This window comes from Rutidosis leptorrhynchoides, chromosome 4, assembly GCF_046630445.1.
Source record: "Rutidosis leptorrhynchoides isolate AG116_Rl617_1_P2 chromosome 4, CSIRO_AGI_Rlap_v1, whole genome shotgun sequence".
In the NCBI taxonomy this organism is placed as follows: domain Eukaryota; kingdom Viridiplantae; phylum Streptophyta; class Magnoliopsida; order Asterales; family Asteraceae; genus Rutidosis; species Rutidosis leptorrhynchoides.
The window spans coordinates 73,929,272-74,001,360 of NC_092336.1; the positions used below are offsets into that span (position 1 = coordinate 73,929,272).

Genomic DNA, 72,089 nt, shown 5'->3' on the forward strand with positions numbered 1-72,089 from the left:
TTCTTCAATTTTCTTCATCTAATTGATCTCTCTCAAGTTCTATCTTCAAGTTCTAAGTGTTCTTCATAAATTCCAAAAGTTCTAGTTTCATAAAATCAAGAATACTTTCAAGTTTGCTAGCTCACTTCCAATCTTGTAAGGTGATCATCCAACCTCAAGAAATCTTTGTTTCTTACAGTAGGTTATCATTCTAATACAAGGTAATAATCATATTTAAACTTTGGTTCAATTTCTATAACTATAACAATCTTATTTCAAGTGATGATCTTACTTGAACTTGTTTTCGTGTCATGATTCTGCTTCAAGAACTTCGAGCCATCCAAGGATCCATTGAAGCTAGATCCATTTTTCTCTTTTCCAGTAGGTTTATCCAAGGAACTTAAGGTAGTAATGATGTTCATAACATCATTTGATTCATACATATAAAACTATCTTATTCGAAGGTTTAAACTTGTAATCACTAGAACATAGTTTAGTTAATTCTAAACTTGTTCGCAAACAAAAGTTAATCCCTCTAACTTGACTTTTAAAATCAACTAAACACATGTTCTATATCTATATGATATGCTAACTTAATGATTTAAAACCTGAAAACACGAAAAACACCGTAAAACCGGATTTACGCCGTCGTAGTAACACCGCGGGCTGTTTTGGGTTAGTTAATTAAAAACTATGATAAACTTTGATTTAAAAGTTGTTATTCTTAGAAAATGATTTTTATTATGAATATGAAACTATATCCAAAAATTATGGTTAAACTCAAAGTGGAAGTATGTTTTCTAAAATGGTCATCTAGACGTCGTTCTTTCGACTGAAATGACTACCTTTACAAAAACGACTTGTAACTTATTTTTCCGACTATAAACCTATACTTTTTCTGTTTAGATTCATAATATAGAGTTCAATATGAAACCATAGCAATTTGATTCACTCAAAACGGATTTAAAATGAAGAAGTTATGGGTAAAACAAGATTGGATAATTTTTCTCATTTTAGCTACGTGAAAATTGGTAACAAAATCTATTCCAACCATAACTTAATCAACTTGTATTGTATATTATGTAATCTTGAGATACCATAGACACGTATACAATATTTCGACCTATCATGTCGACACATCTATATATATTTCGGAACAACCATAGACACTCTATATGTGAATGTTGGAGTTAGCTATACAGGGTTGAGGTTGATTCCAAAATATATATAGTTTTAGTTGTGATCAATACTGAGATACGTATACACTGGGTCGTGGATTGATTCAAGATAATATTTATCGATTTATTTCTGTACATCTAACTGTGGACAACTAGTTGTAGGTTACTAACGAGGACAGCTGACTTAAGAAACTTAAAACATCAAAAATATATTAAAAGTGTTGTAAATATATTTTGAACATACTTTGATATATATGTATATATTGTTATAGGTTCGTGAATCAACAAGTGGCCAAGTCTTACTTGCCGACGAAGTAAAAATCTGTGAAAGTGAGTTATAGTCCCACTTTTTAAATCTAATATTTTTGGGATGAGAATACATGCAGGTTTTATAAATGATTTACAAAATAGACACAAGTACGTGAAACTACATTCTATGGTTGAATTATCGAAATCGAATATGCCCCTTTTTATTAAGTCTGGTAATCTAAGAATTAGGGAACAGACACCCTAATTGACGCGAATCCTAAAGATAGATCTATCGGGCCCAACAAGCCCCATCCAAAGTACCGGATGTTTTAGTACTTCGAAATTTATATCATATCCGAAGGGTGTCCCGGAATGATGGGGATATTCTTATATATGCATCTTGTTAATGTCGGTTACCAGGTGTTCACCATATGAATGATTTTTATCTCTATGTATGGGATGTGTATTGAAATATGAAATCTTGTGGTCTATTATTATGATTTGATATATATAGGTTAAACCTATAACTCACCAACATTTTTGTTGACGTTTTAAGCATGTTTATTCTCAGGTGATTATTAAGAGCTTCCGCTGTTGCATACTAAAATAAGGACAAGATTTGGAGTCCATGCTTGTATGATATTGTGTAAAAACTGCATTCAAGAAACTTATTTTGTTGTAACATATTTGTATTGTAAACCATTATGTAATGGTCGTGTGTAAACAGGATATTTTAGATTATCATTATTTGATAATCTACGTAAAGCTTTTTAAACCTTTATTGATGAAATAAAGGTTATGGTTTGTTTTAAAATGAATGCAGTCTTTGAAAAACGTCTCATATAGAGGTCAAAACCTCGCAACGAAATCAATTAATATGGAACGTTTTTAATCAATAAGAACGGGACATTTCAGTTTTCCATGTCCCTTAAGGACTTTGGAAGATTCATGCATGTTCCCGATGAAGGCGTGGAATGTTTCTCCTATAGTCCATATCTCCTATGTCTTCCCGAATATGTCACAAAAGGTGACATCATCAACACCTTTTGTCAAAGGCCAATCAATCACATTGAAATTCAAAGTGATGGTCTTAAGTAAAATCATCTTACGCCTAAGTTTGACCTTTGGCTTAAAGTCATAAGTCACAATATCTACTGCAAGGGGGAAACACTATCCAAAAACGTTCATGCCTGTGAAGCCTCACTACTCTGGTGTCTCCAACACCGAATTTAAGTCAACATGGCACTATTCATGGCAAAGAGGATGAATGGATTGGTGTACAATGAATCTCTCTGTCTTCCCTATGGAGTACACTTAACGAAGCTCTTCACACAACTGTGTGTTCGTGACGTACATCCTGTTGGTCTAACCTCTCTCCCAATCAACTACGATTCGGTTCGACCTTTTAATAAAGAAACAGAAGGAGATAACACACCTGCCTGGAGTGTTAAGGGATCTGATGATAGTGTGGAAGATGACCAGTTCATTGCACTATTATCCTCAACTCAAATGTCCATCCTTCATCGTCAGAATCGTCGAACTCACAAGATCCTGCGACGCTTTCTGAACAATCTTGTTTGTGGAAAATGCTCATCTCACCCAAGCACATCTCATCCCATGTAGAACAAACTTAGGATTGATTCACTGTACCCTCCATGCATATTTTCATATATGCATCACTATGTTTCGTGCTTGCTTTGAATAAAATGTGTGCTTGTTATGTTTTAATATATGTTTTTCCAAACGTACACAATTTAAGGGGGAGTTTTTTTTTTCTAAGGGTGAGCTTAGTTCTAGGGGGAGCTAACCTTTTTGCTTCGGCAAAAGGGGGAGAAAAATGGATACAAGTGATTGTTAACACTTGCGTATTTATAGCAAAATGTCCCTCATCACTTGTATGTTTGTGTAACATCCCACCTTTTTCCGTTTTCTTTTCCGTTATACTAATTTAAACTCCGTTATATGTTTATAACATCTCCCGTTAATACGCATTTTAAAATATTCCGTTTAGGTATTTTCCGCACCCGACTACAAACTCGAGGGACTAAAATTGACACGGGGCAAACTAGTTGACTAGGTCACCTAGTCTACCCCAATTACCACCATTCAACCATCTCTCACTCTCTCTCTCTTTCTCTCTAGCAAGAACACACCCAATTTCCAAATTCATTCAATCATCATCTAAATTCGATCTAGGAGGCTTACAACAAAATAAACTACATATTTGGAATCCTCTCTTCATCCTCTTCAATTTGATACCAACTTCATCTCATTTGGGTAACTTTCTAAAATCACTAATTTTATGTGTTCTTGAGATTTTTGAGTTATAAAGTTATTAATTAGTGTCTATGGCTCATTGTGATGTCGTGTAAGTAATTTGTATGCTCGATTTGTTGTTTTTGGTGTAACTAGTTCATTATGAAAATTACTTGCTAAATCCTTGATTTTGGATGATCAAAGGTTATTAGATTGTTAATGTGCATGTTTTAAAAGTGTTACTAGTATCATTAGCTTCATTTGGATGTAAAGATTGATCTAAGAAACCTCTTAAACTTGATTATGAAATTTGGTGATTTTTGGTTAGGGTTTCATGAACTAGGAATGGATTTTTGTTGCATTAAATGACATGAAATGTTAATTGTAAGTGTTAGGTTGTGTTGTATGCTTAATTACCTTCGAAACGGCATATTGTTCATGTAATTTGGCTATCGAATCATTAAATGGCGTTTATGACTTGTATGCATTGAATGAGGAGCATTGATTGCGGTTTTTTGGTTGTTGTAAATGAAAGTTTGATTGATAAAAAGTGCATAGTTGCGTTCCTTGTCAAAATACCTTTCCGGTGATATAAAATGCATGCCTTGAATGTTTGCGGTTTGTAAATTGTGTTGGGTTGAGTTTTGATTCGTGCACTTAGGAGTTTCAGCAACCAGGGCCTGGAAACACCTCAGGACGCCGTCCAGATACCCAGGATGACGTCCCACTTTTCTAACCTAGACGCCGTCTAGGAATTGGGGACGCCGTCCCACTCTTTTAATCGAGACGCCGTCTAGCCATTTGGGACGCCGTCCCATTTGGCTAAAACTGGTGTTTGCTTTGGTCATTTGACATGAAAATGTTTGCTATGCTACGGACCTCCGATTAACATGAAACTTGGCCAACATGCTCATATATGATTATATAACTTAGAAAAATTGTCGGATATCCAACCCGACCCCGTTGACTTTTCTGTTGACTTTGACCCGACCAAGTTGACTTTTAATCAAACTTAACCAAATAATTGTGCAATCGTTCTAACATGTTTTTATACTTGTACCTTGCATGAAACATGACAATTTGATTCACATGCTATTAGGATCGAGTCTTAACGAGCCATAGGACTAATTGAACATCTTTGACCTATCGTGTTTACCGTTATTGATACAAACCTATTGTTTAGGTCAAGACTAGCATTGTTCTTTGTGTAACGACCCGACCAAAACCGTTATTGACGGCGCCGTTAACTTAGGTCCCGTTGCGTGGTCGTGGTCCCTATATGAGACTCGTTTGACCAAAATTATGTCGCATTCATTTGAAAGGTACAAAGTTTAGTTTAACAAACGGATCGTCAATAAGTTTAAGTTTACAAAGTTATAAAGTATGAATGAAATAACTTGCGACATAATTAGTTTGAAACCACAGTTGCTATAAATAGCGTAAGTAAGTAGACAAAAGTTTGAATCCAAAAAGTGCTATCCCTAGCGTATGTATGTATGTATGTATGCTTGACCCCAAGCAAGAAATCAGAGTGTATGCATGTATGCTCGACTCCAAGCAAGTATGAGTGTACGCGGAAGCATGTATCAAATAGCCAAGTATGAACCTGAGAAAACATGTAGAAAACTGTCAACGAAAAACGTTGGTGAGATCATAAATGTATTTGTAAAAGTATATTTTGAACCACAATAGTTTGTATAGATGATTATCCAAATCGTATTTATTCCGAAGAATGTAGTTTGTATTGCGAGCACCCAATTACCAAAGCTTAACTGAATCTTCCCTCTGAATTTTGAATATAGTGTTAGAACATACACTATGCACGTTGAAATTATATTTCATCCACTAACGGTAGCGAACCGTCTGAATGAGGGTTCGTTAAACCCGTATGGCCACACAACATAATCACTCGCTTACACTTACACCCTGCAAGTGGAACTAATGATAATTGGATTGAGGACTTTTGTTCTAACTCGCCTGTATCTTTGTATTCGTATTTGTGTTCAAAGTATAAAAGTATGAAAAGTATATATACATGTGAAATGTATATAAGTATGTAATGTATATGTTTCTCAGCCCACGATTTAAAAGAATAAAAGTTGTTGAAAAGGGTGGGACTATGATCTCACCTCGAGTGCACGAGTATAAAAGTACTTCACAAAGTAACGTATGCATGAAAGTTGCTTAGCCTTGACCTAAACAAATAAGTTGTATCAATTAACCAGTTACGACACACGGTCGGGTGAAATGTGTTCAATTAGTCCTATGGCTCGTTACGACTCGATTAAGTATAGCATGTGAATCACGTTGTCAAGTTTCATACAAGAAACAAGTATAAAAGCATGTTAGAATGATTGTATAAAAGTTTGGTTAAGTTTGACTAAAAGTCAAACTTGGTCAAAGTCAACGAAAAAGTCAACGCGTTCGGGTCGGGTCCCGAACTATTTTTCTATGCTAAATATTCATATACAAGTATATTAAAACAAGTTTCATGTGAATCGGAGGTCGGTAGCTAGTCAAACATTTCACGTGAAATGGGTCCAAGAGGTCAGAATCTGGCCAGGTGATTCTGCGCGCCGCGCCACTACCTGGGCAGAGAATTCTGGTCAGTTTTTCACACTCAAGCACGAATCCAACTTCAAATACCCATAAATCCTAAACCGTAAACATCCAAAACAAGTATCTTATATCGTTGGAAAGGTATTTTGACAAGGAATACAACTAACCACTTTTCATCAAGCAAAAACATCATTTACAATAACCGAAAACTCGTCAATTGATCAAGAAAGGTTTATTTTCAAAGTTTCAAGTTCGTAAAACGTATTTTATGATTCGGGAATCCAATTTACACATACGATATGCCGTTTCGAAGGTAATCAAGCATACAATCCAACTAAACACTTACTAATAACATTTCATGGCATTCGAAACATCAAAAGCTCGTTTTAAGTCTATCAAACCCTAACCCAAATTCACCAAAAATCAATATTCATGTTTTTGAAGTTTCCTTATTCAACCTACGCATCAAAACGAAGCTAGTGATACTAGTAACACAATTAAAACATGAACTTTAACAATTTAACAACATTAACTCATCCAAAATCAAAGATTAAGCATACACTTTTCATTTTCAAGCTAGTTACACCAAAACATCAAGATCGAGCATACAAATCATATATTCATGTTATACACGAGCCATAGACACTAACTAACACAATTTCAAGTTAAAAACACGAATTTAGAGAAATTTAGTGTTTTAGAAATGTTACCCAAACTTGATGAAATTGGTATCAAAATGTAGAGGATGAAGAGAGGATCACGAATATGTAATTTGTTTTGAAGTTTGCTTCCCGATCCGAATTTAGATGATGAATGTTTGAATTGGGTGTTTGTGTGTGTGTTCTTGCTAGAGAGAAAGAGAGAGAGATGGAGGTGATTGAATGGTGAGGACGGTGGGGAGGTGGTGACTAGTTGCCCCAATTTGGCCAAGTGACGAGATTGGTCCCTCAAGTTTCAAAGCGGGTGCGGTAATTAACCAAACGAATATTTTAAAACGCTCGAGTAAACGGGTGATGTCAAAATTAAATAGCGGGAATATAATAAACGTTAGTCAACGGAAATTGGGAATTTAAATAGCGAAAGATATTATATTAAAAAAAAAAAAAAAAAAAAAGACGGTGTTAAAAATAAATTTAACGGAAAAACGCGGGATGTTACATTATCCACACCTCAAAAGAAATTTCGTCCCGAAATTTAGTTGGAAGTAGTAGTTGTTGAATCTTACTCGAGATCTTGCGTTGTAAATTCTACGAATAAGTGAAGGTACGTCCTTGAGCATTTCAACGAACTTGAAGGTCGGGGTCGTATGTTGTTTGAAGGCTTTTTTTGTTTTTTTGTTTCACGATTCATGGTTTCAACCGGTTCTCCTAGGAAGTGAAGTTTATCGTCGATAGTAAGCTCATCAAAGAAGATAACAAGTTCTTGTTTCGCAAAACACGTCTTTAAGTTGATTCATCGAATGTAGGATAAACGGAGACTCAAAATGAGTCGGAAAAATCTAAACGGCTAGCAACGGGTCCAAAACGCCCCAAGATTTCAAAAAGGATCGAAATATAGCGGATTTAGCTTCCTCCGTTTCCCGAAACGGATTGCACCTTTCCAAGGTGCGACTCTTAACGTGACGCGGTTTCCCACGTGGAATTTGAAATGTTTACGTCTAACATCGGCATAGTTCTTTTGGCGACTACGATCCGCCTTGAGCCTTTCTTGGAATTGAAAAATTTTCCGGTTGTTTCATGAATGATTTCGGGTCCGGTGGTTCGCTTGTCACCTACTTCGGTTCAACAAATTAAGAAAACGACGATTACGGCTATACGGGTCCTCGAAAAGTGTGACGTTAATACTTGAATGATAACCATCGTTGTAAGAGAATTTGGTTAAAGGCAAAAACTTTTCTCAAGTAAATTTGAAGTTGATAACACAAATTCGTATTACGGTTTCCAAGGTTTGAATCGTATGTTTGCTCGGTCCGTCGGGTTTTGGATGGTACGCGGTACTCATGTCTAAACGTGGTCCCGAGACTTTTTGTGAGGCACTCCAAAATCTAGAAGTGAAACGAGGATCTCGATCCGAAACGAGGTACATCTCTTTAAGGTATATTTGAACAAGTTTGTTAGGACGTGAAAACGTTTGTTGGAACAAGTTTCTGTTTCTCAAGAATTTCGCGCCGCGGAAGATTTATCGGTTTCCAAAAACGTTCGTCGGGGCAAGTTCTTATCGGGTTTTGAAAACGATTGTTAGGACTATCCACCCTCGCGGCGAATACTTGTATGACGTGAAGAGTCGCTCTCCATTGAGAATTTAGAATAAGGACCTCCTGAACCGGAAGTACGAGGGTGATGCAAGAGAAGTTTCCGCCCCGATGTGAGCATAACGAGTAAATTGTAGTTAGTCAATAAGACTGCGCGAGGACGAGCTAGTATACCCGTGCGACATACGGTTGAAGTCGAATGGAATCGGTAATTCATTCGGAAGCATAAATATGGTTCGACAATATTCGAAGGTGTGTCCCCGGTATGGTTGTTGTCAGTACTTTCGGAGTTTTTCAGATGTCCAAACATGAATAGATGAAGTCATGTACATGGCACATGGTGGTGTTTAGGTTGATCGAGTCTAACCACCATCACGTGTCACTAGAACTTTGGTATGTCTTACCGTAATATAACCACATTGATCGAGTGTCGTTATATTACGCTAACTCATACCTCCATTCTCACATCACTCTATAGATTCAAGTTCGTGTAATCGTGAAGTTTAAAATAAACAAAGTGTAACGACGTCTCTAACGTGACTCGTATTGAATCGAAAGAATTAGTGCAACTATAAAGAAGCGTTCCCCGAGGGAAGTGTATAAATGATTGTTCACGTCAATGTGGTTCGAGTCAGACAATAAGGTATTCAGGTATGAAAAGAGTAACGAGTCATGATAACGAGTAGCACGCAACCGTAGTGATAAATGTTGATGACGATACTCACCTAGAGTAGTGATGGTAGTAACACCAAAAAGTAGATAGTAAGAAACACCAGTGGGAAACCGATAGTAAGTTGAAACGGTGGCGAATCATAATCTGGGAGACAGGGTTCCCGGACAAGTGTGACCAATGAAGTCGTTGTCATCCTTACGCGCATGAATCTTGAATTTACGTGTATTACCAAAAAGTGGCGGAATACGAGTTCGTATAATGAAGGTTGGGTACCATTAAAAAGTTTGCCTAAGAATGATTCAAGTATAATGCACAAGTAGTCAAGTAAGTGCTATCTATAGCAAATGTATGTCAGAATGCAAATGCTAACTATCCGGTTGTAGTCTAGACTCACTAATGCGTCCTAACGACTCTGTTAGACACACTAATGCACGTCCTAGTTCCCTACAACCAACGCTCTGATACCACTTGTAACGACCCGACCAAAACCGTTATTGACGGCGCCGTTAACTTAGGTCCCGTTGCGTGGTCGTGGTCCCTATATGAGACTCGTTTGACCAAAATTATGTCGCATTCATTTGAAAGGTACAAAGTTTAGTTTAACAAACGGATCGTCAATAAGTTTAAGTTTACAAAGTTATAAAGTATGAATGAAATAACTTGCGACATAATTAGTTTGAAACCACAGTTGCTATAAATAGCGTAAGTAAGTAGACAAAAGTTTGAATCCAAAAAGTGCTATCCCTAGCGTATGTATGTATGTATGTATGCTTGACCCCAAGCAAGAAATCAGAGTGTATGCATGTATGCTCGACTCCAAGCAAGTATGAGTGTACGCGGAAGCATGTATCAAATAGCCAAGTATGAACCTGAGAAAACATGTAGAAAACTGTCAACGAAAAACGTTGGTGAGATCATAAATGTATTTGTAAAAGTATATTTTGAACCACAATAGTTTGTATAGATGATTATCCAAATCGTATTTATTCCGAAGAATGTAGTTTGTATTGCGAGCACCCAATTACCAAAGCTTAACTGAATCTTCCCTCTGAATTTTGAATATAGTGTTAGAACATACACTATGCACGTTGAAATTATATTTCATCCACTAACGGTAGCGAACCGTCTGAATGAGGGTTCGTTAAACCCGTATGGCCACACAACATAATCACTCGCTTACACTTACACCCTGCAAGTGGAACTAATGATAATTGGATTGAGGACTTTTGTTCTAACTCGCCTGTATCTTTGTATTCGTATTTGTGTTCAAAGTATAAAAGTATGAAAAGTATATATACATGTGAAATGTATATAAGTATGTAATGTATATGTTTCTCAGCCCACGATTTAAAAGAATAAAAGTTGTTGAAAAGGGTGGGACTATGATCTCACCTCGAGTGCACGAGTATAAAAGTACTTCACAAAGTAACGTATGCATGAAAGTTGCTTAGCCTTGACCTAAACAAATAAGTTGTATCAATTAACCGGTTACGACACACGGTCGGGTGAAATGTGTTCAATTAGTCCTATGGCTCGTTACGACTCGATTAAGTATAGCATGTGAATCACGTTGTCAAGTTTCATACAAGAAACAAGTATAAAAGCATGTTAGAATGATTGTATAAAAGTTTGGTTAAGTTTGACTAAAAGTCAAACTTGGTCAAAGTCAACGAAAAAGTCAACGCGTTCGGGTCGGGTCCCGAACTATTTTTCTATGCTAAATATTCATATACAAGTATATTAAAACAAGTTTCATGTGAATCGGAGGTCGGTAGCTAGTCAAACATTTCACGTGAAATGGGTCCAAGAGGTCAGAATCTGGCCAGGTGATTCTGCGCGCCGCGCGGGGATGTGGCGCGCCGCGCCACTACCTGGGCAGAGAATTCTGGTCAGTTTTTCACACTCAAGCACGAATCCAACTTCAAATACCCATAAATCCTAAACCGTAAACATCCAAAACAAGTATCTTATATCGTTGGAAAGGTATTTTGACAAGGAATACAACTAACCACTTTTCATCAAGCAAAAACATCATTTACAATAACCGAAAACTCGTCAATTGATCAAGAAAGGTTTATTTTCAAAGTTTCAAGTTCGTAAAACGTATTTTATGATTCGGGAATCCAATTTACACATACGATATGCCGTTTCGAAGGTAATCAAGCATACAATCCAACTAAACACTTACTAATAACATTTCATGGCATTCGAAACATCAAAAGCTCGTTTTAAGTCTATCAAACCCTAACCCAAATTCACCAAAAATCAATATTCATGTTTTTGAAGTTTCCTTATTCAACCTACGCATCAAAACGAAGCTAGTGATACTAGTAACACAATTAAAACATGAACTTTAACAATTTAACAACATTAACTCATCCAAAATCAAAGATTAAGCATACACTTTTCATTTTCAAGCTAGTTACACCAAAACATCAAGATCGAGCATACAAATCATATATTCATGTTATACACGAGCCATAGACACTAACTAACACAATTTCAAGTTAAAAACACGAATTTAGAGAAATTTAGTGTTTTAGAAATGTTACCCAAACTTGATAAAATTGGTATCAAAATGTAGAGGATGAAGAGAGGATCACGAATATGTAATTTGTTTTGAAGTTTGCTTCCCGATCCGAATTTAGATGATGAATGTTTGAATTGGGTGTTTGTGTGTGTGTTCTTGCTAGAGAGAAAGAGAGAGAGATGGAGGTGATTGAATGGTGAGGACGGTGGGGAGGTGGTGACTAGTTGCCCCAATTTGGCCAAGTGACGAGATTGGTCCCTCAAGTTTCAAAGCGGGTGCGGTAATTAACCAAACGAATATTTTAAAACGCTCGAGTAAACGGGTGATGTCAAAATTAAATAGCGGGAATATAATAAACGTTAGTCAACGGAAATTGGGAATTTAAATAGCGAAAGATATTATATTAAAAAAAAAAAAAAAAAAAGACGGTGTTAAAAATAAATTTAACGGAAAAACGCGGGATGTTACACTTTGCACACGTTTACTTGTTGAAGTACTTTACTACTCGTGCACTCAAGGTGAGATCATAGTCCCACTTTTACTCTTTTTTTTTTGAACTTACATTTGGGATGAGAAAACATAAACATTTCTTTACTAAGTGAACACAAGTACAGGAAAACAAACATTCTACATACGAGTTTAGAACAAAATCCTCAATTCGATTATCATTAGTTACACTTGCCGGGTGTAAGCGAGAACTTATGTTGTATGGATCCATATGGGTTTGACAAACCCTCATTCAAACGGTTCGCTACCGTTTACGAATGAAATATATTTTCGAGAAACAGTGTATGTTCTAGCACTAAGTGATGGGGTTCAATGGAAGGAAATGTTAAGCATTGATAATTGGGTGCTCGTGAAACAAACTTTTGGAATGTATTACTATTATTTCTTTGATGCAAATCTTGTGGTTCACTTGTACTTACTTACTTAAACCTATGATTTCACCAACGTTTTCGTTGACAGATTTCTATGTTTTTCTCAGGTCCTTGAACGATACATGATACATGCTTCCGCTCATTATTTTGATACTTGCATTGGATATCGAGTATATATGCATACATGGAGCGTCTTTTGGATACTTTTAAATTGTGTCGCATAAGTTTCATTTGTACTTAAAACTTTGTATCGTAACTTGTGGTGGAACTATTCTTGTAAACTTGAACAACCTTTACATTTGAAATGAATGCGACATATCTTTTGGTCAAACGTTGTTTTAAAGACTTATGACCACGTAACGGGACCTAAGTAGACGGCGCCGTCAATGATGATTTGGTCGGGTCGCTACAGTTTGTCATCATCAAAAAGGGGGAGAATGTTGATTGAATGTGGGTTAATACACTAAACGATAAACTTAAGTATGATTAACCAAAGTGTAATTAACCAAAGAATATGTTTTGATGATGACACATACATATGCATAAGTGATGACTGACATCTTAACATAAAACACGCAAGGTCACTAATCCATACTTTATTTTGCAAACGACTAAGTCAAACATAGGATTAAGAATGAAATTAAAAGTTCAAGTAAACACACGGTCGAGGTACGGTCGACCGCATAGTCAACCGTAAAACCCCAAACTAAATTGCAACGCAGTTTTGTGAAAACAAGTTGCACGGTCGCCACCACGGTCAACCGCAGTGCGACCGCAGTTTCTTCTGTCACCATTTTTGGCCAAATAAAGTTTGACTAGTTCCCGACATCTATAATTCATGAAACCTTTCTTAACATGCTTAGAATAGATGCCTTCTCCATACTCAATTGAGATTTGGTCATAAAAACACTAATTGTGATTAATTACGCCTAATGACATCTTAATGACAAATTAACCAAGATTAGGCATAACACATAAGTGTTAATCAACAACTTGTGATCTTAATTCTTATCTAGATATCCTTAGTATGATCATCAAGTACCAACACACTTAAGCCAATATCACTAGAACAATAATTGCTATTAGAAATGACTTAGTGATTAATTAAGGCTAAATGAAGAACCATGCTCTCAAGGTTAAACTAGAAATGACTTGTAATCCTAAAACACACTGTGATGACCTGGAAAATTTCGACTAATTTAAACCAATTCTCTATATGATTTAATATTATGTACACCGGTATATATACACACACACACACACACACATACACACACACACACACACACATATATATATATATATATATATATATATATATATATATATATATATATATATATATATATATATATATATATTATAAGATGTACAAGTAAAACATTATTTGCTACAGTAAACACTATTTGATGTCGACGAACTAGAAAACAAAGCAGAAATGAGCTGTCCAGCCTAGCCATGCGATTGCATGGTAAAAGCACTGAAAACCCATGCAATCGCATGGGGACCAAATTCAAGAAATGTGCCAATAAAAGGCCAGTTTGTTCGACGAAATATATACACTTTATTTTCTCTGTAATCAGTAATTATTTTTATAATTATAATTATAATTATAATTTAAGTTTAATAATAACAAGGTATATTCGAGGGTGTTTTAATTCGGGCTTCAAACCGCTTTAAGCTAAGGAAATATTGGGTATTGTTCGGGGTATTGTTATTGAATCCAAGGCCAACCATACAGTCGTCTACCATCATTACGTCTACGCAATTTGCCTACAATATTGAGTCTCAATATTGAATTGTGAGTTTATAGTCTCCCTTTTTAAATACTTTAAATATTTTTGGGCTGAGAATACATGCAATTTATTTTAAACGCAATAAGACACAAGTACATACTAAATTCTACACTGAGTTAAACCGAAAATCCCTTAGCTTTGGTAACTAGTAGCTTCAAGTACATAGGATATGGACTGGTGGGCGTGAATAATTGTATATGGATCCATAGGGCTTGACATCCCCGTCCGAGCTAGAGCGCTAGCCTTTTAATGGACGTATGTTATTTGAGTTTATGATACGTTGGTTTGCATGTATTAAAACGAATAGGGTAATTATCATTATAGCGTTAAGTTTAGTTACCAGGGTGCTCTATTACGTAGAATCTATTGATAAACTTTTGATGAAATCTTGTGGTCTATCTTTATATATATTTATGACTCGAGCAATTAAACCTATAACTCACCAACATTCGTGTTGACCTTTTTATCATGTTTTATTCTCAGGTCCTTAAACTGCTTTTGCTGTGATGTGCTTGTTGCCTGCATGGAGTCTCTCATGCTTTGTATAAAGTTCATTGCATTCTAAATAAAACTGCGTTGTGTAATAAATAATTGGACTGTGATGTCAACCTGTAAATTAAAGACTTATGTATTTTGGGGTTTTGCTTATACCTAAGCACTCGCCCACATGATTATGACTTTTTATGTTTAGAAAGTCACGTATTTTAACGAATGCAATATTTTATCAAAACGTATCATATAGAGGTCAAAACCTCACTGTGGAATCAATGATTAACGTGTCACGTCAATAGCGATTTTGACGGGTCGTTACAGTTGGTATCCGAGCTTGAGGTTATAGGGAACCAGAATTTGCATTAATGTGTTTAACTGGTAATTGTTAGTATGCATTAGTGAGTCTGGACTATGACCATATCTGTTTTTACCGATTTTTGCTTATCATTTTGTCAAAAACATTATATGTGATATATTTATATACTAACGTAATTGTTATTTCAATTATGTGATAGATGACTTCTTCTAATCCTATCATTTTGTACGACTCGAAATCGAACACTGAATCTATTATATCCACAACTGAAAAGGGCATTCCAATACCTATTAAAGAAGAAATTGTGTTAGCCGGGGAATCTCAACTCCCGGTAAACCCAGAGGAGGTTCCAGCTCCACCCAACTCTAGTTTTCCGGAGCCACATTATCGTTGGCATGGACCCATGATCCCTAGAATAAACGAAGATTGTCCATTTCTAAATGAACATGGACATTGGGCCAGATACATCGCCGACGGGCGGGTTGTGCAGATTACGCCTGGCAGATTTCGGTTCATGACCACCGGTACATATTCTCGTACACATGATTTAGACAGTTCGTCATCATATTCTCCTACACATGACTCAGATAGTTCGTCATCAGACGAGATCAGTGAGGAAGAGAATTTCGCTAATGAAATAAAAGAAGTCACTAAGGAGAAATTCCAACTTGCTATAGAAAATAAAAACAACCACAAAAATAAAAAGTCCTTAATTATTAAAAAGGAACAGGACCATTTGATCCATAACCACCCTTATTGTATTAAACCCACTGAGGCAACGGGTACCTCAAAACCCCAACCAAAAATTAAATACACTGCTAGAATGTCTGTCGGACCATGCACACACAAACAATTGGCAGAGAGAACCAAATGGGAAGAAGTTTCTGATTGTTCTGAATAAACGACCTCGCAACCATAAATCTTCCATGCGCTATTCTATTGCTTATGTGTGCTACTCTATCTTGTTATGTAGAATAAGCATATGTAAAATATCGGTATTGTATGGTATTGTATTATTTTAGTTTATTAATAATAAATGTATGGAATGATTATTTGTATTATTAATACTTCTTATTATTATTATTACATAATACTGTAGTAACTCGCTATAATTTTTCATAGTGGAATATTATTAGGATTTTAGTAGTTAATTCCTTGTACTAGCTATTATGTATGAACTTAACGGGTAGGTAATACCCTAGAAATAATTATAAAATGCTAATAAGAAGAAAAGGCTTTTATAATAATTGGTTCATATTATTAATATGCTACGATTAACTATTGACAACTCATTTTACCTATAATATTCTATATGATTAAATTATCTCTGTTGTATTTATTGAAGAAACATGTCTCAAATGTCGGATGCTGAGTTTGAGGAACTAGTCGAGAAACGTGTGAATGAAAGAATTGCTCCAGCTGAGGCAGCCAAAGCAGCAGCCGAAGCAGCAGCCAAAGCAGCAGCTGTAAACACAAACTCACGAAACGGATGCTCATACAAAAATTTTCAAGGATGCAAACCACAGACGTTTAGTGGAACCGAGGGACCAGTCGGTCTAACCCGATGGTTTGAAAAGATGGAGTTCGTTTTCAAAATCAGTAATTGTGCGGACGGAGACAAGTCAAAGTATGCTTCGTGCACGTTGCAAGACGGTGCACTTACTTGGTGGAACAATTATACTAAAGCAGAAGGAGTAGATACGGCATATGATATCTCTTGGGAAGAACTGAAAAAGATGCTAATCGAAGAGTACTGTCCTCGAAACGAGATCAGAAATATGGAATCTGAGTTACGTAATCTGAAGGTTTTCGGCGCGAATCTCAATAACTATGAAAAGCGTTTCATGGAACTAGCCTTGTTGTGTCCAGAATTTGTGCCAAACGAGAAATGAAAGATAGAAATGTATATTGACGGTTTATCGATCAATATCAAAGGAAATATTACATCGTCCAAACCGAATACGATGCAGGAAGCCATGACAATGGCACACCAACTCATGGACCAGATCACAGAGAGTTCGATTAAGGCACCAATTACCGAAGTCAAGACAACTGAAGGAAAGAGGAAATGGGAAGACTATAAGGGCAAAAGTACTCACCTGAAGAAACAAGAAACTTTTAAAGGTAAACAAGATGGGGCAACTGCAAGTCCAAACTATAAGGGACCCCATCCGTTCTGCAAAAGATGTTACACACATCATGCAGGTTATTGCCAAGTGGTCTATGATAAGTGCAACAAGAAAGGACATGTGGCGAAAGATTGTTATGCCACCGTTTCTGAAGTAAAGACAAAACCGACCGATGTCAAGAAATGTTTTGGATGCGGGAAGTCTGGTCACTTTATAAATCAATGCCCTGATAAGGAGAAGAACAAAGAACCCGCACGTGGGAGGGCATTTAATGTTAGTGCCAGTGAAGCACGTGAGGATCCTAATCTTGTTACGGGTACGTTTACCGTTAATAATCAACTAGCTTCTATTATGTTTGATACGGGTGCTGATATAAGTTATATGTGTAAAGACTTTAGTTCTAAACTAAAATGTGCATCATTGCCTCTAGACGATAAATATACTATTGAATTAGCTAATGGTAAACTGATAAAAGCCAATAAAATTTGCCATGGTTGCGAAATAAATCTCACTGGTGAAACCTTCAAAATCGATTTGATACCCGTAGAATTAGGAAGTTTTGACGTAATCGTTGGCATGGACTGGATGTCCAAAACAAGAGCAGAAGTTGTTTGCGCTGAGAAAGCAATCCGCATCCCTCGTAAGGATGAAACGTCATTAATGATTTATGGGGAGAAGAGCAACTCGAAGCTGAACTTTATCAGCTGTATGAAGGCCCAAAAACTTATAAGAAAAGGTTGTTATGCTATTCTGGCACACGTAAAGAAGATCGATACTGAAGAAAGAAGCATTGATGACATGCCGATTGTAAGAGAATATCCCGGAGTATTTCCAGAATAATTACCGGGGCTACCTCTACACAGATGTGTAGAATTCCAGATTGATCTCGTACCAGGAGCTGCACCTGTAGCCCGATCCCCATATAGACTTGCACCTTCAGAAATGCAAGAATTACAAAATCAGTTGCAAGAATTATCGGACCGTAGATTTATTCATCCCAGTTTTTCACATTGGGATGCCCCTATTCTGTTCGTCAAGAAGAAGGATGGATCTATGAGAATGTGCATAGATTACCGAGAATTAAACAAATTAACGATCAAGAATCGGTACCCATTACCGAGGATTGATAATTTGTTTGATCAATTGCAGGGATCAAGTGTTTATTCTAAGATTGATCTACGCTTCAGATATCATCAGCTGAGAGTGAAGGAAGAAGAAGTTTCTAAAACCGCGTTCAGAACCCGTTACGGTCACTATGAATTTTTAGTCATGCCTTTTGGATTGACTAATGCTCCAGCAGTATTCATGGATCTAATGAATCACATATGTAGACCGTATTTAGACAAATTTTTCATTGTTTTTATCAACGACTTATTGATTTACTCGAAGAACAAGGAAGAACATGAGCAACACTTAAGACTGGTACTAGAGATACTCAAGAAAGAAGAATTGTACGCAAAATTTTCGAAGTGTGATTTCTAGTTACAAGAAGTACAATTTTTGGGCCATGTTGTCAGTAAACATGGAATTAAAGTTGACCTTGCCAAGATCGAAGCCATTAGTAAATGGGAAACACCGAAGACTTCAACACAAATCCACCAATTCTTAGGTCTTGCTGGTTACTACCGAAGATTCATTCAATATTTCTCTAGAATCGCCAAACCCTTAACTGCATTGACTCAAAAGGGAAAGAAGTATGATTGGTCCACGGAACAGGAATCCTCATTCCAGTTATTAAAGAAGAAGTTAACGTCTGCACCCATTTTGTCATTACCGGAAGGAAATGATGATTTCGTGATCTATTATGACGCTTCGCGCCAAGGTTTAGGACGTGTATTAATGCAATGCACAAAAGTTATCGCATATACCTCACGACAACTAAAAATTCATGAAAAGAACTATACGACGCACGATTTAGAACTTGGAGCAGTAGTTTTTGCACTCAAAATATGGAGACACTATCTATATGGCACCAAGTGTACAGTGTACACTGACCATAAGAGTCTTCAGCATATTTTTGATCAAAAACAACTCAATATGAGGCAACGTCACTGGGTAGAGTTGTTAAACGATTACGATTGTGAAATCCGTTACCACCCCGGAAAGGCTGATGTTGTAGCTGATGCCCTAAGTCAGAAAGAAAGAGTAAAACCTCTTAGGGTCCGAGCTTTGAATATTACAATTCGTACTGATCTCACAAAGCAAATACAAGCAGCACAGTTAGAGGCTTTAAAAGAAGAAAATGAAAAAGGCGAAATGAGCAGAGGGTTAGAAAAACAGCTTGAAGTAAAAGCCGATGGAACCCTGTATTTTGCTGGTAGGATATGGGTACCAAGACATGGTAACCTAAGGCAACTAGTACTAGATGAAGCACACAAAATGAGGTACTCAATTCACCCAGGAAATGGGAAAATGTACCACGATCTCAAGAAGTTCTATTGGTGGCCTAATATGAAGACAGAAATTACTACTTATGTAAGCAAATGTTTGACGTGTGCAAAGGTCAAAGCTGAGCACCAAAAGCCATCAGGATTACTGCAACAACCGGAAATTCCGCAGTGGAAATGGGAAAGAATAACCATGGATTTCAATACGAAATTGCCAAGGACTGCAAGTAGTCATGATACTATTTGGGTGATAGTTGATCGTCTAACTAAATCAGCTCACTTTTGACCAATAAAGGAGACAAACAGTATGGAGAAATTAGCACGTCTATATTTGAAGAAAGTAGTTTCCAGGCATGGTGTACCCATCTCCATCATATCTGATCGCGACACCCGATTCACATCACGTTTTTAGCAGTCATTACAAAAAGCATTGGGAACTCGATTAGATATGAGCACCGCTTATCACTCACAGACAGATGGTCAAAGTGAAAGAACTATACAAACATTAGAAGACATGTTACGAGCATGTGTGATTGACTTTGGAACCGGTTGGGATCGACACTTACCGTTGGCAGAATTTTCATACAATAACAGCTATCATACGAGCATCAACGCAGCGCCATTTGAAGCACTTTACGGTAAAAAGTGCATATCTCCTATCTGTTGGAGTGAAGTAGGAGAAATACAACTTACTGGACCAGAAATTATTCATGAAACCACCGAAAAGATCATTCAAATACAACAGCGATTGAAAACGGCCATGAGTCGCCAAAAGAGTTATGCCGATGTAAGAAGAAAACCGCTAGAATTTCAAGTGGGCGACAAAGTCATGTTGAAAGTTTCACCCTGGAAAGGTGTTGTACGATTTGGTAAACGAGGAAAGCTAAGTCCTAGGTACGTAGGACCCTTTGAAATCACCGAAAGAATTGGAGCAGTTGCTTATCGATTAAAGCTACCGCAAGAACTTAGTAGTGTTCATGACACATTTCACGTGTCAAATTTGAAGAAATGTTTAGCTGAAGAGGATGTCGTAATTCCTCTTGACGAAATACGAATCAATGATAAACTCCATTTTATCGAAGAACCTGTTGAAATCATGGACCGTGAAGTCAAACAATTAAAACAAAGCAAAATACCGATAGTTAGAGTTCGTTGGAACGCTAGACGAGGACCCGAGTTTACTTGGGAACGTGAGGATCAAATGAAGCAAAAGTATCCACATTTGTTCACTGATATCGCTCATAAAACAGGTACTACTCAAAATTTCGGGACGAAATTTTCTTTAACGGGGAGGTACTGTGATGACCCGGAAATTTTTGACTAATTTAAACCAATTCTCTATATGATTTAATATTATGTAAACCGGTATATATATTATATATATATATATATATATATATATATATATATATATATATATATATATATATATATATATATATTATAAGATGTACAAGTAAAACACTATTTGCTACAGTAAACACTATTTGATGTCGACGAACTAGAAAACAAAGCAGAAATGAGCTGTCCAGCCTAGCCATGCGATCGCATGGTAAAAGCACTGAAAACCCATGCGATCGCATGGGGACCAAATTCAAAAAATGTGCCTATAAAAGGCCAGTTTGTTCGACGAAATATATACACTTTATTTTCTCTGTAATCAGTAATTATATTTATAATTATAATTTTAATTATAATTTAAGTTTAATAATAATAAGGTATATTCGAGGGTGTTTTAATTCGGGTTTCAAACCGCTTTAAGCTAAGGAAATATTGGGTATTGTTCGGGGTATTGTTCTTGAATCCAAGGCCAACCATACAGTCGTCTACCATCATTACGTCTACGCAATTTGCCTACAATATTGAGTCTCAATATTGAACTGTGAGTTTATAGTCTCCCTTTTTAAATACTTTAAATATTTTTGGGCTGAGAATACATGCAATTTATTTTAAACGCAATAAGACACAAGTACATACTAAATTCTACACTGAGTTAAACCGAAAATCCCTTAGCTTTGGTAACTAGTAGCTGCCAGTACATAGGATATGGACTAGTGGGCGCGAATAATTGTATATGGATCCATAGGGCTTGACATCCCCATCCGAGCTAGAGCGCTAGCCTTTTAACGGACGTATGTTATTTGAGTTTATGACACGTTGGTTTGCGTGTATTAAAACGAATAGGGTAATTATCATTATAGCGTTAAGTTTAGTTACCAGGGTGCTCTGTTACGTAGAATCTATTGATAAACTTTTGATGAAATCTTGTGGTCTATCTTTATATATATTTATGACTCGAGCAATTAAACCTATAACTCACCAACATTCATGTTGACCTTTTTATCATGTTTTATTCTCAGGTCCTTAGACTGCTTCCGCTGTGATGTGCTTGTTGCCTGCATGGAGTCTCTCATGCTTTGTATAAAGTTTATTGCATTCTAAATAAAACTGCGTTGTGTAATAAATAATTGGACTGTGATGTCAACCTATAAATTAAAGACTTATGTATTTTGGGGTTTTGCTTATACCTAAGCACTCGCCCACATGATTATGACTTTTTATGTTTAGAAAGTCACGTATTTTAATGAATGCAATATTTTATCAAAACGTATATATAGGTCAAAACCTCACTGTGGAATCAATGATTAACGTGCCGCGTTAATAGCGATTTTGACGGGTCGTTACACACACTTAGATACATTTAGGATGGTCACCAAGTCCCAACTAGAGATTGCTCTTCCCTTGTGCATGTGTTGGACATTAATGTGTGCTTACACATTAATCATGTAATGTGTTATATTGCACATTAAACTTATTAAATGCTTGAATTATAAGTTGTGCAAGTATCTATATGATTGATCCTAGAATAACTATCTCTTGCTATGTGAGTATTACTTGCTACTTGCTAATAATGCTTAATACTCATAAACTGTCAACTTGATTAATATGTTTGCCATGTGCTCATTAGTTAGGATTCAAGTAACTAACCTACTCCAATAGATTTAAGTGTAAAATGGTCCACAATGAAACTATAGTCAATTTTCTATTTGGTCTAGTCTAAGTAACTAAGTGTAATTGCTTGTTCAGGAATAACTTAACTTTAATGTCTCTACATACTTCATGATTATCTTATAGAGACATTATTCAATTAATCCCTAACTAAACTCAAATGAAACATGACTTGTGATTAATTGGAACTAGGAAGTTAATGATATAGTGACTAGCCTTTAGAATTGAACCAAGAGCATTAATGTGACTAACTAAGTCTTGACCAAACTGAAATTTCCCTAAATATCAATCAAGACACTTCTCCAAGAACGTTGGGCTTGCCACTTTTGGAATGATTAGTCACTTTCATGCAATAAGACCAAATCTCACACACTTAATGCATATAGTACTTGTATAGGATGTTTAATTTCTTTTGCAGGTACTAGAAGGAGTAAAGGTGCCAAAATGTGATGTTCAAATCTGAGTCAAACGGCTATACAACGGATACCAATTTTGGACTGGAGCACGCACGGTCGCACCATGGTCGACCGTGCAGGCAACCGTGTGTCAACGGCTATTTTTTGAATCCCACTATAAAAGGCAAACATTTAAGAGCATTTGAAGCTGACCCTCTTGCATATTTTAAAGGCTTATCTCCAGTGATCACAAGTGCATCAACTACTACTCAAATGTGATCAAGCAAGAGAAGATTCTATGATCTTATAGATATAGAATTGGGTTGTTGTAAACTTACTAATCAAAATTATTTATCTTGTGAGTTTACTTAATGTAATGTGTGTCCTAGTATTGTGTTAGGATCATCATTGCAGAGTGTATAAGTCTTGTAACTTCAATTAGTGGAAGCATAGGCTAGCTTAGTGATCTACTTCCTTAAAGGGACTTAGGAAGTTGATTAATCTTATTTGGAGATTAATACTTGTCCAAGGTGAAGACAAGTTGATCTAGGTTGGAGTTGATCTTTCAAAGGGATAGAAAGATTAGGTTTGTTGTCTACTAAAGAAGATTGAAGACTTGTAAATCGGATCTCCACCGGGTTTGAGAAAAGTGCTTAGTGAAGCAACAAATCCCGATTAGTGTAATCAGGGAGTGGATTAAGGTGGATTAGTTAACATCCACCCGAACCACTATAAATCCTTGTGTCTATGTTCTTTACATTACTTCATTTATCATTTGAACATATACACTACACACATCAAGTTTGAGTTGAGTTGGTTGATCAAAGTAAAATCAAATTTGGTGATCAATCGAAAAATTGGTAAAAACGTATTAAGTAACTATTCATCCCCCTCTAGTTACTTACAGATTTGATAAACGAGAGTATTGTGGTAAGATTGATTATGCTAGTTTCTTATGCTTTAACATGCGGGATTAATGTGTGGTTTGGGTAAAGGAGTGCAAGTAGGTAGATTATATATGTATGTGTATAATTATTGCATTCACTAAGCATTAGCTTACCCTCTTGTTGTTGATATTTTTATAGGTTCGCGTGATAGCGGCTCGGGTAAGCGTGGGGATTAGAGATATTGGCTAGGTTGCTTTAGAAGATCTCGCTTTTGGATTTGATTAGGATTGGGTAGCGTATCCCCAATCACCATGCTCGGTCTATGTTTTATATTAAACTAAAATGGGTCGAAACGGTCACTTTGAAGTAATTTGGGTCGATGTGGGCCCGGTGTTGTAAAACTCGATTTTATTGATGAAACCTCCTAATTATAATTATTATAGTGTGTTGTGAAAACCGTTTCGTTTAAAAGTGTCGGGAAGCGGGTTTTCCGCCCGCGTGAATTTGAAAAACTGATCAGAAACTTTTAATTCATTTGGACGACGTCCAAAAAGCTTGGACGCCGTCTTGGGCTTAACAGTTGGACGCCGTCCAGATACACTGTCTCACAATATTTTTTTTTTTTTTTTTTTTGCGTGTTTTTGGTATAACGAAGCTGGGTCGTTACAACATATAATACCTACGAATTTATTAAAAGTTGAATGGAAAATTGAATGTCGAATGGAACGTTGAAAAAAGGAATAGACATGAATTTCAAGTGGTCGAGGCATGTAATGAATAAAAGTCAATTACTCAATATATTATCCATTTAATGTATAGTATATATAAGTATATGTGTGTGTGCGTGTGTGCGCAAGCTTGTTTAAATTCGTGAGTTATAGTAATCATTTTAAGTGGACTTTACCCCGAAAAAGGTAAAAGGGATGGAAGTAAGACCCATCTAGGAGAATCTTACAGTGCGCGTATAGGACCTCTATCGCTCTAGACAGGACCAACGCTTCTGTATTCTACCAAAGAGTCGTTCTCTTTTCTCGAATAATAAAAATTGTGTGCTTAACGAGATCAACAAATGAAGCTCGAATTCTTGCTCGTTAATCTAATGAGTCCTACCATACGTTCAAATTTGGACTCGTGCTTTTTTAGACTTATCTCTAACTAAATTTTATAACGAGTCGAATTTGAATAACTAACAAGTAGCTAGACTCATTTATAACTCGTTGACATGGTTTTAAAGTGTTGGTTTTGTTTAGTAACAATAAACAAGTACATGGATCAATTGTACTAGTTTCATGATATAAAGGGGGCTTAAAGTGAACAATTTAACAGTTCTAAACTTGTATAACCCCGTGAACAAATTTCATTTGCGCGAATCGACCAAATTCGCCTGAAATCCAATAACAAAAAAGGGGCTTTGGAGCAAATTGGAACGATGGGAGAGGCCAACACGTCGTCATCATCATCAATCGATGAAGATTTGCTTCTCAAAAATTTCTACGCTGAAGTTAGCGAAGTTGAACGCGATAATGAAGTCGCTAGGTTTTATTATTTCGCTATTTCACCTTTTTTTTTTTCTATTTTTTTCCATGTCTGTTTGTTATTGTTTTGTTCCCCAAGTTAATTGCATTACTAACATTAAATTGTATTGATCCGCCTGTATGCTGTGGCTCACTATTTGTTAAGTATAATGATTGGTGAATTTTGTAAAATATGTTTAGAATTAATATTGAATAGTTATGTAGAACCCTAGGTTTAAGGCTGTAAAACCTATCTATACCTTCACCTGGATTTGGCTCTTTAATCGGAAGCTTCGTTTTATTCGATTTGTGCCTGTAAACGAATAAGGTTTTCCGAAGAGGGTGAATATTTATACTCATATATACACGACTTAACTGAGTTATCCTTTGACCGTTTCCGACCCTCTCCCTGGTCACACCAAGATATGGTGCAAGTGACATTTCGGTTGATATGTGCCTTAGTGATATACGCTATGCTCCAAGTGTCAATGGAGATCCGGTTGCAATCGAGATGAAGTTATCGTATGTTAAATAATTAAGACGTTGAATAAGATGATATGTTTGGTTAAAGAGTCAGTGGAGTTTCAACTAATGGTTTTATTGCATCCTAGATGAAGTTAACGTATGTTGACTAATTAAAACGTTGAATGAGATGCTTTGTTTGGTTGCTACTTCCTTACACTTTTAAGATCTATACTTTAACGATGATGCAACTTTTGTACCGGGAAAATGGATATGTTTTTGTATTAGATAACTACCCCGGAGCTTTCGAAAGTGTTTTTTTAATGATTCGGACAAGATTTGAACTTAAGTAAACGTCTTGAAGGATGTCTGGAGCGTTAATTTTCATATTTGCACTAATATAAGTTATTGAAACTTGTGAAGAGGAACTAGTAACAACTTATTAATCAACAGCGTAAGAATTTTTTTATTGGAACTGAGATAGAAAGAACTTTTCAAGTGTATAATTTGTATTACTTAACACTTAATATCAGGAATATTATGGCATATGGATATGCATAAGTGATTCGTTTATGTATAACACGACTATTTTTAAAATGTGTAAATGAGAATTTACTTTTATGAACAGTTTGGTTCCTAGATTACTTTTTTAGATGACTATTGTCATTTTATTGAGAAGATTACATGTTGATGGAAACTTCAAGAAAATGATTATGAATTAGTGGATATACGTAATTTTTTATAATAAGAATAATTAGGATTATGAGGAATGTCATATTGGAAAGCACTTAGGATACTTGCTCATGCTAATAGTTGGACTAGGACAATCTCTATCAACTAGCATTATTAGTTAAGACAGTGATGTAGCTCTCTTATATTGTATATCCAAATGTTTCAACTTCCAAATATTCCAGAAATTTATTAGTTTACTCCTGCATTATGATGATGATGATGATGATGATGATGATGATAGACGAATAGACACTTATGATTTGTTGATGTTTGTGAATTTGTTCTCATAATGACTCATTAGCAGCCACAATGGCATCATTCTTTGCTTATAATGTAACTCTTAGATTGTAAGGGTTGAACACTCTTATACAACCTGAGATGATCTAATACATATGTTTTGGAATTACATTTTTTACAGGATTCTTTCATGCTTCAAGCTAAATGCATTTGAGTATTTAAATCTACCATTTGATTCAACTCCAGAAGAAGTGAAAAAGCAATATCGTAAGGTGATATCTTCATTCTTATAGTGTGTATGTATTAGTACTTTTCTTTTCAATGTTTATATATATATATATATATATATATATATATATATATATATATATATATATATATATATATATATATATATATATATATATCACGCCTTACACCCCTTAACATATATAATGTTGATATGCAGCTATCATTGTTGGTCCATCCTGATAAATGCAAGCATCCCAAGGCAAAAGAAGCATTTGGCGGTACGTATAACGTGTATCTGAACATCTATGTGGCTTTTGCATTTTCTAGCTATATTTCCTCTTATAAAAATTGTTGGGTTGGTTACTATATCGTTGTTTGTTTGATTTTTCTTGAGGGATCATTATACTGTATGTGTAACAAAAGTTATTTCTGCTTACTGATTAGAGCATGGTTTTTCATTTCATAATTTTGCTAATTTAACACCTCGTGTAAAGAAACTACTTAGCGATATTCATAATTTATCATTTGTGCATTTTTGCCTTGCAGATGCATGTATTATTTCTTGTTAACATATTTTGTTGAATAATAATATCGAATTCTGTTTTATGCAGCACTTGCAAAAGCTCAACAACTGTTGCTCGATCCCCAAGAAAGAGAGTATCTTGTCAACCAAGTTAATGCAGCAAGAGGTTTGTACGAAAGCTGAATTTTATTCCTTATTACATTACAATTGCTAAACATTGGTATCAGGATAAGTGAAGTTGACAGATCGGTGACTTATTCACAGTGTTGACTTAACATAAAAATAGTGACTCAACTCACGGTTGCTTTTGGAATGTTAGATTGCAGTGATCAATTTGTGTCCTATAGCTATATTTGTACTCTATGATTCTTTATATTATCATATATGTTCATCCAGTATGACAATAGCCACTTGGGTTGTTTGCAGAAGAACTTCGAGCAAAGAGAAAAAAGCAACTGAAGAAAGACACTGCGTCTAAGCTGAAGTCACTAGTCGATGAGGTAATCAAATTATAACTCAGTTTCTCTTATCATTTTGATGCCTAAAGGTATTATTTTATTTCTGTATTTATAACTCAATGTCTTGAAAGCTATTCTGTTGATTCTTCTCCAAACTGGAACCACCAATTTGCAAATTTTATTAACCACGTAATTTAGTGAGTGGCACCAAATCTCTCTACAGATTGCTTTTTTTTTTTTTTTTTTTTAATATATATATATATAGAAAACTGTGAATTTTAATATTATTGAGCAGAACCTTTGTATGTTTTTTATATAAACTAAAAATCCTTAAAAGTTCTATGCTAATTAGGAGATCTTTTTTAATCCAAGTAGAAACTAAATTTGGATTGTTTTAGTAGGTGATTGCTTTTTGAATGTAAAACGAAATTTGTTGTTTTTTTAATATAGTTGGATGATGATGTTGTATGAGCTTTTTTGCAGGGAAAATATGAGCAAGAATTTGAAAAATCAGATGATTTCCAGAATCAGTTAAAACTGAAGGTTCGGGAAATACTAACTGACCAAGAGTGGCGAAGAAGGAAAATGCAGATGAGAGTATGTTTGAAGATAATATTTTTAATCGTTTATATTCTGTTCAGTTTCAGAAAATATTGCATTGGATTCCTTAATACGTCCCAATGTTAATGGACTTTTCCTTGAATTATTTGTAGATATCTGAGGAGGAAGGTAGATTGAAAAAGGATGAGGAAGAATCCAAAGAGATGTGGAAACGAAAACGTGAACATGAGGAGCAGTGGGAAGGAACGAGGGAAAATAGGGTACGTATTCTCTTTGTTTATGGTTCTTACTACCTATCACTTGCTTTTATTATTAATAATATTTAATATATAATTAAGTTAGGGCAACGAAACTGACCTGGATGCTTTAGTATAATTATATCTTACTAGCGTATCATATAGTTTAGGGTAACAATCATGATTCAACTACAACGCAGATTACTTTTTAATATTTGAAGTTAATTAAGTAACTCATTTGATAGTCAAATAGTGAGACAGTCCTGGGATAAAAGGGGTTAATATGGCTTTATGGAGTTATGTTTGGTTACAAAGTAAGTTCAATTGAAATACGTATGCTTTTTTGTGTTTGCTAAACGTGCACTTTTGGATGACCAACTAATAAACACAGCTGGTTAAAATAGCTGATGTGACCGATATCTTATTTCCCCAAATAATAAATGCCAGGACAAGACCTGCAACTGTTAATATATCTGGTCTATAGTTTTCACCATACCAAAAAGTGAAAAGCAACATGATTTGTGTAGTTAATCGGTCATTTGTGTAATTTAACATTCAACACACAGTTGCAAGTTTATTCTACTTTGCTGATTATTTGAGAGACTGATTTTCTCTTTTAATCAGGTTTCCAGCTGGAGGGACTTCATGAAAGGGGGAAAGAAGGTAACACACTCTTATTTGCCTTTTTTCGGTTCTTCCCCAGTTTCTTGAAAAATGGGCGGTTTGGGCGACGTTTTAAAATGTTTGGTTTCCTTGTATGTTTTGGGTCGGACCTCGAATACTTTTGTTCTATTGTCAAATAATTAATTATTGTGGCAAATATGATCAACACAATTTATACTAATTCAACAATGATCTAGTATGTTGAATAAAATTATATAGGAGGTTTAATGTATCAAAGATTACTTTGTTCAATTTTTGACCCGTTCCACCCATTTGAGCTGTTTTGTTAAAGCTAATTCTATGGAATTTACCTTTTGACCTTAAAAAGATGCATCACAGCCCGAAAAGACTAATCATAAGTATGTATAAATCGAAATGGCGATCTTAAAATCAAAAGTGGTGCGCGAGTGACTGATGCTGGATGCTTATAATGATGTGTAGGTGAAGAAAGGCGAACTTCGACCACCAAAGTTGAAGACTGAAGACCCCAACAAGACATATGTTCAAAGGCCGGTGAAGCGTTAGCCATGTTGACTAGTTCAGAATACAACTAAAGCTTGTAACTTAAAATTCATCTAGCGGTTCAATACACTTGTAGCCCCGTATAAGTGCACTGTATATTGCATTTTAGTTTTTGGTAGTTAAACTCTACCCACACTAAAGTTGTTCTATGTTGAGTTTATTGGAACTTTTAAAAGCTTTATACAAAGGACAGCATCCCCTGAATGAATCCCGACAATATGATTGGCGAGATTTTTTTCTTTGGGTAACTCTTCAAAAGAGGTGAGGGACCGTCGTGTGTTGTTGTAGGACCCTCCTGGCTAAGGTGTTTTGACGAAATGTATGTTGTATGCGTTTGACCTTAACATGTAACAGTCAGGGAGTCTTTCGGGCTGCGTACATCGGATTACTCACCCTCTCGGGTAGCCCTCCTGGATAGACTGAACAAGAAAAATCTTTTTACCCTTTTTTACTCTTTTACTTAACAGGTAACTGTGTTTGGAAGTGCATAAGACCATTTCCAACCGTGACTGTGACGTCACAGACGGTTTTGACACTTTTTGGCCAAAAAGTGCAATTCGACTGTGATTTGGCAATGTCTGACATTTTATAACCGCGTGTGTCAGTTTTTTGTGTTAAATATTGGGTAGAGTGATGTGTTAAAATCTGATTGGAAGTTGTGGATAAAATAAATAAATTAATACGGAGTAATATATAAAATAATTTAACTAAAACATGATTGGTCAAAAAGAAAACTGATCTCTTTTTTTTTAAGTCACCTACGTGACTAACGCCCCTGAAATGTCAAAACTTTTTTTTTTTTTTTTTTTTTTTTTTTTTTTTTTGAAAGGCAATGTTAGTGGTTAGCTCACGAAGTTAATTCACGAAAATCCCCCCCCCCCTGAGACTCGAACCCTGGTCTCCTCGAACCTCGAACACCTGAAATGTCAAAACTGACGCCCCATTAGAAGGGTCGGTTAGTGTCAGTTGGTGTCACATATGCTGCCACCTCATCTGACTAAAAAAAGTGAAGCCCCATTAGAAATGGTCTAATTGCATCTTATCTTATAATTTAGTATATGAGTTTTGTAGTTTATTCATTGTCGTGATTTAAAAGAAATTCTTCCTTTTTACCCGTTTGTTAATGTGATTTCCAGTTTTTTCACGGATATTAATTTGTTTTGTTGGTCAATAATATTAAGAATACGAGAGTATATAAGTAAATTCGAAAACATATTAAAAGTAGACAAATGTTTATTTTTACTTTCCTTTTAGACAAACAACTATTAGATTTTTTTATTACTATTATTATGTTATATGTTATTGTTGATTGAAAAAAAAAAAAAAAAAAAAAAATTGTAATAAATTAATGTTGAGGGAATTTGACCCAATGTTCCCCCAACACCTCCAACACGCTAAACCATTTAATCTAGCATCAACTTTCTTTTATTAATCGTATAACAAATATATATAAGGCCGCTATGTGGAACCTATTTGTGAGTGAGTTCGACTTCATTTGTGTCAAGAGCTTAGACCTCTTGCTAAAGTAAAATGAGTCTCGTTCCCGTCACATAGAAATATTCGTTAGATGTATTTCACGCGGGACACATAGAGAATATTCGGTAGATGTATTTCACGAGCATCCGACTCTTACAAGGTGAATATATATTGACAAATCTTACAAGGTTAATATATATTGAAAAAACACAGGGTTCAGATGTTCCCGCATGATTAGTCTCATTCCCGTTTGGCTCACATGCATCTCTCTTACAATGTAGATTTCTATAAGAAACTACCAATCTACAACATTTGCTAATCTCCTCATTAATTATTTAATTTGTATGCTTGGCCTTTGCTTTTTATATCCCCGCTTTACACTAAACAAACACTTTTATCACTTCTCTTTCACTTAAAGCACCGTGGTTGGCGAGAAGGAAAAAGGACTCAAGACCACAAAACGGGGTTAAAAAAACCGAAAGCCCTTCAAGTTCCAATTAACCTAACGAAACTAATATGAACATATACCATATTCATATAGACATCATCTTTGATGAGACTTACCTAAATGATTAATGCATAACACCCTCCACATAAATCGTGCAAATCATCTTTTACTAAAGGCGAGTTTATAAAAGGCTCAAGATCCTCGACAAGACTCGAGTATGGCTCAAGCTCATTTAGGATAAACTAGAGCTCGGCTTAATTACTCAACAAGCTTTCACGATAAAATGCTCAAACATGGCTCCAAAATGTTTCAGGACGACTTAAGTTCGGCTCAAAAAGCTCAATTTTATCTAAATAATCTTAAATAACTCTTAAAAGTGCAAGCATAATAATAAAAAAAACAACAACAGCATAATAAAGTCTGAAGGAAAATACTCTAGTTTTGTTCTCAAAAACTTTTACATCATCAAAGCAAAAGTAATGATGTTGAAGGCTTGCTTCGTTTATATCCCTGTAAATGCTTTTTTCCCACCGCCTGAAGATCCTGCTGGAATCACCTTCAAGACGTTGAACCTCACTGTCTTCGACAATGGTCTACAAAAGCAATATTTAAAAGATTGAAGTCTATATTTTGTGAACTATAGTTTGACTAACAGGTACTAACCTATTAAACAACTACATATGTTTGTAGGTCACACAAATTAATCACAAAATGAATTACAAAACTATTCAAGATGCACATACCTGCATTGACCAACGGTGACATGGTCACCTTCCTTCACACGGAAACACGGTGAGATGTGAGCAGGAATGTTTGAGTGCCTCTTCTCATACCTGTATAAAAATCGAGTATAACCAAATTTAGTAAGACTTGAGTGTGTTGAGCCCAAGGTTGTAACATTATCACCAAAACTGTGGCCTTACCTTTGATACTTCTTCACATAATGAAGATAATCCCTTCGAACAATAATAGTCCTCATCATCTTGGCACTATGGCATGTACCAGCAAGAATACGGCCCCTAATGGATACATCACCAGTGAAGGGACACTTTTTGTCAATGTAGGTTCCTAAAATCCACAAGACATTCAAATTTGGTGTAAATAATCAAGGGTAAAAGCTAACAAGTTAAAACAAAATCAGTCAACGAACAAGAAAAACATATAGAATTAACTTCTTTCTGATTCGAAGTAACAAATTGCCAATTTGACTAGTTGCTCTTGTGCAAGGCTGTAAAACTCGCGACTCGGGGAAAACTCGGCAGGAGGTTTTTGAGGAGTTCTCGGCGACTGGGGAGAACTCGGGGGAGAACTCTTAATTTTGTAATATATTTTATATATATAATATATTTAAGTTTATAATAATTATTTATTAACTTATAGAGCCCATAGATGTTAGTCTCATCCCATTTATTTATATTTTTGACTCCTTCCTTAACTCAAATTCCGACCACTAACTTCCAATTTCAGCCACCAAATTTCATTTTCCAGCCCCCAAGAATCTGAAAAAGGTGAGAAACAAAAAAAAAAAAAAATTTGCAGGTTTGACCGGCGTTGACCGAGGTTGTCCGATTATGTGGCCGATTTCTCGTTTTCTCCAATCTGCCTATTTCTCCCGAGTAATTGACCGAGTTTTGCAACTTGTGTGCTAGTTTTAATGACAAGTGAAAATATGCGAATGGTTACCGATTTATTTGGTCTGGTACAAACATTCAGTTTACACAACCAACAGGATTCTACTCATACAAAAACAATAAATAACCAAAACAAATAAACTAATATAAGCCTCAACTTAATGAGCAATTTTTTGTCATTGGCAAAAGCATGCGCCATACAAACAGAAGTTATGATACTCACAAGTGTTCATACAAAACCTAAATTGACAACATAAATAGCATATAGATATTCAGTAAAATTTCAAAAAGATCAAGTAAAAGAGCTGTTTCCACAGTAGTTTGGTCATAGCAAAGCGTAAAAGCCAAAACCAACAACACTTGTTAATGTGTATCTGATAAATCACATTTAAGTATTTAAGTATTTAACAATAACAATAACAATCCTAGAACCACAAATAACCTCAGTAGCTTCAACAATTCAGTATTATAACATATACAAACAATGAATATACATTGTAGCTATAAAAAGTGGTTATAAGCATACCATCAATGGCTTCTCTGGGAGTCTTAAATCCGAGACCAATATTCTTCCAGTATCTGTTTCCACCCTTTCCAGGTCTCTTTCCTTTACCACTTTTCTTCGAGCTAATATTATATATTATAAAATCATAAATCAATCATTTATTTCTCAATTAACTATAATTAGTCAATAATTAAAGAAAGCTTCAGCACAATTACACGAACTGAATAAGCTAGGGTTTATAACTAACCAGAGAAACACTTTAGGTTGCTTCAAAAACGCCTTTTCGGTCTGCGATCAAATGCAGAATACGTATATATATATAAGAAAACAAAAGATATAATAGCTTAAAACTGTAACAGAAGGTAGAATACGTGGAATTACATACCTGTTCAGCCATATTTTGTGAATGATTAGAAGCTTTGCAGCAACGGCGGTAGGAGGTATAGAAATGCGCAGAAATAAACCCTAGGTGACTGGCCCTCTGTTTAATATGTATGTTCAGTTGCTTAATGGGCTTTTTAAATTGGGCTCTACTCCAACTTAGTGAGTATACGTACACGGGAAAATGTTCAATATATATACTGGTATATATATATATATTTATTTATTTTTTTATTTTTTTATTTTTTTATAAACTTTTATAAGAATAAGATAAGAAAATATATTTTTGTAAGGATTAGACATTGGAATGGAACGGAACGTCACCCAAGTTTATCAAATTGTGTTTGTTGTTAATCCATATTTGAAACCGTTTTTAACGTTTATACATTGAAAGGTCCCCCAAGTTTAACGAGTTTGAACTCAACTTTGTGCGAGTTAAAGTGTATGAGTCCAAGAGTTCCAATGGTGATTGAGAAATAAACTTCACGACCAGTGTACATAGCTCAAACACCATTTTGTTCGAACTCATGTTGTTATCTATGTGTCTAGAACTCGCACGAACTCCATTATTTTACTCAATTGGATAACTAGAACTCGAGTTCGAACTTGCTCAATGAAACGACCCAACCCAATCCATAGGGACGAATACAATAACATATGATTACATCGCGAGGCATTTGACCTCTATATGATACGTTTTATAAACATTGCATTCTTTTGAAAAGATATACCATAAATGAATATTTAAAATTCAATGTTTTCAACATCTGATGATTTCTACATATAGACAATCACCGTAAATAATAGTTTACAAGAATACTTCCGTTGACAATGCAGTCAAAATAAATACACAGTGATGATTTTGTGAATGCAATGCTTCCTCGAATAAAACATGTATGACTCCATGCACATGGTTTCTCTAACATATATTCAAACAGCGGAAGACTTCTAGGAACCTGAGAATAAACATGCTTTAAACGTCAACATAAAGTTGGTGAGATATAGGTTTAATGCTAGCAGCGTTATAAATATAGACCACAAGATTTCATATACATAAACGTTTTAATAAAAATATTCTAAGTGGTTGAGCACTTGATAACCATACTTAACATTTAATCAACGTCGCATATACCCTTTATTATGAAATCTCACTACACTGTACCAAGTGTAGTCACCGAAACGAAGTACTGTGCAACCGTTGAATACTGATCGTCCAGTCCGGTTGGGGTTGTCAGGCCCGATAGATCTATCAACAGGATTCGCGTTTACAATACCACATGTAAATAGTAGTTACCAAGCTACAGGAAAGTATGCCAGTGGTACAACTCAACGTAGAATATATTTTTTTATTACTTGTGTCCATAACGTAAATCATAAAATGCATGTATTCTCATCCCGAAATATTTAGAGTTTAAAAGTGGGACTATATACTCACTTTTGCCTTGAAGGTATTTAACTCGACTTGGTCTCCGATAGATATCACGAACCTAACCATATATATATAATATATCAACATATTTTCTTTTCAAGTAATCGTTACATATATATATATATATATATATATATATATATATATATATATATATATATATATATATATATATATATATATATATATACACTTATAATACTTTTAATATTTTCTTAGTCCCTAGTTAGCAGTCCGATGTTAGTGGTCCACAGTTAGTTGCTCAATAAAATAAATAAAGACCCCATCGTATTCGTATTGATCAGAATTAATCTCGACCCATGGTACCATGTTGTCAAATGAAGTGTTGCGTACATAAAGTACCGTGTTGTCAAATGACGTGTTGCGTACAATCATGAGGTCTTATGATTAATCTTCTCGTGTTGTTTACGGGTGGTCCTGAAATATATAAAATCAAATCAAAAGTAATTATATATAAAATATCATATTAATTAGAAAAGATATGATTAATTTACTTTATCTCCAAATATTTTCGTAGCTAAACTAGCTTCGGATACCCAATCTTGTTTTAGTCGTAGTTTCTTCATTACAACTCCGTTTTTGTTGGTTCAACTTGCCACTTCCTTGGATCGAGTCAAATTTTAAGAATATGAAATGAAAATACCTTAGTTTGTTTTCAAAATCATAGGTTATAGGTCAAACTTTGGTAAAACTTATGAAAGTGATCATTTTCCATCATAAAAACAACATTTAATGATCATTTTTCTAAATATACTTACACTTTGAGTTAAACCATGAAATTTTTATGTGTTAACATATTCATAAGAAATATCATTTTTCCAGAACATGAACTTCCAATTCAAAGTTAAAGATGGTTTTTAATTATCCAACCCAAAACAGCCCCCGGTTGCACTCCGACGACGTAGATTCAGTTTTTAAGGTGTTCTTTGTAAAACCAAGTTATATCTTGTTAAGTTAGCATATCATTATGATATATTACAGGTCTTGAAGTATTTTAAAAGTTAATTTAGAAGGATCTATTTAGTTTGCAAACAAGTTTGAAATCATTCAAACTATGTTCTTGTTGTTAAAATTTTACAACATAAAATAAGATAGCTATATAATTATGAATCGAACAAGATTATGAACAAGGTTACTACCTCAAGTTACTTGGACAAAGTTACTGTAAGAGATAAGAAAAAATCTTGGAATCAAAGAGTGGTGGAGTTAGATCAAAAGGTTGGAAGTATACTTCTTCAAATGGGTGGTTATTTTGATATGTTCTTGAAAGAGTTTTCTTATGGTGTTTAAGGCTTGTAATTGAAGCTAAATGATGGGAAAAATGCTTGGAGATGATCAAGTATGAAGTTAGGAGTATTTTGAGAGAGAAATGAGGGTGTAGGTATGAGAAAATGGAGTGAAGAAATGGTGTTCATTCATAAAAACGTTTTTAGTTTATAAAGAAAGAAAAGGATTCCTAATTTTGTTTTCTTACTAATAATTCATGCTACTTGACAAATCCTAGTTACCTCATATCTAGGCAGTGATAATGTTGATTACGATGTTGATTTGATGTGTATATACCAATTGTAAATACATATAGAAGCTGGGTATGATACAGGTACATATACCCTAGATATACGTATAGAAATCTTGAGGAAACGGAATGAGAATTCAAATATAGCTATCTTTTGTGGATATACTTATATTATTTTATGTATTTAAGTCCTTAAAAAGTGATTAAATACATTATATATACGATACATGTATAAGCATTATAGGTTATAAGTATATATATCAAAGAATGTTACGTATAGTTATCGTTTTGAAAACTTAAGTTAGTAGTTTCAAAATATACTTATAACTCATTGTCATTAGTACACAATGAGATGTTAAACCATCCTTAGATCATGTTAAATATATATAAATACATATATATACACAAACGTATAATTATCGTATGTTATATAGTTCGTGATATCATCGGTCAAATTGGACGGTCAAACGTTGTGTAAAACTCTTTTCAAAAACACAAGTCTCAACAATTTGGATTGATTATCATGTTGGTAAGGTTTAATTTATGTAAATATTAATCTCATAAGTATAAAACGATTGGAAAAATCCGGGTCGTTACAGTACCTACCCGTTAAATAAATTTCGTCCCGAAATTTGAATGGGATGGTCATGGCTGACACTAAGTATGTTTTCATGACGTATACGAGTTGGAAATTAGAGTTTTATTATCATCAAGTAATATTGATAAAGCAATTTGATTTTTGTGAAGAGTACGAGTGAGGCTATCACCAAAGGGTGAAATGAGTAGGTATAGATTCGTCATATCTTTTGACGTAGACATGATTGATTTTCAAGTGCAAGAGATTTGGAGTAAAATCTTCATAATGAGATTTGATTCTTCGATAATCAAGGAAATTAGAATCCGCTTTAAATGCGATCATCTATTTTGATTGCTCTATCGGATCTTTTACTATAAATTCACCTCCCTTCATTTCCTTACAACTCATACCTTCTATTCTTCCTCCCTCAATTCATACTTTAAAACATTTATCAGTATGCTTCATCCAGTACTGATCCTGGATATACTCTTAACTTTCATCTCTGTCATTCTTCTTTTTCATCTACCTCCGGAGGATTTTATTTATTTCTACTATTACTTTGGGGTTATAGTATTGTTAATTCTCCCGTGCCTTTACGTTGCAATACGTATTGATATACACAGTTTGTAATTTATTTGTTGTTGTCGAGCTTTATATTTTCTTTTATATTCAACAGTTCCATACTTCTGTTTCCTCTTCCCGACTTCGAGTCAAGCGAATAATGGTCCGGAATTCATAGGTATGGATTTTGAAATAAACATAGTTAATGTTCTAAGAAGGAAATAGTAATTGCACGATCTTGATTTGGTAAGTTACCAGAATGTCCGAAAAGATAGAATTATCAAGGAGATATGTTCTTAATATGTTTGGAGATTGGGTAGAATGTAAGAGTTGTGTAACATGGCACATGATGACGTTATGATCTGTGAATCATTATGTTCCATTTAGAAACTCGGCATGAATTACTGTAATATAATCACGTTGATCAAGTGTCATTATATTATACTAATTCATGCTTCAGTTTCCAACACTAATTCAAAACATTCATATTTTAAACTCGAATTTTTCAGAATTTAGAAACTAACACGGTTTCTTTGATGTTGTAATGCAAATATTGTGAAGAGATGAATGATTTTTGATGAGGATAGTTGGGAATATATCTTCAGGAATATCGGAGATATTTATAATGAAAAATACGATGATATCTTAGAATATCTAAGATCAGGGAATGACGCGGAAAATCTGTCTGTGAAGGTTTAGAATAAGGAGTAAGGTTCTTACTAACGGTTTCAGCAGACACTGAATCATTTGAATCCTTTGAAGGTAGATTTCGTCATTGTGATTTGTCCACGACCTCCTTTATACTTTGCTCAATCCGTTTTCCAGTACCAAATTTTTCGTTCGAGCTTTTCCAATCTATTATTCTTTATTGTCAAACTTCTGACCGTAATTGTTGTCTACTGTCTTTACCACTTTATCAGTCTTTTCCAAAACTTAATAGCACTATTTCATAGACTGGAGCATTTTTCAGAAACTTCACATTTAAAATATATGTAATTCTTGGGGATAGACGTTGTATATATATATAACTGCCGAAATAGAAATGCTGCGAGATTTCAAAATACCAATTGTTGATTCCGCCCAAAGGGGTAACGAGTTGCTGGTACATCTGCTGATAATGTCGTGGAATATAAAAGGTTTCCTGGTAACAAAAGGGTAATCGTATGTATTACAGGTTATAATAAGGCTACTTCGAATGTAAAGTCGAGGTTGACTTGCTGAAACTGTGACAAAATTTACTATTTTGAAAAGGAATCGCAAAGTTATTTTTGCTAATAAATGCTAAAAGATTTAACGCAAATACGTGTTAAATTATGTCCTTGGTTTCGAGAGCTTTTCAGGTGCAAGACTGCGGGTAATGTGTGGTTGGATCATCATCTCGATTGTCCATTATTTGAAGTGTCTTCAGGAATTTCGAAGGGTTTGATCATAGATTGTAATTGTTAATATACTTATGATGTTTTATGTAACACCCTAGGCAAATCCCACATCGCCCACATACATGAGTGATCATGGGATTATAAGGTAATACCCACGCTTAAATGACACAACGCGTTTTGGGATCACAGGCTGAGTAGAAGTGCGAGTACGTTATGGTTAAGCGTGCTCGAGCGAGAGCACTACCAGGATGGGTGACCTCCTGGGAAAGTGCTTCTCGTGTGTGGTCGCCAAGAAAAAGCCGTGCGCCTGCGGGCAAAGCGGACAATATTGTGGTCATGTTAAGCTGGGGTGTTACAGAATGGTATCAGAGCCACTCATGTGCCGTTGGAGGTGGTGGGGCAAACCTCATCGAGGACGATGAGTCCCTGAGGGGGGGTGAATGTAACACCCTAGGCAAATCCCACATCGCCCACATACATGAGTGATCATGGGATTATAAGGTAATACCCACGCTTAAATGACACAACGCGTTTTGGGATCACAGACTGAGTAGAAGTGCGAGTACGTTATGGTTAAGCGTGCTCGGGCGAGAGCACTACCAGGATGGGTGACCTCCTGGGAAAGTGCTTCTCGTGTGTGGTCGCCAAGAAAAAGCCGTGCGCCTGTGGGCAAAGCGGACTTCATTAATTCTCTAGCATAGTTTTGAAGTCAAAGTATAGTTTTGAAAGATGTAAGAGTCATAAGAGTGATGTCTTCTGTTAAGTCTTGACTTGGATTTCGTTTTGTCGTAATCAAATTTGGATGAGAATGGTTTTTTTGATTTCTATGAAAGAATGTATATTATTGTGAAGGTAGTGAGTATAGTTGATGATTGTTGAATCAGAGTCGAAGAATATAATCATATTAATTGTGAATTTATATATCTCTCGGGTATTACCTACCCGTTAAAAAAAATTTCACAAGTAATGTTTTGTACCAGAGAATTTTATTACAATCTTTATGAAAATATATGTACATATATATCTTCTTCAGATGTAATCATGAATTTAATAAGTCAATATAATATTAGACTCATTTGATTTTCGGTTTGAGCTAGAATAAGTAATCTCTAAAACGATTAGGAACCACATATTCTTCACAGAATATTAATGAAGTTATGGATCAATACTTCATTATTTATTCTTATATATATTTCCTTAGTGAATCATGCTGATACTCATTGAACTCTTGCTAACTTCGCAAGATATGAATGTTGTTTCCCAGTAAGCTTCGAGTACATTGAAAATGAAAGTGTAAAATCAAACATATTATTGAATAATACACTTGGTTTATTATAAAACGAATTTCATTGAATTGAAACAGGGATTGTAGTTAACGATGATTAAGTTGCTGACGAAGGACGTGCATCATTGCATATTTGTAGTATGAATTTAAACGAGTAGTATCTACCCTTTTTCAATTCATACTTAATAGCTTAGTACGAAAAGATTTATTTTGGTTTCCGAATTCATATATATAAAATATTTATATAAATTCTTCAGAAGAATGAGTTAATACTTCATAACTCGTTGATGCAATATACGGGTTATTGATGATGTCCACAGTGATTCTTGAACTGGTGGAGCTTGTGATGTTAAAGTTGCTGACGATTCTAACGATGTTGACAGCACTGACTGTGTTGGTGAGGCTAAGGGTACTGCTGATGCTGTTGGTAAAACAAGTCTAGCTTGTTCCTTACGCATCATTCTTGTCGGGGTTTCTACTCTTCCTTTTATCATTTCTGTCCACTCATCTGATTTATGGTTAAGGCAGAAATAGGTAATCTCTATGTCTTTAGAGATTACATAATCACCATAGAATGTTTCTCCGATGAAGTTATGAATCAATACTTCATCGTTTGTTGTTGTTGGTACTTCTTGGTATCTATGGTGCGTGTGACGTTGATATCCGAGGTACGGATGGTGATATTGAGGCGTGTGATGCGGATGTGATTGTTGGTGGTGGTAATGATCCTGTTGATGTTGATGATGGTGATAACGTTGATGCTGGTGATGCTGCTGGTGCTTAGGGTATTGAGGCTTGCGATGTTGATGTTATTGACGGTACCGGTTATGCTGCAGATGGTGTTTGTAACCTTCGTACCGTATTCTCCAAAGCCACTACCCGAGTGCGAAGCTCGTTGACTTCTTCTATTACACCGGGGTGATTGTCGGTTCGGACGAGCGGATAAATAAAATCTAGAATTTGATGTAGTATATAATCGTGACGAGATACTCTGGAAATGAGAGAGAAAATGGTTTCTCGAACAGGTTTGCCGGTAACTGCTTCAGGTTCATCGTCAAGAGGGCAATTTGGTGGATGGAAGGGATCACCTTCTTCTTGTCTCCAATGATTGAGGAGGCTACGAACCCATCCCCAATCCATCCAAAATAGATGATGACTGATTGGTTGATCCATTCCGGTCACACTGCTTTCGGAGCTTGAGTGGTATTCCATATCGGAATCCGAGGGACTTCAACTAGTGACGAGTTCCATTTCGTATGATTGAATAAAGGATTTTTCGATATAAAATGATTTTTCGGCTATCGGGTGGTATTCTAATTATATAGAATATCCACATATATAGAACAAAAGATCTCATAGATTACGGAGGGATTTATGGAATATGTCAGACAAAGTTTACAGTAACAGATACGCGTAGATATGAATTAGCAAATATGTAGTGACCCGAACTTTTCCATGTTTATATATATTAATTGAGATTGATATTTACATGATTAAATGTTTCCAACATGTTAAGCAATCAAACTTGTTAAGACTTGATTAATTGAAATATGTTTCATATAGACAATTGACCACCCAAGTTGACCGGTGATTCACGAACGTTAAAACTTGTAAAAACTATACGATGACATATATATGGTTATATATATAGTTAACATGTTTTTATTATAAGTATGTATCTCATTAGGTATTTTAACAATGAGTTATATACATAAAAATGAGACTATTAATTTAAGAAACTCGAAAATGATATATATAACGATTATCGTTATAACAACGTCTTACTAGGTACATATGAATCATATTAAGATATTGATACACTTGGTTAATTATGTTAAATGATAAGTAAATATATTATTAAGTGTATTAACAATGAAATACATATGTAAAAATAAGACTACTAACTTAATGATTTCGAAACGAGACATATATGTAACGATTATCGTTGTAACGACATTTAACTGTATATACATCATACTGAGATATATTATATATCATAATATCATGATAATATAACAATTTAACATCTCATTTGTTATAATAAACAATGGGTTAACAACATTCAACAAGATCGTTAACCTAAAGGTTTCAAAACAACATTTACATGTAACGACTAACGATGACTTAACGACTCAGTTAAAATGTATATACATGTAGTGTTTTAATATGTATTCATACACTTTTGAAAGACTTCAAGACACTTATCAAAATACTTCTACTTAACAAAAATGTTTACAATTACATCCTCGTTCAGTTTCATCAACAATTCTACTCGTATGCACCCGTATTCGTACTCGTACAATACACAGCTTTTAGATGTATGTACTATTGGTATATACACTCCAATGATCAGCTCTTAGCAGCCCATGTGAGTCACCTAACACATGTGGGAACCATCATTTGGCAACTAGCATGAAATATCTCATAAAATTACAAAAATATGAGTAATCATTCATGACTTATTTACATGAAAACAAAATTACATATCCTTTATATCTAATCCATACACCAACGACCAAAAATACCTACAAACACTTTCATTCTTCAATTTTCTTCATCTAATTGATCTCTCTCAAGTTCTATCTTCAAGTTCTAAGTGTTCTTCATATATTTTACAAGTTCTAGTTAAATAAAATCAAGAATACTTTCAAGTTTGCTAGCTCACTTCCAATCTTGTAAGGTGATCATCCAACCTCAAGAAATCTTTGTTTCTTACGGTAGGTTATCATTCTAATACAAGGTAATAATCATATTCAAACTTTTGTTCAATTTCTATAACTATAACAATCTTATTTCAAGTGATGATCTTACTTGAACTTGTTTTCGTGTCATGATTCTGCTTCAAGAACTTCGAGCCATCCAAGGATCCGTTGAAGCTAGATCCATTTTTCTCTTTTCCAGTAGGTTTATCCAAGGAACTTAAGGTAGTAATGATGTTCATAACATCATTCGATTCATACATATAAAGCTATCTTATTCGAAGGTTTAAACTTGTAATCACTAGAACATAGTTTAGTTAATTCTAAACTTGTTCACAAACAAAAGTTAATCCTTCTAACTTGAATTTTAAAATCAACTAAACACATGTTCTATATCTATATGATATGCTAACTTAATGATTTAAAACCTGGAAACACGAAAAACACCGTAAAACCGGATTTACGCCGTCGTAGTAACACCGCGGGCTGTTTTGGGTTAGTTAATTAAAAACTATGATAAACTTTGATTTAAAATTTGTTATTCTGAGAAAATGATTTTTATTATGAACATGAAACTATATCCAAAAATTATGGTTAAACTCAAAGTGGAAGTATGTTTTCTAAAATGGTCATCTAGACGTCGTTCTTTCGACTGAAATGACTACCTTTACAAAAACGACTTGTAACTTATTTTTCCGACTATAAACCTATACTTTTTCTGTTTAGATTCATAAAATAGAGTTCAATATGAAACCATAGCAATTTGATTCACTCAAAACGGATTTAAAATGAAGAAGTTATGGGTAAAACAAGATTGGATAATTTTTCTCATTTTAGCTACGTGAAAATTGGTAACAAATCTATTCCAACCATAACTTAATCAACTTGTATTGTATATTATGTAATCTTGAGATACCATAGACACGTATACAATGTTTTGACCTATCATGTCGACACATCTATATATATTTCGGAACAACCATAGACACTCTATATGTGAATGTTGGAGTTAGCTATACAGGGTTGAGGTTGATTCCAAAATATATATAGTTTGAGTTGTGATCAATACTGAGATACGTATACACTGGGTCGTGGATTGATTCAAGATAATATTTATCGATTTATTTCTGTACATCTAACTGTGGACAACTAGTTGTAGGTTACTAACGAGGACAGCTGACTTAATAAACTTAAAACATCAAAATATATTAAAAGTGTTGTAAATATATTTTGAACATACTTTGATATATATGTATATATTGTTATAGGTTCGTGAATCAACCAGTGGCCAAGTCTTACTTCCCGACGAAGTAAAAATCTGTGAAAGTGAGTTATAGTCCCACTTTTAAAATCTAATATTTTTGGGATGAGAATACATGCAGGTTTTATAAATGATTTACAAAATAGACACAAGTACGTGAAACTACATTCTATGGTTGAATTATCGAAATCGAATATGCCCCTTTTTATTAAGTCTGGTAATCTAAGAATTAGGGAACAGACACCCTAATTGACGCGAATCCTAAAGATAGATCTATTGGGCCTAACAAACCCCATCCAAAGTACCGGATGCTTTAGTACTTCGAAATTTATATCATATCCGAAGGGTGTCCCGGAATGATGGGGATATTCTTATATATGCATCTTGTTAATGCCGGTTACCAGGTGTTCACCATATGAATGATTTTTATCTCTATGTATGGGATGTGTATTGAAATATGAAATCTTGTGGTCTATTATTATAATTTGATATATATAGGTTAAACCTATAACTCACCAACATTTTTGTTGACGTTTTAAGCATGTTTATTCTCAGGTGATTATTAAGAGCTTCCGCTGTCGCATACTTAAATAAGGACGAGATTTGGAGTCTATGCTTGTATGATATTGTGTAAAAACTGCATTCAAGAAACTTATTTTGTTGTAACATATTTGTATTGTAAACCATTATGTAATGGTCGTGTGTAAACAGGATATCTTAGATTATCATTATGTGATAATCTACGTGTGTAAACAGGATATCTTAGATTATCATTATGTAATGGTTTGTTTTAAAAATGAATGCAGTCTTTGAAAAACGTCTCATATAGAGGTCAAAACCTCGCAACGAAATCAATTAATATGGAACGTTTTTAATCAATAAGAACGGGACATTTCAGTTGGTATCAGAGCGTTGGTCTTAGAGAACCAGAATTTTGCATTAGTGTGTCTTATCGAGTTTGTTAGGATGCATTAGTGAGTCTGGACTTCGACCGTGTTTACTTGAAAAATGATTGCTTAACAAATTTTGTTGGAAACTATAACATGTGAATATTATGTGATATATTAATCTCTTAACGTGTTTGATATTATGTGTTAGATGTCTACCTCTAGAACAAGTCCCATTGACTCACCTAATAATAATGAAGAGTCAAATATAAATTGGAATGATTCGTGGACTGATTCACAAGTTCCCGAAGAGGAACCGGAAGAAGAGTCGGAACCGGAAGAAGAATCGGAACCGGATGAAGAAATAGAACCGGTGGGGGAAATAATAAAACGGTTAAGTAAAAGAAAATCCTCAACCAACCGACCAAGGTTAATTATGGTCAATGGTGTTTCCGCCAAGGAAGCAAAATATTGGGAGGATTACCAATTCTCCGATGAATCGGATTCCGACGAGAATTCCGATGATGTTATAGAAATTACCCCAACTAAATTTAAAAAGGCAAAAGAAACTAATAAGGGAAAGGGCATAAAAATAGAGAAATCTAATTCCAACCCCGATGAACTTTATATGTATCGTCAACCCCCGAAGTCCTTAAGTTATAACAATGACCCGGGAACCTCTAAACCACCAGGTTTTTCTAAACCGTTGTGGAAAATGACAGTTAGTATTAGGGGAACATCATATATCCCTAGAAACTTGGCAAAACGAACCAAAACCGAAGAAGAAGAAACGAGCGAGTCGGAATAAGATAGTTGTATTCGTGTGGTGTAATATATGTAATATAGTGTTCTTATGCTTTATGATATATGTAAAAATTGCTTGTATTAATAAGTATTTTTTTATGAATCTAACTCTTGTCTATTTTACAGTTTAAAAACACAAAATGGATAGACAACCCAATATTTTAAGAGACCTACCCGGAGACATGATTGATGAAATCTTGTCTAGAGTCGGCCAGAATTCCTCGGCATAACTATTTAAGGCGAGATCAGTTTGTAAGACATTCGAAGAACGTTCCAAGAATGTCTTGGTTTATAAGAGACTTTCGTTTGAAAGATGGGGGATATCACATTGGGAAACCTATAAGTTACGATGTGTTTACTTTGATGCATATATTGCGGGGAACCCAAATGCTATTTTACGCAACGGGTTAAGAAATTATTTTGACTCAATATATCCGAATATTGGACTTCGTGATTTAGAAAAAGCGGCTAACATGCAACATAAAGAAGCATGTTATGCTTACGGATTAGTAATGTTCGCTTCTCACCAAAGTGAGAACAAGAACATCGGGCTACAACTATTAAACAAAACGTTTCCACAAGTGACGGAGTCAGTAATTGGGGTAAGAAATGAGGTTTTTAGATTATTACGGGACTGTTGGACATTACGTAACCCTCGTCCCTTTGACGACGTTACAACACGCTGTCTTATCAACGGCCATAACGGTTATGTTCCACAAGACCAAGGATGGGAAGTAGTCCTAGTAAAACCAGAATGCATGACTTGTTTCTGGACGTATGAATTACGTGTCTTTATTGCCTTTGCTGAACGACTTGTGTACTAGCTAGAATTATCTTCACAACTATCTTGTATCAAAGTTATTGTGTGCTATATTTCATGCTTTATGTAAAATAAGCGGTATTGTAAGTTTGTAAAATATTGTATAAAAGTTTGAACGCGAAATATTATTATAATCAGTTTTTCATATAGAATTGTAGTAGTTGAATTGTATATTAGCTACTAAGTATGAACTTAACGGGTAGGTACTACCCGAATTTAAACTTATAAAACGCTAATATGAAGAAAAAGCTTTTATAAATGAGTTCATATTATGCTACGAAATACTATTAACTACTCTTAATATTCTGTATGATTAACTTATTCCATTTGACTATTTTGAAGGAAATGGCACCGACTACTCGACACACCGTGAATATGAATGAATAGGAATTCCGTACTTTTCTAGCTTCAAACATAGCCGCAGTACAGGCTGCGCTACATACCAACAATAACCTTGGATCTAGCAGTACAGGAAATCGTGTAGGATGCACCTACAAAGAATTCACTGCCTGCAAACCTTTGGAATTTGATGGAACCGAAGGACCGATCGGATTGAAACGGTGGACCGAGAAGGTCGAATCGGTATTTGCCATAAGTAAGTGTACTGAAGAGGACAAAGTGAAGTACGCTACGCATACCTTCACAGGTTCTGCGTTAACATGGTGGAATACCTATCTAGAGCAAGTGGGACAAGACGATGCGTACGCACTACCGTGGTCAGCATTCAAGCACTTGATGAACGAGAAGTACCGTCCCAGAACCGAGGTCAATAAGCTCAAGACAGAACTTAGAGGGTTACGAACCCAAGGATTTGATATTACCACGTACGAAAGACGATTAACAGAATTGTGCCTATTGTGTCCGGGAGCATTCGAAGATGAGGAAGAGAAGATCGACGCATTTGTGAAAGGATTACCGGAAAGAATCCAAGAAGATATAAGTTCACACGAGCCCGCCTCTATACAACAGGCATGTAGAATGGCTCACAAACTAGTGAACCAGATTGAAGAAAGAATTAAAGAACAGACTGCTGAAGAGGCCAATGTGAAGCAAGTCAAAAGAAAGTGGGAGGAAAATGGTGATAAGAATCACCAATACAACAACAACAGCAATTACAACAATAATCGCAACAATTATCCCAACAATCGCAACATCAATCGCAACTACAACAAACGGCCCAACAACAACAACAACAACAACAACAACAACAGCAACAGCAACTACAACAATCATCCCAACAACAATAATAACCGCAACAACAACAACAACAATCAGAAGCAGCTATGCCAAAGGTGTGAAAAGTATCACTCGGGGTTCTGCACCAAATTTTGCAACAAGTGTAAAAGAAATGGTCATAGCGCGGCGAAGTGTGAGGTCTACGGACCAGGGGTTAATAGAACGAAAGGAACAAATGGTGTCGGAACGAGTAATGGCGGAGCAAGTAGTGTCGGAGCAAGTTATGCCAATGTAGTTTGTTATAAATGTGGAAAACCGGGCCACATTATTAGAAATTGCCCGAACCAGGAGAACACGAATGGACAAGGCCGCGGAAGAGTTTTCAATATTAATGCGGCAGAGGCACAGGAAGACCCAGAGCTTGTTACGGGTACGTTTCTTATTGACAATAAATCTGCTTACGTTTTATTTGATTCGGGTGCGGATAGAAGCTATATGAGTAGAGATTTTTGTGCTAAATTAAGTTGTCCATTGACGCCTTTGGATAGTAAATTTTTACTCGAATTAGCAAATGGTAAATTAATTTCAGCAGATAATATATGTCGGAATCGAGAAATTAAACTGGTTAGCGAAACATTTAAGATTGATTTGATACCAGTAGAGTTAGGGAGTTTTGATGTGATAATCGGTATGGATGATGTCAAAGCTAAGGGGTATAAAATACTATTAAATTTTAGCAGGAAATACTATTAAATACGATACAATTTTACACAAGATATTTATTTATTTAGAGAATGGATATACTTAAACCTTGCTACAACACTTATAGGCAGTGTACCTAATCGTACAGTAGTGTAGTTTTTAGTAAGTCCGGTTCGTTCCACAGGGAATCTTTTTTAAACAAAGCTTAACGCTATATTAGTTTACTTTTATAAAAATACAAATATATATATAAATAATATTATTATTATAAAGGGGGTTTTTACCATTTAATGACCGGTTTGTCGATTTTAAAACTTTAGTCGCAGTTAAAACCAAATGTAAAATAATAAATATAAATACAAGACTTAAATTAAAGCGTAAAGTAAATAATGATAATGAAATTGCGAATAATAAAAGTGCGATAAAATAAACTTGCGTTAATTAAAAAGTACGATAATTAAAAGTGCAATTAAATACAATAACAATAAAAATGCGATAATTAGAAGTGCAATTAAATATAAAATAAAGGAAATTAAATATGAAATAAAAGAATTATGCTTATTTAAACTTCCGTAATCATGATGTTTGACGTGTTGATTTTAGTTTTATGCCCATGGGTTAATTGTCCTTTGTCCTGGATTATTTAATATGTCCATACGGATTTGTCCATAATAGTCCATCAGTCATAAATATAAAGAGCGAAGGCCTTCGTCAAATTATTCTTATTCCCGAAGTCAAATATTCCAACTAATTGGGGATTCGAATTGTAACAAGGTTTTAATACTTTGTTTAATGAATACACCAGGTTATCGACTGCGTGTAAACCAAGGTTTTACTACTTTGTTAACAATTACACCAATTACCCTTGAATGTAATTCACCCCTGTTTCAACAAGTTTATTAACTATTAATCCAGTTCCGTATCCGGTAAAATGAATAATTATTGGTATTTATAGATATCCCGCCCACCGTACCCAGTCAAGCGTATGTGGTTATATATAAATACGTCAAATTATAAGTTTGTATATTAAATTAACAAGGTATTGTTTAGTTAATATAAAACCCATTAATAGCCCATAGTCTAATTTCCACAAGTGTCGTTCTTTTGTCCAAACCCCAATTATGGTACAAAGCCCAGTTACCCAATTTTAGTAATTAGCCCAACATCATGATTACTTCGGATTAAATAAGCATAATAATAACTTAGCTACGAGACATTAATATAAAAAGTTTGAACATAACTTACAATGATTAAAAATAGCGTAGCGTTACACGGACAGAATTTCGACTTACACCCTTACAACATTTGCTAACATACCCTTATTATTAGGATTAAAATTAAAATTAAAATTAAAATTAAAATATAAATATAAATATATATGATATAGATAGAGAGATGGATATATTTTTTTTGGTGAATTTTTACGATCAGAATGCGCGAGCTTTATAGGGATTTTCGACTTTTGGGGCTCCGCGACTCGCGGCATTTTTGCCTTCAAACTCCGCGAGTCGCGGAGTTTGCAATTACAGCTCACTCTGGTTTGGAGTCTTTCTTGCCGACGGTTTTTATTATTTATTATAATATATAAATAATTATAAGAATTATTTAAATATTATATTATATTTATGTGCATAGTTGACTTGTAATTTTTAGTCCGTTGCGTCGAGCGTTGAGAGTTGACTCTGGTCCCGGTTCTGGATTTTCGAACGTCCTTGCGTACAATTTTATATTTTGTACTTTGCGTTTTGAATCTTGTACTCTTGTAATTTCGAGACGTTTCTTATCAATAATTGGAACCTCTTTGATTGTCTTTTGTACTTTTGAGCTTTTTGGTCGTTTGCGTCTTCAATTCGTCGAATCTGTCTTTTGTCTTCACCTTTTATTATTTAAACGAATATCACTTTTAAATAGAACAATTGCAACTAAAAGCTTGTCTTTCTTGAGGAATAATGCTATGAAATATATGTTCGTTTTTAGCATTATCAATGGACTGGTTGAAAGAAGTGAATGCAGAGATCGTCTGTTACAAAAATGCAATTCGCATTATACGAGAAAAAGGAAAACCCTTAATGGTGTACGGAGAAAAGGGTAACACGAAGCTACATCTTATTAGTAATTTGAAGGCACAAAAACTAATAAGAAAAGGTTGCTATGCTGTTCTAGCACACGTCGAGAAAGTACAAACTGAAGAAAAGAGCATCAATGATGTTCCTATTGCAAAAGAATTTCCCGATGTATTTCCGAAAGAATTACCGGGATTACCCCCACATCGATCCGTTGAATTTCAAATAGATCTTGTACCAGGAGCTACACCAATAGCTCGTGCTCCTTACAGACTCGCACCCAGCGAGATGAAAGAACTGCAAAGCCAATTACAAGAACTTTTAGAGCGTGGTTTCATTCGACCAAGCACATCACCGTGGGGAGCTCCTGTTTTGTTTGTCAAGAAGAAAGATGGTACATTCAGGTTGTGTATCGACTACCGAGAGTTGAACAAACTTACCATCAAGAACCGCTATCCACTACCGAGAATCGACGACTTATTTGATCAACTACAAGGCTCGTCTGTTTATTCAAAGATTGACTTACGTTCCGGGTATCATCAAATGCCCTCATTTGCAAGAAATCAGTAACAATTTAAATTATTGAGGGTGATTTGTGTGAAAATGATTAAATTTTTACCAAAGTTTCCAAATATATTGGCGTTTGTTTGCTGAATGATAAATGGTGCACATCATTTGTTCATTCCGTCTTGTTGTTATTTCACATATATTTTGCATCTTGTCGTCAAAATTAGTTGCTTTTGCTGAACTTAATGTCAGTCTTTGAAAATGCGTTGTTTTACCCTGTTGTGTACATAAGATAAACTGCAAACATATATACATATTTTTGAAGTTTGGTATATTACCCCACATTCAAAAATTATTAAAATCTAAGAATAAAAGTTAGACAATTATAAAAACTATTACAATATTAACAAAAGTATTAAACGTATCAATCATTACAAATTACAAAATAAAAAAAAAATAAGTATACTAGGGATGATACTGGTACCAATAGGGGTTCCAGGCATAACCATAGGTGCTATAGAATGCTTCGGCAGGGTTATACGTAGGATATGGTGGCTGCATCTCTATAGACCAGGGAGGGAAGATGGGTTTCGGTGTAGGAATATAGTTTCTACCTATATGTTGGAAATGAGCTATGATTTGGTTCTGATGAACTTGCCAATCTTCAAATGCTCTCTGTCTAGCATTTTTGTACTCCTGAGAAGCTATAAACCTTTGCATTTCTTGCATCTCATTCCCCCCTCCTACATTACCTTGCTGTTGGTTTCTCTCAACCTGTGGATGTCTACCATGGTATGGTACTGCGGCGTTATTTTGCCTCTTCAAAACTTTCGCACCATGGTATACATTTAAACCTATAGTATCGCGGGGTTCTGGTTCTTCTACTAATAATCCCCCCCGACTTATATCCACACCGAGATATTCACCAATCAAAGTAATAAAAATACCACCTCCTATTATGCTATGCGGTCGCATCCCCCGAACCATAGCTGATAAATAATAACCCACACAATATGGTATACTTACAGCGCTTTGTGGGTCTCGAATACACATATGGTAAAACAAATCCTGTTCATTTACTTTTTCCTTGTTCTTACCCTTTGTGTAATCGAATTAGCTAAAAACCTATGAATCACTCTTAATTCGGCTCTATCTATATCCAAATAAGAGTAATTTCCCCCTTTGAAACGGTGATGGCTTGTCATTTGACTCCACACACCGTGTGTATCAAAATTTTCATCTATCTTTCTACCGTTTAGTATCAACCCTCTACAATCGGAAGATGCTAACTCCTCAGGCGTATATATACGTAAAGCCTGAGCCATGTCCAGTAAAGACATGTGGCGCATCGAACCGCCTAACAAAAATCTAATAAAAGAACGATCGGTTAAACTAGCTACCCGATCATTCAACTCTATACTACACAACAATTCTTCACACCATACTTTATATACAGGTCTACGCATGGTGAATAAACGTACCCAGTCATTAAAAGTAGAATTACCATACCTCTGTACAAGTAATTCCCTAATTGGCCCGGCCAATTCTACAGCTTCTAAGGGTCCCCATTCTATGACCCTCGGTACCTCAACAACCTTAGAATGAAGAGTATGCAAACCCCTTTGATATTTTGGATAATCTATCCAAAGTCTGTCAAATCTCAGGTTCGGGTGCAACTCTTCCAAGTGCATATCAGAAAAGGTCATGACTGGATGAGGTATATCCTGCTTGTAGTAGTTATCCACCTCCTGTTGTTCCGCATTTTTAGCAGGAGCATTGCGAGCTTGGGATGAAGATTCACCCCTTTCAGTCTGCAAAACACATCAAACACAATTTTTGTGCATCCAAACATGCATTAGTGTCAGCAAAATCATCAATCAAAATAATTACAATGACATGATCAATTTATATCAAACTTAAGCTCATTTTCATATTTTCATCAAATCTATACTTTTTCAAATAAGCATATACGAAAATGTTCGCCAAGTTCATAAGCATTCAACTCAAATAACATGTCAAAATAATCATTACTAGCAATTAAACAAGTCTCAAATGGCATTATCTTTCAAAAATTAAGTTCATGAATTTTAGACTTGAAAAAGTCCACTTTAATTCTCAAAATCATGTTTAGGCTCAAAGTTTGGATCATTTAACTACCTAGACATGTTACACTACTTAATTTAGCAACAATTCATGACAAAAATCGGCCATAACCTGTTTATATCAAAAAGCCCCAAATTTGCTCAAGAACACAAACCCTAGATTACTCAAAATTTGAAGTTTAAGGCTTCTAATCATGTTAAACAGCATCAATCTTGGTTATACAAGCATAATACATAAACAATTTAAGCCTAATTACACTAAAAAGCATCAAAATCAAATTGGGGAAAAAATTGCTCAAGAACACCAAATTTCGGATTAAATGGTGTTTAGGTGTAGAAATTTACCGTTTTTCTTGAGTAATTCCTAGATAGCATCCTTCTCAACATGATTTTAGTAAAAAATTTGGTGATTAACGGTTAAAAATTGTGAATTTGGGGTGTATTTTTCGGGTTTTTGTGGAGTATGTTCGCAGTTATTTTGCTGTTGTGGGGAGTGAACTGATCAGTTTCAGCTCTTTATTTTTTTTCTGATTTTCGGTCCTCCCGCGACTCGCGGTGAAATACCCTTCAAACTCCGCGAGTCGCGGAGTTTGGTATTTTTTTTTTATATAATAACTTATTAAAACAATTAATTAATTAATTTTAAAATTTTGTTTCCTTTGTTATTTAGGACGAGGTCGTTTCGGATCGATGTCCTAGTCCGTCCTTCGACAAAATTTTAAAATTTGTCTTTTTGTAGCGATTGTTTTAAAAGCTAAGATTTTTGGGTTTTTTAATGTTTTTGGCATACTTTAATTCAATAAGATTAAAAATAATGATAATAAAAGTTCTCGTCCCTCCCTCGGGTAAAGCAATTTCGGTTCAAAGACCTAGTCTTCAACTTACGACGAATTTTAAAAATTATATTTTTAACTTAATGAGACAAAGTAAATTTTTGTTTTTTAAATTCACACAATTTAAATATAAAATTCAAAATTAATATTAAAAATTCACACCAAACTTAAAATTTGAAATGCATAAAATTAAAATTTCATATTTTAAAAATTAAAAATTCACACCAAACTTAATTTTAAAAATTCATATTATAAATTCACACCAAACTTATATTAATTTTTCAAATATTTCTATTTTAAATATATTGTTTTTACAAAGTTTACAATATTAATTTAAGATTTATATATTAATTTTAAAAACATGGTAAAAATAAAATTAAAAATCTTTTTGGCTTTTTATCCCACTTTAATCAATCAAATATTATCAAAAATATGCGCCCCTCTTTTCGGTAAAGTAATTTCGGTTCCAAGACCTAATTTAACTCATGACGAATTTTTGAAATATTTTGTGTTGATTGTTTAAAGATATTTATACCTTAAGAATAAACGTTAAATTTCGCAGTGATGTAATAAATTTTTGAATGATATCAATAATTTCGGTCGCCAAACCTAATTTTATTTAATACCAATTTAATACTTTTTAGCGAACAAATTAGCGTTTATTATCAAAAGGTTAAAAAATAAAATAAAATAAAAACTGTACAGACATACCTGTGAAATAGATTTCTTAGTTATATGATCTATCCCATTCATAAGATAGTCGGTTTAATTGGTTTTCCATAGCTACATAGGCGTAACCTCTAGCATTCAGTGTCTTTTCTTCTGAACATATGAACGGTCCGTCTCTGCATAAAGTAACAAATTCGGTATTTGAATAGGTTTGATTATTTGAACATTTACCTCCATGTGACCATTTCCCGCATTTGTGACATCTTTCTAGGTGTCGTGCTCTTCTTTTCGCTGCGGATTTTGATTTTCCTTTACCAAATTGTAACTTATTATCTTCGCATCTGGATTCTTTTCTAACTCCGTCCATTCTTTCTCTGATTGCTGATACTAATTCACTCGGTAGTATGTCATTATTTCGTTTAGTGATCAAAGCGTGTAGCATTAGACCATGGTTTAGTTCACAGGCAGTCTTCATTTCGTAAAAACCTAAAAAAAAATAAAAATTCAGAATGGGGGGAGAAGACTAGTTCTTTAGGGTCTGCTAGGGAAATACCATTCGGATTCCATTTTCGAGAACTACACGAAAACAGACAATCTAACTCTAACAGAAATACATATTATCCTTTAAAGACTTGATTCTCCCCACACTTAGTTAGCTGTGGTGTCGAAATTGTGATTAACTTCGTTGTCGACTTCCATCGGACCATGTATGTAATGTTTAACTCTGTGACCATTAACTTTAAATTCAATCCCATTTGAATTTATTAATTCTATCGTTCCGTATGGGAAAACTCTTTTGACTATGAATGGTCCAGACCATCTTGATTTCAATTTTCCAGGAAATAGCTTGAATCGTGAATTGAAAAGAAGAACTCTGTCTCCTTCCTTAAATTCTTTTGAACTTCTGATTCTTTTATCATGCCATTTCTTCATTCTTTCTTTATAGATTAACGAATTATCGTATGCTTCATGTCTTAATTCTTCTAATTCATTTAGTTGACTTAATCGTAGACGTCCGGCTTCATGTAAATCAAGATTACATGTCTTCAAAGCCCAAAATGCTTTGTGTTCAATTTCTACTGGAAGATGACATGCTTTTCCATAAACAAGTCTAAAAGGTGTGGTTCCAATTGGAGTTTTGTAGGCTGTTCTAAAAGCCCAGAGTGCATCCTCCAATTTAATGGACCATTCCTTCTGATTTGATCCTATGATTTTCTCTAGAATACGTTTTAAAGCTCGGTTGGTATTTTCAACTTGTCCACTTGTTTGTGGATGATATGCGGTGGAGATTTTATGAGTTACTCCATATCTTTTAAGAACTTTCTCAAGTTGATTATTACAGAAATGAGTACCACGATCACTTATTAAAGCTTTCGGTGTTCCAAACCTTGCAAAAAGACGTTTTAAAAAGTTGACTACAACTCGTGCATCGTTAGTTGGGAGAGCTTGTGCTTTCGCCCATTTAGATACATAATCAATGGCTACGAGTATATATAGATTATTATGAGATTTTGGAAATGGACCCATAAAGTCAATACCCCAAATGTCAAATACTTCACATACTTGGATGACATTTTGTGGCATTTCATCACGTTGACTTATTTTTCCGGCCCTTTGACAAGCATCACAGGATTTGCAAAGAAGGTGTGCGTCTTTGTAAATTGTAGGCCAATAGAATCCAGCATCATAAACTTTTCTTGCTGTTAGTTGAGGCCCATAATGCCCTCCTGTTGGTCCAGTGTGACAATGGTTTAATATTTTACTAGCTTCATCTCCAAATACACATCGGCGTATTATTCCATCGGGACAACTTTTAAACAGATGTGGATCTTCCCAAAAATAGTGTTTTATATCACTGAAGAATTTCTTTCGTCTTTGGTACGATAATCCTTTCTCAAGGAATCCACAAACTAAGTAGTTTGCATAGTCTGCAAACCATGGGATTTCATTATAATCTATCTTCAATAGATATTCATCAGGAAAGTTGTCTTGTATGGCCGATTCATTTAGAACTTCTAATTCAGGATTTTCAAGACGAGAAAGATGATCAGCGGGGAGATTTTCTGCTCCTCTTTTATCTCGGATTTCAATATCAAACTCTTGTAAGAGTAAGATCCAACGGATTAATCTTGGTTTAGCATCTTGTTTTGAAAATAAGTATCTAAGAGCAGAATGGTCGGTATAGACCACCGTTTTTGCTAGAACGAGATATGATCGAAATTTGTCAAAAGCAAAGACAATAGCAAGGAGTTCTTTTTCAGTAGTTGTATAGTTCATTTGTGCTCCTTGTAACGTCTTACTAGCATAATATATAGGTTGAAATCGTTTTTCAATCCTTTGTCCTAAAACGGCTCCCATTGCAAAATCACTTGCATCGCACATTAGTTCAAATGGTAGATTCCAATTTGGTGTTATCATGATCGGCGCATTAGTGAGTTTCTCTTTAAGAATATTAAAAGATTTGATACACTCATCTGAAAAGATGAATGGAGCATCTTTTTCTAGGAGTTTATTCATAGGAGTGGCAATTTTAGAAAAATCTTTTATGAAACGTCGGTAAAAACCGGCATGCCCTAGAAAACTCCTAACTCCTCTAACATTGGTGGGATGTGGAAGTTTAGCAATTACATCTACTTTAGCTCTATCCACTTCAATTCCTTCTTTTGAAATTTTATGTCCAAGAACGATGCCTTCTTTAACCATGAAATGGCATTTCTCCCAATTAAGTACTAGATTTGATTGTTCGCATCTAATAAGCATTCGTTCAAGATTAAATAGACATGATTCAAATGTATTACCGAAGACTGAAAAGTCATCCATGAAAACTTCCATGCATTCTTCTATCATGTCATGAAAAATCGCCATCATACACCTTTGAAAGGTTGCAGGGGTGTTACAAAGTCCAAATGGCATGCGTTTGTAAGCAAAAGTACCATAAGGGCACGTGAATGTGGTTTTCTCTTGATCTTCGGGTGCTATTGGAATTTGAAAATATTCGGAAAATCCATCTAGAAAACAATAGTAACTATTTCCGGCTAATCTTTCCAACATTTGATCTATGAAAGGTAAGGGAAAGTGATCTTTTCTGGTGGCGTCATTTAATTTTCTATAATCAATACACACACGCCATCCTGTTACAGTCCTAGTAGGAATAAGCTCATTTTTCTCATTTGTAATGACAGTCATGCCACCCTTCTTAGGCACGCATTGAACTGGGCTTACCCATGGACTATCAGAGATTGGATAAATTAGACCTGCGTCTAGCAGTTTAATAATCTCTTTCTTAACTACATCTTGCATATTAGGATTTAGTCTTCGTTGGCGTTGCACATACGTTTTATGACCTTCTTCCATAAGGATTTTATGTGTGCAATACGAAGGACTTATTCCTTTAATATCATGAATCTTCCATGCAATGGCTGGTTTATGGGCTTTTAACACAGAAATGAGTTGTGATTTCTCATTTTCAGTAAGAGAAGACGATATTATTACAGGTAATTCAGATTCACCATGTAAATAAGCGTATTCCAAATGGTTTGGAAGTGGCTTTAACTCTAATTTCGGAGGTTCTTCTATCGATGATTTGTATCGATATCTATCTTCTTCTTTTAGCATTTGAATTTCTTCTGTTGTTGGTTCATATCCATTAGCTATAAGTGTAGCTAACATTTCAGCTTCATCAATTGGTTCATTACCTTCTCCTAAAGAACATTCTCCTGTTCCTTGTAATTCTGGAAATTCTTCTAATAATTCTGCATGTGCATCTATAGTTTGAATATAATAACATGTATCATCTGCAGATTGTGGTTGTTGCATTGCTCTATCAACTGAAAAGGTAACACTCTCATCCTCTATACTTAGGGTCAATTTCTTACCGAACACGTCTATCATTGCTTTAGCCGTGTTTAAGAATGGTCTTCCTAATATGAGAGGAACTTGAGAATCTTCTTCCATGTCCAAAACAACAAAATCTACTGGAAATACTAAAGTACCAACTTTAACTAGCATGTTCTCCATTATTCCTCTAGGATATTTTATTGATCTATCGGCTAGTTGTATGCTTATTCTGGTTGGTTTCAATTCTCCAAGGTCTAGTTTAGCGTATAGTGAATATGGCATTAGATTTATTGTAGTGACCCGAACTTTTCCATGTTTATATATATTAATTGAGATTGATATTTACATGATTAAATGTTTCCAACATGTTAAGAAATCAAACTTGTTAAAACTTGATTAATTGAAATATGTTTCATATAGACAATTGACCACCCAAGTTGACCGGTGATTCACGAACGTTAAAACTTGTAAAAACTATACGATGACATATATATGGTTATATATATAGTTAACATTTTTTTATTATAAGTATGTATATCATTAGGTATTTTAACAATGAGTTATATACATAAAAATGAGACTATTAATTTAAGAAACTCGAAAACGATATATATAACGATTATCGTTATAACAACGTCTTACTAGGTACATATGAATCATATTAAGATATTGATACACTTGGTTAATTATGTTAAATGATAAGTAAATATATTATTAAGTGTATTAACAATGAAATACATATGTAAAAATAAGACTACTAACTTAATGATTTCGAAACGAGACATATATGTAACGATTATCGTTGTAACGACATTTAACTGTATATACATCATACTAAGATATATTATATATCATAATATCATTATAATATAAGAATTTAACATCTCATTTGTTATAATAAACAATGGGTTAACAACATTCAACAAGATCGTTAACCTAAAGGTTTCAAAACAACATTTACATGTAACGACTAACGATGACTTAACGACTCAGTTAAAATGTATATACATGTAGTGTTTTAATATGTATTCATACACTTTTGAAAGACTTCAAGACACTTATCAAAATACTTCTACTTAACAAAAATGCTTACAATTACATCCTCGTTCAGTTTCATCAACAATTCTACTCGTATGCACCCGTATTCGTACTCGTACAATACACAGCTTTTAGATGTATGTACTATTGGTATATACACTCCAATGATCAGCTCTTAGCAGCCCATGTGAGTCACCTAACATATGTGGGAACCATCATTTGGCAACTAGCATGAAATATCTCATAAAATTACAAAAATATGAGTAATCATTCATGACTTATTTACATGAAAACAAAATTACATATCCTTTATATCTAATCCATACACCAACGACCAAAAACACCTACAAACTCTTTCATTCTTCAATTTTCTTCATCTAATTGATCTCTCTCAAGTTCTATCTTCAAGTTGTAAGTGTTCTTCATATATTTTACAAGTTCTAGTTACATAAAATCAAGAATACTTTCAAGTTTGCTAGCTCACTTCCAATCTTGTAAGGTGATCATCCAACCTCAAAAAATCTTTGTTTCTTACAGTAGGTTATCATTCTAATACAAGGTAATAATCATATTCAAACTTTGGTTCAATTTCTATAACTATAACAATCTTATTTCAAGTGATGATCTTACTTGAACTTGTTTTCGTGTCATGATTCTGCTTCAAGAACTTCGAGCCATCCAAGGATCCATTGAAGCTAGATCCATTTTTCTATTTTCCAGTAGGTTTATCCAAGGAAATTAAGGTAGTAATGATGTTCATAACATCATTCGATTCATACATATAAAGCTATCTTATTCGAAGGTTTAAACTTGTAATCACTAGAACATAGTTTAGTTAATTCTAAACTTGTTCGCAAACAAAAGTTAATCCTTCTAACTTGAATTTTAAAATCAACTAAACACATGTTCTATATCTATATGATATGCTAACTTAATGATTTAAAACCTGGAAACACGAAAAACACTGTAAAACCGGATTTACACCGTCGTAGTAACACCGCGGGCTGTTTTGGGTTAGTTAATTAAAAATGATGATAAACTTTGATTTAAAAGTTGTTATTCTGGGAAAATGATTTTTATTATGAACATGAAACTATATCCAAAAATTATGGTTAAACTCAAAGTGGAAGTATGTTTTCTAAAATGGTCATCTAGACGTCGTTCTTTCGACTGAAATGACTACCTTTACAAAAATGACTTGTAACTTATTTTTCCGACTATAAACCTATACTTTTTCTGTTTAGATTCATAAAATAGAGTTCAATATAAAACCATAGCAATTTGATTCACTCAAAACGGATTTAAAATGAAGAAGTTATGGGTAAAACAAGATTGGATAATTTTTCTCATTTTAGCTACGTGAAAATTGGTAACAAATCTATTCCAACCATAACTTAATCAACTTGTATTGTATATTATGTAATCTTGAGATACCATAGACACGTATACAATGTTTCGACCTATCATGTCGACACATCTATATATATTTCGGAACAACCATAGACACTCTATATGTGAATGTTGGAGTTAGCTACACAGGGTTGAGGTTGATTCTAAAATATATATAGTTTGAGTTGTGATCAATACTGAGATACGTATACACTGGGTCGTGGATTGATTCAAGATAATATTTATTGATTTATTTCTGTACATCTAACTGTGGACAACTAGTTGTAGGTTACTAACGAGGACAGCTGACTTAATAAACTTAAAACATCAAAATATATTAAAAGTGTTGTAAATATATTTTGAACATACTTTGATATATATGTATATATTGTTATAGGTTCGTGAATCAACCAGTGGCCAAGTCTTACTTCCCGAAGAAGTAAAAATCTGTGAAAGTGAGTTATAGTCCCACTTTTAAAATCTAATATTTTTGGGATGAGAATAAATGCAGGTTTTATAAATGATTTACAAAATAGACACAAGTACGTGAAACTACATTCTATGGTTGAATTATCGAAATCGAATATGCCCCTTTTTATTAAGTCTGGTAATCTAAGAATTTGGGAACAGACACCCTAATTGACGCGAATCCTAAAGATAGATCTATTGGGCCTAACAAACCCCATCCAAAGTACCGGATGCTTTAGTACTTTGAAATTTGTATCATATCCGAAGGGTGTCCCGGAATGATGGGGATATTCTTATATATGCATTTTGTTAATGTCGTTTACCAGGTGTTCACCATATGAATGATTTTTATCTCTATGTATGGGATGTGTATTGAAATATGAAATCTTGTGGTCTATTATTATGATTTGATATATATAGGTTAAACCTATAACTCACCAACATTTTTGTTGACGTTTTAAGCATGTTTATTCTCAGGTGATTATTAAGAGCTTCCGCTGTTGCATACTTAAATAAGGACGAGATTTGGAGTCCATGCTTGTATGATATTGTGTAAAAACTGCATTCAAGAAATTTATTTTGTTGTAACATATTTGTATTGTAAACCATTATGTAATGGTCGTGTGTAAACAGGATATTTTAGATTATCATTATTTGATAATCTACGTAAAGCTTTTTAAAACCTTTATCTATGAAATAAAGGTTATGGTTTGTTTTAAAAATGAATGCAGTCTTTGAAAAACGTCTCATATAGAGGTCAAAACCTCGCAACGAAATCAATTAATATGGAACGTTTTTAATCAATAAGAACGGGACATTTCAGTTGGTATCCGAGCGTTGGTCTTAGAGAACCAGAATTTTGCATTAGTGTGTCTTATCGAGTTTGTTAGGATGCATTAGTGAGTCTGGACTTCGACCGTGTTTACTTGAAAAATGATTGCTTAACAAATTTTGTTGGAAACTATATATTTTTAACATGTGAATATTATGTGATATATTAATCTCTTAACGCGTTTGATATTATGTGATCGATGTCTACCTCTAGAACAAGTCCCATTGACTCACCTAATAATAATGAAGAGTCAAATGTAAATTGGAATGATTCGTGGACTGATTCACAAGTTCCCGAAGAGGAACCGGAAGAAGAGTCGGAACCGGAAGAAGAATCGAAACCGGAAGAAGAATCGGAACCGGATGAAGAAGTAGAACCGGTGGGGGAAATAATAAAACGGTTAAGTAAAAGAAAATATTCAACCAACCGACCAAGGTTAATTATGGTCAATGGTGTTTCCGCCAAGGAAGCAAAATATTGGGAGGATTACCAATTCTCCGATGAATCGGATTCCGACGAGAATTCCGATGATGTTATAGAAATTACCCCAACTGAATTTAAAAAGGCAAAAGAAACTAATAAGGGAAAGGGCATAAAAATAGAGAAATCTAATTCCAACCCCGATGAACTTTATATGTATCGTCAACCCCCGAAGTCCTTAAGTTGTAACAATGACCCGGGAACCTCTAAACCACCAGGTTTTTCTAAACCGTTGTGGAAAACGACAGTTAGTATTAGGGGAACATCATATATCCCTAGAAACTTGGCAAAACGAACCAAAACCGAAGAAGAAGAAACGAGCGAGTCGGAATAAGATAGTTGTATTCGTGTGGTGTAATATATGTAATATAGTGTGCTTATGCTTTATGATATATGTAAAAAAAATTGCTTGTATTAATAAGTATTTTTTTATGAATCTAACTCTTGTTTATTTTACAGTTTAAAAACACAAAATGGATAGACAACCCAATATTTTAAGAGACCTACCCGGAGACATGATTGATGAAATCTTGTCTAGAGTCGGCCAGAATTCCTCGGCACAACTATTTAAGGCGAGATCAGTTTGTAAGACATTCGAAGAACGTTCCAAGAATGTCTTGGTTTATAAGAGACTTTAGTTTGAAAGATGGGGATATCACATTGGGAAACCCATAAGTTACGATGTGTTTACTTTGACGCATATATTGCGGGGAACCCAAATGCTATTTTACGCAACGGGTTAAGAAATTATTTTGACTCAATATATTCGAATATTGGACTTCGTGATTTAGAAAAAGCGGCTAACATGCAACATAAAGAAGCATGTTATGCTTACGGATTAGTAATGTTCGCTTCTCACCAAAGTGAGAACAAGAACATCGGGCTACAACTATTAAACAAAACGTTTCCACAAGTGACGGAATCGGTAATTGGGGTAAGAAATGAGGTTTTTAGATTGTTACGGGACTGTTGAACATTACGTAACCCTCGTCCCTTTGACGACGTTACAACACACTGTCTTATCAATGGCCATAACGGTTATGTTCCACAAGACCAAGGATGGGAAGTAATCCTAGTAAAACCAGAATGCATGACTTGTTTCTGGACGTATGAATTACGTGTCTTTATTGCCTTTGCTGAACGACTTGTGTACTAGCTAGAATTATCTTTACAACTATCTTGTATCAAATTTATTGTGTGCTATATTTCATGCTATATGTAAAATAAGCGGTATTGTAAGTTTGTAAAATATTGTGTAAAAGTTTGAATGCGAAATATTATTATAATTAGTTTTTCATATAGAATTGTAGTAGTTGAATTGTATATTAGCTACTAAGTATGAACTTAACGGGTAGGTACTACCCGAATTTAAACTTATAAAATGCTAATATGAAGAAAAAGCTTTTATAAATGAGTTCATATTATGCTACGAAATACTATTAACTACTCTTAATATTCTGTATGATTAACTTGTTCCATTTGACTATTTTGAAGGAAATGGCACCGACTACTCGACACACCGTGAATATGAATGAAGAGGAATTCCGTACTTTTCTAGCTTCAAACATAGCCGCAGTACAGGCTGCGCTACATACCAACAATAACCTTGGATCTAGCAGTACAGGAAATCGTGTAGGATGCACCTACAAAGAATTCACTGCCTGCAAACCTTTGGAATTTGATGGAACCGAAGGACCGATCGGATTGAAACGGTGGACCGAGAAGGTCGAATCGGTGTTTGCCATAAGTAAGTGTACTGAAGAGGACAAAGTGAAGTACGCTACGCATACCTTCACAGGTTCTGCGTTAACATGGTGGAATACCTATCTAGAGCAAGTGGGACAAGACGATGCGTACGCACTACCGTAGTCAGCATTCAAGCACTTGATGAACGAGAAGTACCATCCCAGAACCGAGGTCAATAAACTCAAGACAGAACTTAGAGGGTTACGAACCCAAGGATTTGATATTACCACGTACGAAAGACGATTCACAGAATTGTGCCTATTGTGTCCAGGAGCATTCGAAGATGAGGAAGAGAAGATCGACGCGTTTGTGAAAGGATTACCGGAAAGAATCCAAGAAGATATAAGTTCACACGAGCCCGCCTCCATACAACAGGCATGTAGAATGGCTCACAAACTAGTGAACCAGATTGAAGAAAGAATTAAAGAACAGACTGCTGAAGAGGCCAATGTGAAGCAAGTCAAAAGAAAGTGGGAGGAAAACGGTGATAAGAATCACCAATACAACAACAACAGCAATTACAACAATAATCGCAACAATTATCCCAACAATCGCAACATCAATCGCAACTACAACAAACGGCCCAACAACAACAACAACAACAACAACAACAACAACAACAGCAACTACAACAATCATCCCAACAACAATAATAACCGCAACAACAACAACAATCAAAAGCAGCTATGCCAAAGGTGTGAAAAGTATCACTCGGGGTTCTGCACCAAATTTTGCAACAAGTGTAAAAGAAATGGTCATAGCGCGGCGAAGTGTGAGGTCAACGGACCAGGGGTTAATAGAACGAAAGGAACAAATGGTGTCGGAACGAGTAATGGCGGAGCTAGTAGTGTCGGAGCAAGTTATGCCAATGTAGTTTGTTATAAATGTGGAAAACCGGGCCACATTATTAGAAATTGCCCGAACCAGGAGAACACGAATGGACAAGGCCGCGGAAGAGTTTTCAATATTAATGCGGCAGAGGCACAGGAAGACCCGGAGCTTGTTACGGGTACGTTTCTTATTGACAATAAATCTGCTTACGTTTTATTTGATTCGGGTGCGGATAGAAGCTATATGAGTAGAGATTTTTCTGCTAAATTAAGTTGTCCATTGACGCCTTTGGATAGTAAATTTTTACTCGAATTAGCAAATGGTAAATTAATTTCAGCAGATAATATATGTCGGAATCGAGAAATTAAACTGGTTAACGAAACATTTAAGATTGATTTGATACCAGTAGAGTTAGGGAGTTTTGATGTGATAATCGGTATGGACTGGTTGAAAGAAGTGAAAGCAGAGATCGTTTGTTACAAAAATGCAATTCGCATTATACGAGAAAAAGGAAAACCCTTAATGGTGTACGGAGAAAAGGGCAACACGAAGCTACATCTTATTAGTAATTTGAAGGCACAAAAACTAATAAGAAAAGGTTGCTATGCTGTTCTAGCACACGTCGATCAAGTACAAACTGAAGAAAAGAGCATCAATGATGTTCCCATTGCAAAAGAATTTCCCGATGTATTTCCGAAAGAATTACCGGGATTACCCCCACATCGATCCGTTGAATTTCAAATAGATCTTGTACCAGGAGCTGCACCAATAGCTCGTGCTCCTTACAGACTTGCACCCAGCGAGATGAAAGAACTGCAAAGCCAATTACAAGAACTTTTAGAGCGTGGTTTCATTCGACCAAGCACATCACCGTGGGGAGCTCCTGTTTTGTTTGTCAAGAAGAAAGATGGTATATTCAGGTTGTGTATCGACTATCGAGAGTTGAACAAACTTACCATCAAGAACCGCTACCCACTACCGAGAATCGACGACTTATTTGATCAACTACAAGGCTCGTCAGTTTATTCGAAGATCGATTTACGTTCTGGATATCATCAAATGATAGTAAAGGAGGATGATATTCCAAAAACTGCTTTTAGGACTCGTTATGGCCATTACGAGTTTATGGTTATGCCGTTTGGATTGACTAACGCACCAGCTATGTTCATGGACCTTATGAACCGAGTGTTTGGGCCATATCTTGACAAGTTTGTCATTGTTTTCATCGATGACATACTTATTTACTCAAAGAATGATCAAGAGCACGAAGAACATTTGAGAAAAGTGCTAGAAGTATTGAGGAAAGAAAAACTGTACGCTAAGTTTTCAAAGTATGCATTTTGGTTGGAAGAAGTTCAATTCCTCGGTCACATAGTGAACAAAGAAGGTATCCAGGTGGACCCGACAAAGATCGAAACCGTTGAAAAGTGGGAAACCCCAAAAACTCCGAAGCATATACGTCAATTTTTAGGATTGGCTGGTTACTACAGAAGATTCATCCAAGATTTCTCCAAAATAGCAAAACCCTTGACTGCATTAACGCATAAAGGGAAGAAATTTGAATGGAAGGATGAACAAAAGAAGGCGTTTCAATTATTGAAGAAAAAGCTAACTACGGCACCTATATTGTCATTGCCTGAAGGGAATGATGATTTTGTGATTTATTGTGACGCATCAAAGCAAGGTCTCGGTTGTGTATTAATGCAACGGACGAAGGTGATTGCTTATGCGTCTAGACAATTGAAGATTCACGAGCAAAATTATACGACGCATGATTTGGAATTAGGCGCGGTTATTTTTGCATTAAAGACTTGGAGGCACTACTTATATGGGGTCAAAAGTATTATATATACCGACCACAAAAGTCTTCAACACATATTTAATCAGAAACAACTGAATATGAGGCAGCGTAGGTGGATTGAATTGTTGAATGATTACGACTTTGAGATTCGTTACCACCCGGGGAAGGCAAATGTGGTAGCCGACGCCTTGAGCAGAAAGGACAGAGAACCCATTCGAGTAAAATCTATGAATATAATGATTCACACTAACCTTACTACTCAAATAAAGGAGGCGCAACAAGGAGTTTTAAAAGAGGGAAATTTAAAGGATGAAATACCCAAAGGATCGGAGAAGCATCTTAATATTCGGGAAGACGGAACCCGGTATAGGGCTGAAAGGATTTGGGTACCAAAACTTGGAGATATGAGAGAAATTGTACTTAGAGAAGCTCATAAAACCAGATACTCAATACATCCTGGAACGGGGAAGATGTACAAGGATCTCAAGAAACATTTTTGGTGGCCGGGTATGAAAGCCGATGTTGCTAAATATGTAGGAGAATGTTTGACGTGTTCTAAGGTCAAAGCTGAGCATCAGAAACCATCAGGTCTACTTCAACAACCCGAAATCCCGGAATGGAAATGGGAAAACATTACCATGGATTTCATCACTAAATTGCCAAGGACTGCAAGTGGTTTTGATACTATTTGGGTAATAGTTGATCTTCTCACCAAATCAGCACACTTCCTGCCAATAAGAGAAGATGACAAGATGGAGAATTTAGCACGACTGTATTTGAAGGAAGTCGTCTCCAGACATGGAATACCAATCTCTATTATCTCTGATAGGGATGGTAGATTTATTTCAAGATTCTGGAAGACATTACAGCAAGCATTAGGAACTCGTCTAGACATGAGTACTGCCTATCATCCACAAACTGATGGGCAAAGTGAAAGGACGATACAAACGCTTGAAGACATGCTACGAGCATGTGTTATTGATTTCGGAAACAGTTGGGATCAACATCTACCGTTAGCAGAATTTTCCTACAACAACAGCTACCATTCAAGCATTGAGATGGCGCCGTTTGAAGCACTTTATGGTAGAAAGTGCAGGTCTCCGATTTGTTGGAGTGAAGTGGGGGATAGACAGATTACGGGTCCGGATATTATACAAGAAACTACCGAGAAGATCATCCAAATTCAACAACGGTTGAAAACCGCCCAAAGTCAACAAAAGAGCTATGCTGACATTAAAAGAAAAGATATAGAATTTGAAATTGGAGAGATGGTCATGCTTAAAGTTGCACCTTGGAAAGGCGTTGTTCGATTTGGTAAACGAGGGAAATTAAATCCAAGGTATATTGGACCATTCAAGATTATTGATCGTGTCGGACCAGTAGCTTACCGACTTGAGTTACCTCAACAACTCGCGACTGTACATAACACTTTCCACGTCTCGAATTTGAAGAAATGTTTTGCTAAAGAAGATCTCACTATTCCGTTAGATGAAATCCAAATCAACGAAAAACTTCAATTCATCGAAGAACCCGTCGAAATAATGGATCGTGAGGTTAAAAGACTTAAGCAAAACAAGATACCAATTGTTAAGGTTCGATGGAACGCTCGTAGAGGACCCGAGTTCACCTTGGAGCGTGAAGATCAGATGAAGAAGAAATACCCGCATCTATTTCCAGAAGATTCGTCAACACCTTCAACAGCTTAAAATTTCGGGACGAAATTTATTTAACGGGTAGGTACTGTAGTGACCCGAACTTTTCCATGTTTATATATATTAATTGAGATTGATATTTACATGATTAAATGTTTCCAACATGTTAAGCAATCAAACTTGTTAAAACTTGATTAATTGAAATATGTTTCATATAGACAATTGACCACCCAAGTTGACCGGTGATTCACGAACGTTAAAACTTGTAAAAACTATACGATGACATATATATGGTTATATATATAGTTAACATGTTTTTATTATAAGTATGTATCTCATTAGGTATTTTAACAATGAGTTATATATATATAAAAATGAGACTATTAATTTAAGAAACTCGAAAACGATATATATAACGATTATCGTTATAACAACGTCTTACTAGGTACATATGAATCATATTAAGATATTGATACACTTGGTTAATTATGTTAAATGATAATTAAATATATTATTAAGTGTATTAACAATGAAATACATATGTAAAAATAAGACTACTAACTTAATGATTTCGAAACGAGACATATATGTAACGATTATCGTTGTAACGACATTTAACTGTATATACATCATACTAAGATATATTATATATCATAATATCATTATAATATAAGAATTTAACATCTCATTTGTTATAATAAACAATGGGTTAACAACATTCAACAAGATCGTTAACCTAAAGGTTTCAAAACAACATTTACATGTAACGACTAACGATGACTTAACGACTCAGTTAAAATGTATATACATGTAGTGTTTTAATATGTATTCATACACTTTTGAAAGACTTCAAGACACTTATCAAAATACTTCTACTTAACAAAAATGCTTACAATTACATCCTCGTTCAGTTTCATCAACAATTCTACTCGTATGCACCCGTATTCGTACTCGTACAATACACAGCTTTTAGATGTATGTACTATTGGTATATACACTCCAATTATCAGCTCTTAGCAGCCCATGTGAGTCACCTAACATATGTGGGAACCATCATTTGGCAACTAGCATGAAATATCTCATAAAATTACAAAAATATGAGTAATCATTCATGACTTATTTACATGAAAACAAAATTACATATCCTTTATATCTAATCCATACACCAACGACCAAAAACACCTACAAACACTTTCATTCTTCAATTTTCTTCATCTAATTGATCTCTCTCAAGTTCTATCTTCAAGTTGTAAGTGTTCTTCAAATATTTTACAAGTTCTAGTTACATAAAATCAAGAATACTTTCAAGTTTGCTAGCTCACTTCCAATCTTGTAAGGTGATCATCCAACCTCAAGAAATCTTTATTTCTTACAGTAGGTTATCATTCTAATACAAGGTAATAATCATATTCAAACTTTGATTCAATTTCTATAACTATAACAATCTTATTTCAAGTGATGATCTTACTTGAACTTGTTTTCGTGTCATGATTCTGCTTCAAGAACTTCTAGCCATCCAAGGATCCATTGAAGCTAGATCCATTTTTCTCTTTTCCAGTAGGTTTATCCAAGGAACTTAAGGTAGTAATGATGTTCATAACATCATTCGATTCATACATATAAAGCTATCTTATTCGAAGGTTTAAACTTGTAATCACTAGAACATAGTTTAGTTAATTCTAAACTTGTTCGCAAACAAAAGTTAATCCTTCTAACTTGAATTTTAAAATCAACTAAACACATGTTCTATATCTATATGATATGCTAACTTAATGATTTAAAACCTGGAAACACGAAAAACACTGTAAAACCGGATTTACACCGTCGTAGTAACACCGCGGGCTGTTTTGGGTTAGTTAATTAAAAACGATGATAAACTTTGATTTAAAAGTTGTTATTCTGGGAAAATGATTTTTATTATGAACATGAAACTATATCCAAAAATTATGGTTAAACTCAAAGTGGAAGTATGTTTTCTAAAATGGTCATCTAGACGTCGTTCTTTCGACTGAAATGACTACCTTTACAAAAACGACTTGTAACTTATTTTTCCGACTATAAACCTATACTTTTTCTGTTTAGATTCATAAAATAGAGTTCAATATGAAACCATAGCAATTTGATTCACTCAAAACGGATTTAAAATGAAGAAGTTATGGGTAAAACAAGATTGGATAATT

The 72,089-nt window shown here is 34.8% G+C and overlaps 2 protein-coding genes across 2 annotated transcripts; one reads left to right on the forward strand and one right to left on the reverse strand.

Annotated features, from left to right (window-relative positions):
- Positions 1-25,321: 25,321 nt before the first annotated feature.
- LOC139843388 (uncharacterized) lies at positions 25,322-30,212 on the forward strand. The gene is made up of 9 exons (XM_071833458.1): positions 25,322-25,500; positions 27,091-27,181; positions 27,358-27,418; positions 27,752-27,829; positions 28,090-28,163; positions 28,605-28,718; positions 28,835-28,942; positions 29,543-29,581; positions 30,023-30,212. The coding sequence occupies exons 1-9, from the start codon at positions 25,394-25,396 to the stop codon at positions 30,104-30,106; spliced, it is 756 nt and encodes a 251-aa protein (XP_071689559.1). The 5' UTR covers positions 25,322-25,393; the 3' UTR covers positions 30,107-30,212.
- A 2,253-nt stretch (positions 30,213-32,465) lies between these two features.
- Positions 32,466-34,633, reverse strand: LOC139840056 (small ribosomal subunit protein uS17-like). The gene is made up of 6 exons (XM_071830281.1): positions 34,549-34,633; positions 34,411-34,451; positions 34,185-34,285; positions 32,951-33,095; positions 32,771-32,860; positions 32,466-32,620 (listed from the first exon to the last, which is right to left on the reverse strand). The coding sequence occupies exons 1-6, from the start codon at positions 34,558-34,560 to the stop codon at positions 32,530-32,532; spliced, it is 480 nt and encodes a 159-aa protein (XP_071686382.1). The 5' UTR covers positions 34,561-34,633; the 3' UTR covers positions 32,466-32,529.
- Positions 34,634-72,089: the final 37,456 nt, after the last annotated feature.

Excerpts from the sequence above, each read along its gene's own strand:
- LOC139840056 (XM_071830281.1), bottom strand. Across the intron at positions 32,861-32,950 it reads TATGTGAAGAAGTATCAAAG|GTATGAGAAGAGGCACTCAA; the intron begins GTAAGGCCACAG and ends ATTTTTATACAG. Across the intron at positions 32,621-32,770 it reads GTCACCGTTGGTCAATGCAG|ACCATTGTCGAAGACAGTGA; the intron begins GTATGTGCATCT and ends TTGCTTTTGTAG.
- LOC139843388 (XM_071833458.1), top strand. The coding sequence starts at position 25,394 with ATGGGAGAGGCCAACACGTCGTCATCATCATCAATCGATGAAGATTTG. Across the intron at positions 27,182-27,357 it reads TGAAAAAGCAATATCGTAAG|CTATCATTGTTGGTCCATCC; the intron begins GTGATATCTTCA and ends GTTGATATGCAG. Across the intron at positions 27,830-28,089 it reads CCAAGTTAATGCAGCAAGAG|AAGAACTTCGAGCAAAGAGA; the intron begins GTTTGTACGAAA and ends GGTTGTTTGCAG.